The following is a 69,822-nucleotide window of genomic DNA, read 5'->3' on the forward strand; positions in this document are numbered from 1 at the left end:
TTTAATCGAGTTGTAAACTCGTGAATCATAAAGCCATGTTAATTGTGAGCAGTAATAATTTTTAAAGATCGAAATATTTAAATTCGTAATGTAAACCGGTGGAGAGTAGGCTATATTATTGGTTAATGTTAATAGAACTTTTATTATTCAGCAATTCTTAATCGCCTGACATTATTCAACGGGAATGGGTGCCCTTCACTTTTTATTGAGCCCGTGAAAATCCTTTGGAAAATGAAATACCTGAAAACTTCTTAATGTGATAATATTTTCATAAATCTCATTTAGAACCAGAGCACCTGCAATAACCCATTGTATTGTCCTGAGAACATCGCCGTTATCTCTTTTTCCCAGGAAATAATATTCTCATTGTTATATTCCATGAGAATCCATGCCTTCGTACGATGGTAGCACGATCTTGTGCACTGTTATCAACTCATGACCCCCAGTTGGATTTTCCCCCCGTCACATTCATTTTATCGCTGATCTAACAGCGATAATGATCTATCTACCGTGTTGTGCAGCCCATATCAATACATCAATCGCCTTAAAAAATCAGTGATTCGTGATCATTATTACGTACCAATAAACATGAATTAGTTAATGCTACGATAGGAATAATGATGGCACAGGGGATTCGTCATTTATATATCCAGATAACGAATTGACTGAAAAACAATTCAACAACCCTAGCAACAACTCCTTTCAAACAACTCCTGATTGTGTCATAAAGTTGAAATAATATTTCCACTTGTCTCCAACAAAATATTTAATCCGCGGAGTAATGAAACCCAAAATCTCACTACCATGTGCCAAAATTTCGGTGCTTTATTCAAATGATTCCCTGAGTATTAACGTAGTAACAGCTGTTAGTGTCATGCAGAGATACACCTAGAGTATGATAAACTCGTAAAGTTTATAAACGAAAGGGTAGAAACGTTAATTAGTTTTGTACGTCAGTTGTTACACGTAAAAATAGCATTATGAGTGTTTGAAATGTCTGTTAATCACAGGATGTGTTGATTCATCACGAAAGCATTGCCCATTAATTTTATGTTTATTTTTTTCTACTGAGATTTTTTATGGAGGAAATCTCTCCATTTTTCATCACTGCAATGTACCGCAGTTGGAAACCGCTGGAGGCAGTGGTTTGAGAATTCAACAGCAACAAACCACGGGAGATATTTCAATGGTCCATCCCCAAGATTTCTTGCCTCGTGATAAGGGCAACTGTCGACGTATTTGTAGGACTGAGAGGGCTCATACAACCAGGAGAATGACAATATTGCAGTACCAGCTATTTTCGATCATAATGTGTCCCGTATATTCCGGATAAAGAATAGCGGGGGTGGGAATATTACTAAAAATAGAGTTATCGTAGTTCCCGGAGGCTTTTTTATCATCTACAGGGTGATTATGTGTGAAATCAGTCGTTATAGTTGATGGAAAAATTCGATATTAACACAAATCACTGTTCATCGGACTCCGGGGGCCTGATCTAGAATTTTCGATGACGAAAGATATTTTTTTTTATTTCAGGTTTCATTGAGATGTGGTAAACACATTCCCGCTATTATTGATTCGAATCAGGGAGGGATACCGATGATTGATGAGACATTTATGATCTTACTGAAGGATTCTCCACGAAACTCAGGGCTCTAGTAATAACTGGATTCCGTGTGCTGACGAGCTCATCATAAATGCTCTCAGTTTCGTTATCCTCATCCTTAGAGTCATCTTCGGCAAGTGATCCTAAACTGTTGTACCACTGGGCGCTTCTTGCTCTGTGGGGCTTTTTCTCGTGACAGCGATTCAGCGAATTGCTAAAACTCAAACTCCTTCGTATCGGTTGCAGTCCCCGACTTATCACCGCCGGTAAGTCAGCATTTCCCCTAACAAAGGCACCAATTTTTTTCCTCAACGAGGGCTTCCTCTGCAGTGGCAGATCATCACGGACCTCTTCCACTTTCGATATAGATGTATCAGTCTTATCTATAATAGTTTTACTCCTCTCGCTCTTCATATTCACTTTGCTCTCACTTTTCTTCTTCCTTGCATCCCTGTTTAACGTCATTTTGGAAAAAATACTTATGATGTCATTTATAATTGAATTTCCAACACCGATACTTCACTCCCCACCTCCACAAACCTCAGTAATCCGCTAATTCCCTGATAAATCCACGTGTACCTTGTTTGCCCAGATGTGGAATTCCTCGAAACCTATCACTCCCGAATTCAAATTTCACCGTCGAATTTTTACGATTCCAATAATTTTTGGGTGATTAATCATCCCTGGAAGTGTCAACCGATTGAATAGTTTCCAAATGGGAATTAATGCCCAATGGATTCTCGATTAAGCACTTCACATTGCACGTCATTTAATCACTTTTCAATTTCATGATAGATTCATGTAATTACGTAAACGTACGCACTTCGGCATGCCACTGGTTTTTCCACACGAAAATTTCACGTCGATAAAAAGATGTGTGTGTCTTTCTAAAATGTATTCACCGCACTCTCCTCGCTGGGTGTCAATTTATTCTGTCAATTTTTCATTTTCGGGGATTGAAATTTATGGCGAGCAGCCAGCGTTGCACTTTGGTTGTAATGACACTCGCGAGTATCGCACGACACTAACTATTTCATACCGAGGACAGAGACATACAGGGAATCGCTGAGATAGCGCGTTATCGGCTAATTTTTTTTATCGTACCAGGTGCACATCATTTGAGTTGTCATCATTAATTTTTCCCACCACCCAATCGATCGATAAACCATTAATGCCGGTCATTAAGGTATTCAAGTAATCGCGGTTAAAAAATCCGGAAACAACATTTAATCCTCCCTGGGATTTTTTTCTCATATTTATATGGTATTTTCCGGTTTGCTGTGGCACGTACACAGATACATTACCGAAGAGACTGAAAGAAGAAATTAGAGATAGGTGAGTACTTGCTGGTGGGAATTATAGAAGAGGCGGGCAAGCGGAGAAACAGCTGGGGCCTACCGACTAAATGCACAAGTTTTCAAATAGCCGCACTCACCACGATAAATCATTGTTCTCCGATAAGGAGCCAATTCCTTATCCCCTTCTGTATTATGGGTTATTGTTAATCTCCAGATAATAACGGAAATTGCAACGTGCAATTCTATTGATTCAGCGACATGAGGCGAGGGACTATTCATTGGTGAAATCACTGTGTCCCTCTGAATTGCAATCACATGATGAAATCATTGGAAATTATTGTGATGTCACGTGTTCTAATTGTGCAGATGATTTTCCCGCGTTTAGAATTTTTCATTGATTTTCTGAAGAGTCAGCTACCTGATACTTCTACGTCTATTCTGCTTTTTTGCTTTCGAATGGAAGCTTTGTAATCGATAAAATTTAACTTTCATATTTCTTCTCGTATATCAATTCGGTATAACCCACACTGAGACAAACCATTTTCTTTAGTCAATAATATTTATTAACCATATGAAAATATATTTGGCATTAGTAAGCCTTATTATTAGTAAGTATTAGTTAGTATTTGGGTAAATATTATTGGATAAACAACATTTTTTTTTCAGTGCAAGGAGTTCGAAAATACAGTTCTTAGAGTGTGGTATTTTTTTTTTCATTCATTTTCTTTGATTGTCCACCCACATCTCTACAAATTGAATATTTTTTTCAAATGTCTCAAAAGTCTCATTAGGCCCTATCTATCGTCGTCAACAAAACATAATTTTATCCATCCACTTTTTTATTTTTTATTTTCTCGAAAATTCGGGTTTTTCACGATGACTCAAAAAAAATCATCCAAATGAATTAACTGACGGCTGAAAAAGTTTATTTGACCATCATTCATTTGAATTTTGGGTCATAAAAGAGAGCTACTAGAACTTGCGGGTTTTCCCGGGAAATTCCACTATTGGGAAGACAGAGTTTTTTAATAATAAGATTTTATGAAAAAGATATAGATGTAAGATTTTCGCGAATTATACTATAAAATAAAATGAAAGGGCAATCTCCCACTTGTTTTTATATCCAACACTTGAAAAACTTTGGTAATTCGGGAAAACCACTTAAGAACTTATTTCCATGGATTTCCCGAGTTCTTGGTGCATTGTTAATTCGATTTTCACTGGATTGCAGTTGGTTTCATGCTGGATTTGATACAGCCAAGATGACATGACGGTTTGTGAAATATCAAGGGTATGATACTATTGGTATATTCCCTTAATAAATTAAAAAATAGACTATCTAGTTTCATTTATAATAATTAATTATCCCAATAAGATGAAACGTCCAAAACAAAATAGAGAAATAATTAATTTTTTTATCCACATTTCAGCGAAATTCTCGCTGTTTCACGAATTCATTAGAAAAATTATTAATGACTATTTTTTTTCATTCCAGAAATTTTAAGCTGAACAATTCGGCTGTGGAATTTAATTTGAGGATAATTTTGCTTCTGCGTGCAGATATTGGTGAACTTCGCGTTTAATTGATGCCATTCGCAAGTGAAAACCTTGAAGGTACCTGCAATGAAATGATATACCTTTTGCGTGTCGGTTCACCTCGACAACTTCTATTTTTAGCCACGAAAAAAGGATTGTTTAAAGACGATAAAAGATACGATTCAAGTCCTCCGGTAGACCGCCCCATAATAATAACAGCCACCTTGTATTTTCTATCCCCCGGCCTTTACTACACACCTCGAAACTCTCGCCTTTTTGCCACATCGTGGAGAAAATCAATGATTTGGTTTACAAATCGGCTCACTATGGTGCGCCGACCTTTCCAACTCCTTTTTTTTTTAAACTACTTATGGAGATCTTAGTCAGACAGATAATTGCCTATCAAGCTCGCTGGAAATATTTCTGGTGATTGAGGTTTCGTGTTACGTGATGTTGACTCGTTTCAGGGGCTCACGCAATTATTTTTGCGATATCATTGTGACAATTTTATATCGCGACATTTTTAATGCCAAATGTATTTCGAGACCGGGAGATACGCCAGGGAAATATTGATAACATTTGTCCTGACTTTGAGGAATTGTTTAAGGATGACTATTGAAATGTTTCGAGGGTGTTTATTTTTTACTGCAATGTTTGAAAAATTGGGATTACCCAGGTCGGAGTGTATTTTGCAGTAAATTTATATCTGCCTCGATCTCTCTACGGAATATTCTGAATTTGATGAAAACCTATGATTTCGCGCACCTCTGAAACTTTTCAACGAGTCGCCATAAACTTTATATTGAAAGTTACGATTTATTTCAGATATATCTTGCACTGATGTGAGCGTAATATTTCAAAGCCATTCAATCCCAGCCCCGGCAATTTACCCGGAACCACGAAAAACGGTCCTCCAGGGAAATCACAATTACCGAATTCATGACGAGACCTCGGTAATAAATGGGCCGATAGCTTCAAGTACAGGCAAAATAAAAACAAATACAACCATCTGTGCCCCAGAAAATTTACCTCATAATATTTGTCTCCACTAGTTTGAAATTGTTATCAGTTTTCTTGGATAGACCGAGAAATAACCAAGAAAAAACAGCCGACACATCCAAAACGAGTTAACACCCACCCAACCTGATAGACCATAGAAAAATTAACATCTCTATTTTGTGTGGTCTATTTATTCAGGGATTCGTGTTCTTATCAATCAAGTGATAACTCCCAAAAATTCAAGTTCTTCTATCCAAAAATTCCCATTGATTTCAGAGCGGGCAATTTTTAAAAGGAATTAAACATTCTGTATTTATCTTTTGCATTCACCTCGAACTCTTGAAAGTCACTAGCATTCGTATGACGAATTGATATAGGAGTATGAAGAAGGAGGTCATACATCTATCCGATGGAAAGCGAAGTAAAACTGTCGGAAGAATTTTCCTCAAACGGCTGTTTTTCCAAAGAACCACAAAAATACAAAGAAAATGGAAAAAAAATGAGAAATGAGTACCAACGCCTCACCTATTCACTGAGAAACTCAACTGTTTGTTTACATACATCATAATTCAGATAGTGAGTAAAGACACAGGGCTTACACATTATAAAATGGGGCAGATAGTACTTTATCATGTAGTTGCATAATTTCTCGTTATCTCAGACGCGTGATAAATAATGGCTAGATTCGTTCCACAGCTACGCCGCGAATTTCCTTTGATAAATTGTCACCAGCAATTAGTTTATGTATAATTAACTCAATTAATTAAAACCTAAATTCATCCAATTTTATTCAAAATACCTGAAAAGGAGATCACCGAGTCCGTTAATTACCATTTTCAATGAAATTCAACGAATTTTGCTGCGTCATTTGAGAGCTCTTGATTATAAAATTGAGTGTATTTCACAGTTGGACGGATCAATATGAATTAACTCGTGCATTTAAATCAAATGTAGATATTCCCTCAATCGTGAAACGACAAATTCACTCGGCCAAAAGTTTTAATCGTGTCCTAATATTCCGTTAAAAATCATTCCTTTTTCCTCATTCTCACCGAATAATTGAATACAAATTGTTCGAGGAAATTGACGAGGAAATGAGAGGAAATGAGAGATAGATATTTTTAAAAGACACACGCTGAAACAGTTGCAGATTTTTAATATAGTCGTATCTCCTCAAGGATTTGATTCACAGTGCCTCAAAAAATTATATCGACAATGTTCATTGACTCGACAGAAATGGTTTTAGTAAAAAATAGTAGAGAGGTGAATAATTCCGGAAACCAGATAAAAGGAATATAGGAGGAGATTAACGAGTATTCTCGGTACTCTGGTTCATAAATAATGCGAAAGCCTTTATTCAGTCCGAAGACCTACGCCCATTGTATTCATCTCCTCATATTCTTTTTCTTCCGGTTTCCTTATTCCTTCCGGCCTACACAATCCTCGCACAATGCGTAGGATTTTCGTGTTTATTTTGCGTCGTCGGTGTGCGTCAGCAAATTTACGGATTGATCTAAGGGAATAATATCCATCGGAAATTTGATATAACTACCGTGGAAAGATAAATAAATAAATATATAATAAGATAAATCGAAATTCATAATCCATTAATTGAAGGATATTTTTCTGCAAACTGTAATTAACGCGTAGTTTATCGCATTTTTCAATGTAATATTTAACTATTTTAATGAATATTCAATGAAATTGTAATTCGTCGATAACCGGAAAACTTACTCTTTCAGGTCTGATAAGAAATTCCACTGACCACAGCAATTTCCCTTATTTACCATCGAAATAATGTAGGCAACCTAATAAAATACGTAAGTACGGGGATAATTCAACCCCAATGGTTTATACGCGCAGGCAATTCATATTAACAAGTTGAAAATAGTGCCGGAGGCAGTTCTTAACCGATTCGTACACGCGAGGTCGTAAAGCTGCTAGACACCGACCTAAAATCGACTTTCGCGTTAAGCCAGACGCTTAATCGATGATAATAAAAAAGAGGGGAAGTTGATAGGGGTGATTTGAATCATAAAAAATTAAATGTGAGAAAAAAATGCATTTCCCCCGAAGAGGAAATATTACGCCAGACGAAATGTTTTTCTCAATTATTATAATTTTTTTGGTCAATTTCCCATTCGAACTCGTCGTAATCCTATTACAAAAGTTACTTTTCACAGAGTTAATTGGTGAAAATATCTCAAGGTTGCTTCTCCAGTGCCTTCCCAGAATTAAAAAAAATTAACTCCATCAAATAACGGTATAGCGTTATCTCCAGGGAACAACTAAAGCGAAAGAGGTCATTTTAAAATTTGGAAGAAAATTCACCGTCTACACCGGAAGTTGCACTCGCGCCCCGAAATTAATAAAAATATTCTTAATTAAGGTATATTTGTGGCAGCCACTGCAATGCATAACTCGAATCTTCCCCAGGGTGAAAAAATGTAAAAAAAAAACTGTAAAAAAACTGTTCAAATGGAATGTAATGTTTAGAGATAATCACCACGGGGTAAAAAACGGTGGAATGCAGCTGCTTATCATTAGCTGAAGCATAAAAGGGATATTGCTAATGACAAGACGGCATAATTAATCGAATAGGCGGTATTAAGCTGACGGTGTTCTCTTACATGGAAAATTTCGTGTGCATGTAGAGAATAAGTGGCCACAGAGGAAAGCCTCTTTGAGGGCTGGAGAGGGTGAAAGAGGGTGAATAGAAGGGAACTGTTAGGGTCGTCACTTTGGCTGAGTGCCAAAGTTTCTTGTGCACATATTCATATACCGACGTGTGCTTTTACGTTCACCATCTTCTGGTTTACCCACGCAAGATACCCGGAATACGGTAATCGATATAATTCACACAATCGAATGTGATTCACGTGGTCCGACTCATGGAGGAATTTAATGTAGGAGACGTTGACTCCGGGATATATGTAGGCGGTTGGGAAAAATAGAGGGACAATCAAGACAGGATTTAACTTTCTCCCCAGCCCCTTTTTCTCTATGCCAATTCAAAGGCCAGAACTGGGGTTACGACATTTAACTGCCTCGTGGAGATATCAACCGGTCAACAACCACATCCTGGGATATTTCGGGTGAAAATAAAATTCTTTAGATCTACTTTTGGAGAATTAGTTTAATTTCTCCCGAAAAAACTCATTTTTTAAACACTTTGTAATTATGAAAATTCATATGCATTAATTCAATTTCAAAAGAGATGCAAAACTTTCATTTATATTATTATAATAATTTGCATTCGGAAGGAAAAACGTTTTAACGGGATGAATTCACTTGAAAAATTTATGAATTAACCTCAGCGATTGGTTTGTTTAGTATTTTTACTTAATAATGATGATTTAATTGAAACAGCTGGTCGACTTTCCTGGAATTCTCGATGAACAACATTCTCTATTTTTTCTTATAAAAGAAAAATATTTGCACGAATGATTTATAGTGTATAGACTCCACTGATGTGTTTGTAAAATTATCTTTCCAGCACTGGGTCGAAATACTGCATGATCATGTTTTTTCTTTCGAGTAACAAATACCGGAAAAGCCTCTTGATATCGTTCCCTTACCAATAGCCCGAGCACTCACGAAAAAAGAGACGTCGGGATTTTTTACACGCTGTAGTGACTTTTCCTATTTCGCCCTAATCTATCCCTTCCCCTTTCATCTATTTTCTCCCCCAGTCTTTTTCTCTGGGGATGGGGCGAGAACGGGAACAAATTCTAGAAATCATTGCGGGTGGTATAACACGACTTTGATGTTAGCTCTATCAACTATCCGTACTGGGATCAATTCTCTGGAGATGAGAGTCAATGACCATCGGCTCACTTCCAGCCCTAGAGTATTTTTTATTAATCAATCGTCACCAGTTTCGCAAAGTGCAATTAAAACTTGTGAATTTTCACTCTCCACTCGCTACAAATCGATCTCCCAATATTTTGGGCTTCCCCCCAATTCATCAATTGAACTACTCCATAGATAACAACATGAAATAATCCCAAAAGAAATTTCCCCGCCGTATAATTTTTGCAATTGACACGAAAGTCTTGCGGAGTTCAATTAATCCAACCGTCAAACTTTACGCTCTCAATTTATCTCATTCATGGTACGCCAACTGCAGATTTAATTTAATTCAAATAGTATTTCAGTGACAGAGCAGTAAACTCCCCATTGTAATAGAACATTAACTTTACTATGCCAAAACGACAAATTACTCGCAATTATTTCCAAGATTATATACGATTTAATGACTCACGTGAAATACCTTTTATCGTGTCAGCTGCATGTACTCACACATTTGTAACTACCGAAATTATGTGATAATGAAAGTACTCGAGTGTGACACGTGCAATTGAATGGTTGAAACGGACCAAGGGTTGGAATGTTTTCGATAAGACTGAATTGGTGAGGGAGGACCGCGTGGCTGAGTACCTGACACGGGGTGGAACTACCCCCACCAGAGTGTATCGAGTCTTCAACCCCTGGGGCACCCCCGTACTTTGTTCTACCCTCACCACTCACTTCCACCCACTCTCTCCCACTTTTTCCACCCCTCAGTCACCCCTCTGCCAGTCTCAACCCCTCACAGCGCCCCTCTCCTTCTTTCATTCTATTCTATATTATTATTACTCTTATTTTTATTATTTTCAGCCTCTGTACAATCCACAGTTAATAAAATTCAATCAATCAATCACTTCCAGCTGTCACTACCCTCTGCTGGCACGTCCTTAATTGTGATAATTGTGATAACAGCTCATCCAATCTGTGTCACTTTAAGACTTTTCATTTCGATCTTCAAGTGAACTAATTGCAGCAAGAAAAATCAAAATTAATAAAAATACCAACGGAATCACAAGTAACTATGATAGCGCAACGCGCGCTGTCATATTTTTTTGATAACGAGAATAATTGAAACATATTAATGAAATATTGCTGAAAACATTCCGAATACTTACGATATGATTATTCAATTTTATAATATTCTGTAAAGATGTATATATTTTTTTTAATTGTTTTTTTTTTTAAAAGATTTGACACATCAGTGGGTAAATTTACTCGGTGGAAAATCCCGATGGATCTTGATCCCATGTTTTTTGTCAAAAGTTGGAATTGCCCAGTTGCTCACTGAAAAGCGAATCAAGAGAGCATTGCAATGTTTTGAGTTAATCTGGTATTTGTACGTTTCACAAGTTACGGAAGATCCCATGGGTTTCATCTGGACGGCGTACCGCGTGATACACGTGGATGACTGGGGATTTGCATTTGTCTCCATTCCCTTTCGCAATTGACGCATTGAAAACAAAAAAAAAAACAAAAATACCCACGTTCCATGGATCTCACCTATCTGACAATTATGCTATCAAGTAATTAGCACGCGGTTGAAGTAGGAATAACTTTTAATCCTTTTGGATGCGAGAGAAGTCTCATACAGTCGTCTCTCAAATTGCTCAGACAAATGGCGGATCTACGTGACAAGAATAAAATGCATTTACCCAGCCTCCCTTGGATAACTCAAGTCGCAATTGACTCTTTTATTTTTTTATCTCCGTATCGAAATATAATTGTTATTTATTCATCTCATCATGCGTACATCGAACGAATTATTGACTTATCGTAGAAAAATACTTGTGAATTAATTCTTTAATGATGATATAATAAATTATTTCGATACGAAAAAGACAGGAATTATCCGAATGATTCAAGGACATGGAGATTATTTATTTGTGTGGATCGTATTGGGTGCGGTTAATAGATATTTTGTAGGTATAGGACATTTTTCAAGTATTCGGATTATTCGGGAGGTAATGACATTGTCTTACGACAAATGTAATTTATTACATCCTATTTCTGTGAATCGTTAGTCCTTCGTATATGCAGATTTCACTTCCGACTGTCGATTGCAAAGTCGTTGACGAATCGCCTTCTAGGACAGAAAATCTGAGAATTGCGTGACTCAGAGCGATGAATCAAGGAATTTACGAAAAAACTTATAGTACCACTTCGACGCGTTGGATGTCAACAACTTTGTGATTTAACGATCTCAATATTTTTACATTTCTGCATTGAAACAGAAATCCTGTAATTCGTCAATTCATCGCTGTTGACTATTTTTTCTGCACCCTATATTTTATTCAATAGACTATTGAAGACTGAATTTGTACAGGAAATTCTATTGAATGGCATAGATTTTGTTATGAATCAATACGTGAAGCATTCGATTTCCTGTTTGGAATGAAGGATTGTGTCCCATTGAGAATGAATCCGTCAATGAAAATTTGATGATCAGGTACTGCGTTAAACATGAGATTGACAGGTAATTGGGAATACTTCTCTGTGATATTTAAATATTTACATTACCTCTGGCCCTAGCCTCCCGTCGACAAGGGGTAGATAATCATCTGGGTCAGAGGCGCGGGATGATTTCCTGATCAGACTGGAAATGATAGAATGCATTCAATAAAATTTTGGTCGAATCATCTCCAAACCGTGGAGTTAAGACTATCCAACTGATATTCACCGATTACCAAATAATATTGAGGATTTAACTATAATTAATCTAATTATTTCACAATCCCTACAATTTATTTTTTCAAATACTTCATAACACCAACTGTTTCACTTGATTCCCCCAATTTGTCAAATTGAAAAAAATTACATGTACCGTCTAAATATATTATTCCTCCCTGCGGACTCTTCCACCCTGAAGTGACATTAGCAATTCTAATGTCCCCTGAATTCCTCCGTCCCATTCCTATTTCACAAGTGAATCCTATTAAAATATCTTCAAGTGTACTTTTCCCAGAATAAACGAAGAAGTTGAACAGCGAATCGCCCCATTGGCTCATGAATATTTTATTTCGCGGATAATATTTTCGTTACTCGAGGGACAGACACGCTCAAGATTTTCCAGAAGACAAATGAGCTGGTCATTATCGGAGAAATGAACTCCAGTGGAAAAATCGTAATCATTGAATCGAGCGCAAATTCCACTGCTGCGAATGTTATCACGATCCTGCTGATAACGCAGCTTCCTTCTAGTTTTCTGGAAAAATTTACAAGGGCATTCCCATGAGAGATCCTCCTCTTTACGAGGCCTTCTTCCCTGAAAACTCCCATCAAACGAGTTTCATGTCACCCCGAAGGTACAGAATGGTCCGTACAGAAGCATTCAATTATACTCCATCATTTTTATCTCTTTGAAACCCCATCCAGAAAACGCTCATCGAATACTGATCGAAGATAAAGGTCCTCAATCAGTTCTCCCCTGAAATAGCACAATTTTGATAATGATCAATTATCATCATGATTAATTAAATTCATTGCGGTTGCAATTTAAAAAATTAATAAAATTCAAATGAGTTCTTCAGCCGAACATTCATCGTTACCATCAACCGATCAGGCAGAATCTCTAGCCGTAGATGACTGATGAATCTTAAAAAAAAAATGAATTTGCGTTTAATTCGCAATCCGACACGTGTTGTGCTCATTGATATGAAAAAAGAAAATGCGATTCATCGAGCGTCAGTGCGATGTCGACAAGATTGTGTAATTTTTGTAAACCTTATGACCAACGAGTTATTCAAAGTGTCATAAACAGATCGGCAATTTAGAGTTATTATCAAACATTGTTGCGACAATAACTAATGTTATGGATATAAAATTGTTTATGCATTTTATCAGAGATTATAGGATTTTACTGCACCAGTCATGTTTCGTTCGAACTTCTGCATTAACTATGGCTGGTACAAGAGTATCTGCAAACAGCAATTCGCGGTATCAATGCCTGCAGAAGCTATTGGAAATCAGGATGTCTCCGTGGTGATGCTGGATTGATTGCTGCTGCTGTTGCTGTTGCTGTCACATTGCCAACAATATGACAGCGGTCTTTCCTCTCCAAGAACCACTCCTCTGAATTTTGACAGCGAAATTTCCAAAAATCAGCCGATAATATTCAGGTCCCCAATCGAATTCCCCACACCTAGATTGCATACCTGACAACCTGAAAAAACTCATCACCAAAAACCAAAAAACTCGAGAAAAAACTTCAGGTAGAATATCTTAATCAAAATAAAGATGAAACGACTTGCGAGAAAAACTGGGCTAAAAGAACAGCAAAAAAGAAATACAAAAACTCGAAGCGAAAACACTAAAGTGATTTTCCCACCGGGTTTTATGGCGAAATCATTTTGGCCAGATTTTCCTGACGATTTTTTTTTTAAATAAGTTTTTTTTGAACTTTACCCTAGACTCGATAAATGCCGGTTATCGCCTAGAAATAGTGAAAAATCGGTTCGACGAGTGGAGAGAAGGGCAGAGCGGATGGCACAGGTGAATGTACTCTCAGTGAGGCACATCGTTGGGCTTTTACCGATCCTGCTACCGATCTCCTAGCTCCTGCTCCTAGACATCGATACCAGGATAACATGTCGCAAGTGGTAGATAAGTGGGACTTGCTAGAGAGAAGGTACATCGCAAAGAGAGGGGGGTACTTGCAAACCGGTTTTTGCAACTCAGCCGATACAGCAGGTACTCTCACTGGATCGTTTCGGTTTATTACCTCCTCATATGTCAAGGCATTTTGCGAGGAAAGAGAATTGAATGTATCACCATGAGAAATAGTGTAAATGTATTCCCAAGCTTACTTAATCAATTAAAGATGCATTACAAAAGTAATCATTGGCAGATTATTGGGTAAAAATAACGATTGCAGGCGGATTGCACTGTGAAGACGTCATCAGCTCTTATTGTTTTTTAAAATTTCTTGACGCCAACGAACGTTAGACGAATAATTGTCGTCTAGGGTCGAGACGATTTCCTTCGTGAGAGATTGAAACTCCTTTTGCATTATCGCGTGTGTATTGGCCATCAGTTGGTCCACGTCATCGGAAACTAAATCCTCCGTTGAAATCGGTTCTAAGGCCTTGATTATCACTTTTCCTGTGCAACGAAAAAAATCACGTACATGTTGTCTCTCATTATTTCAATTAAAATCCCGTGAAATCGTTTAGCGAAATAATTTCACTGGGCAACTCACCGTGTCCAAAAAAGTACGTCTTCTCATCGATGAAATAATAAGGCGAAAAGACAAGAGGTAGAATCGGCAAACGATTATCAATTGCTATCTTGAAGGCGCCCTTCTTGAACGGCTGAATTCCATTCGATAAAATATCTTTATTTCTCGTGCCTTCAGGAAAAATTAACAGCTTCGTCTACCTTGACCATTTCGTTAAATATTTTCTATAAGAACTCCAGCTAATCTTTCATTTCAATATATCTCTGATACTTACAGCATGGCTCTGGGATTTATTTGCAACATTGACTAATGTTTTCATTGATTCTTTTCCATTTTTACGATCAATGAACACTGTACCAGCTAGCCATGCGATTGGACCAAATGGAATGACCCAGAGTAACGCTTTTTTTGAGACTGCAGCCAAGTTTCCTAGCGTTGTCCAGATATTGAATAAACCTGGGGTGCAGGAAGTCAGAGTGAATCAATATAATCTCAGAGACAAAATCGTGGATCAGTGGTAATTGTTACCTAATATATCTAATATACTTTGGTGATTCACCACGACAACACAAGCCTGAACTCTCTCAATCTCCTCGACACCCCGGAGTTCCCATTTGATGCCCAATAATTTTGTATAAAGTCGAAGAAATATCGAGGCATGCCTAATACACGACAAATATAATGAGCGAGGAAAATTAATTATTCAAGGCAACTAGCTAGATTACAAGAGACATTCTTGTGACTTTTCTTTCCATTAAATAACGGTTAAAATTATCGTTTCAACTAATAAACATGTTTTTCAGTGAAAAATACATCCATTTATGATTTTTCAATGTCAGATCATGCGAAGAGAGGGCAATGTGAAATAACGCATGGCTGAAGGAGAGATAAGCCTCTGATAAAGAAATTGCACCGAATTTTCATTTTATGAGATATGATGAAATTATCATACGAAAAAAAAAACGAATTGTTAAAAATATCTACTACATTAACCTCTTGACGATAACCCAATCAATGTTAGGTGTTTCAAAACCCAAATTCAAGAATTCGGAGCACGAATTTGGACTCAGATTTGAATTTGACAGTCGAAATAATAAATTCTTGACGAAAATCTATTTAGTTCCTCAACAAGCAAAAATGGGTAATACAATTTTCTGTTAAAAAAATAATTTTCCAGATGATTTTCCAGATAATGAGAATATTAAAGATGATTTGCGTGAATTATCAGGTGACATATTTCTCACCTGGCGTGTTTCACGTGGCCCGGCGAATCGACGAGAATAAACGGTAGTACAATTACCGCGACAACTGAACTCCACACAGCATAAAGTACATATTTCGCGTAATACCTCAATTTATCGCGACTCTCAAAGCCACACGAAATAACAAAAACAATAACGGGCAGAAGATAAACCAAGAAGTCCATTTTTCGAGTGGGTTCATCCGACAACTGGTGTCCGTATGCGAATGCCGTCCGTAATCTCTTCAGCGACGGTTTAAAGCAACGTGTATTCCTCGGAATTGATTTGGTATTTCGATTGCTTGTATCATTATCGATAATCACACCGAAAACATAAACTCTTTAACGCAAGAGAGAGGGATAAGAAGGCGAAAAGATACCAGAGGAATTCAGCAAGAAAGCGACGACAATGTGCGACTGTTTGGCTGGTTCTGAAATCGAGAGCACGATTGAGAGACGGATCGAAATAATCCAGGAGGAGGGGCATAAGGGGTAGCAACCCAATATCCAACCATGATTAACGCTGGTAATCAATGACTAAATGATAACACAATTATCACATTACCACATTGTTTCCCACATAAAAACGTTCGGACAAACTACTACACCGATTCAACTTTATCGACTCCAACAAAAAGCTCTCTATACACGACTCTTTGAACAGATGATTCACTACTAGCGATAAACCAGCTAACCCACACAAAAACACACTCATACTTGCCAGCAAGTGCGTTGCTGAGGTAGTGGGGCTACAGCTTATTATTCAGCTATCGATTGGTCTTCTACCCTACTCTACAAATAAGTTGGACAAAGAAAGCGTCGGATTTCCCATCATTGATGTTTAATGTCAGGTAATTATTTACAAATAGTTGATAAGCAATTAAGGATTGAATAGTCCAAAGAGGCCGAAGGGCTTCCGCGGCTTTATGGCTGTGGCCAATCAGAAGAATCGAGATCTCAAGTGCTGATTGCTATGTTGAGGGCCTGTCTGATGATTATCACGGCGGAATGGTGGCTCACTGCAACGGTAATCACACAATTAACAAGATATTTACAAAATTATTTTGGGATTATTGTCCAGATTGCCCACCATCCGGTTACATTCTCGGCTGCATCACATGCGTTTATCAATTCACTGAAGGCATTTCCCTCGCCGCAATTTTGAAGTCTCGGGCGACCCTCGACGCAAACGAAATATCGCTGACAGTCGTTTGGACTTCTGAAGAATCTTGTCTCGCCGGAGTATTGGTTGTTATCACCTGGGGGGCACCGGAATCCCAGGAAGGCTGGAAGCACACACAGTATCAGCTGGGGATTTTACTGTCGTAGGGATTTTTGGAATTGATAATGAAGGGATCGCGGAATTAATTAGAAGAGATTAGTAGTGAAGGGACGGAAGGGGTAATTTATTTTCAGGAATACCTTCGGCGTCGCAGTCTGGCACCTGATCTGGCCAGTCGCAACGATAAGAGATTGGGTTAAAGGCCAGACCTTCTGGGCAATCAAATGTGTAGCCAACACCTGCTGCGCAGTTCTTGAATTGGCCGCAATTTTGACTATCGCCGATTTTAAAATAGCCGTATTGGTGAGGACAATCGTCGGTCGGATCTGCTGGTTCTGAGAACAGATTATGAATTCAAAATTCATGGGTAAAATGTGTCCGTTCCCGATAATTAATGCCCACGAAAAAAAAAACAGGTCTACCGTAAAGTAAATTCAAAATTGGAGACAAATTTTTCATATTTTTTATCCCAAATCATTCGGAACTTTTGAAATGACTTGCTGTATTCAATATCGTGAACTCATAACATTGTGTTATCTGACCTCGTGATAATAAAAAAATATTGAGTTTCAACAAAACGTGATGTCACAATTTTAACATCAGTTTTTATTAAAATTTCATGTTGTCTGACGACCGCAAGGTCAAAGCGGAGCTATTATTTTTGTTACGACTCTGAAGGTGCAATAAATTTTTTGCCACGCTGTAAATATAGTTGTTAAACACGTTGAACAGTTCAAATAAGCTGATATAAAATTATTGCACCTGAAAGTGTCAACGAAAAAAAAATACAATACGCAAAAAACAAGCGCTTCGTGCGATTTTCTGGTTTCAGATTTCTTAAAAGAAAAAATTCCAATTACATCTGCTTCTAGTTTAGATTCCTTGAATCCCCGAATTTTTTAAATAGTCATAATAAAGAAGAACTGATTAGCCGTAACTCACGAAGCTTGGAACGGCCTTCGCAGCTGACATCGATGGGATATCCGCAGGGATAATTGAATCTGGCATCTGGATTGAACATGAGACCCTCCGGACACAACTTCTCCTCGCCAACTCCATCAATGCACTCAATATACGCATCACACTGCGATGGAACTGGAAATCGTCCAGTTTTCTCCGGACAAGACACCTTGGATTGTCTCACACCCTGATCAATCTGATTATTCTGACCAAATTGCCGCTGATTGACCCGATTCTGGGTATTCTGGTTGAATCGGTTGGCGCTATTCTGATTGACTCGACCCCCGGTGTTCTGATTGAAAGTCTGCCGTTGGAATTGTCCATTGCCTGCAAGAAAAAATTAACTTATGCTGTTGATGGATCATGATTGAGAAGCAGAACAGACACCGGATGCGGCTCGAATGCGGGAACAAATTCACCGGGGCTCTTGTCAAGCTCAAAACAAAGTGACGAATTATAAATTTAGTCTCAGGGTCGCATTACTCAGGACCGAATGAGAAGAAATAGTTGATACGACGAAAGAAATACGAATTAGACGAGTATAAAATTTCATTCCACTCAAAACCTTCCACTCATTTCTCCATTTTATTTTTCATTTTTCATTGAAGCATTGAAACCATTACCTAAACTTATTAATAAACAAATATTGGCATTAATTTTATTAATAAAAAGGTGAATAATTTCTACAGCTCGCACATTTATTGTACTGAGCCTATCGTCTACCCTAACTTCGACTCGTTTATAAATCAAATGAGTTGGACCGAATAAATAATTGATACAAGTACAAAGTGCTGACCAATTCTAGGCGTATTATTGATGAGACATTAGCATACTCGTGGGTTGAATATATTATATTATCCGGTATATGGCATCACCATCCCGCGGATTCTGGTGTTCGTGAGCGGTTGGAATGGGGGAAAGTCAAAATTACCATCACGATAGTTATGTAATTGAACGGCGAGACACCTGGACCCAATTCCAAGAGAATTAAACCTTAGCACAAAGTTATTATCTTTCATTATCTTCACACTATTATGTTGAATTTATTTAACGATTCAATTAAAGTTATACCGAGGGATTAACTCAATCCCAACTGGTTACACTGACTCTGATGTAATGAGAATTACGCTGGGCTCATATGACTTGATTAAAATGTGAAAATACTATTGCATAAAATTGTTATAGATCTAGTACGTACACGTGCTCGCTATGAAAATAGCAACAACCAGAAAAGATATCTGCACGATGTACCCCATTATCTTGTTTAAATGGTGTCTTGTATTGGCTCAGCACGTTTCACGGATAAAAATGACGAACTACAGAAGACACCTGATCCTTTCGGTGGCTTTTATCACCTTCGATGGAGGAAAGTGAGAGTTTCTGGTGAGTCTTCTTCGTTGGGTCCAGAGTAGGGGCAACTGAAGAAGATACATGGCACTGAAAATTCCGGAATAACAAGGTACCACATTTTTTTTTACAATAAAATCAACTCCTCGCTTTTTTTTCCACCGTCCAAATGAATTCCTCAATGAAATATTCTCGCTGTCATTATTTTCTCATTGCGCGCAATGAGCTCAAGTTGAAGGTTGCATTGAGCTGAAGAGGATAGAGATGTTTGAAATAACTTTGTGAGACAAGGTTGATATTTCTGAATCATGCCTTCAACATTGCACCTTGAAACCCTTTCAAGCATTTGGAATTCCAGTTGCTTCTCTCATTGCTCCGGGGAATGATTACAAATTGCGTTTTTTTTATGGTACGGTGTATTGGTTTATTCTTTATTTATGTTAGATAGTGGATTAGGCCGAGAAATTTGAATGAAACACAGGAAAGCGAGTTTGGTTGTTATGTACACGAGAAGAAGAAAATGTCAAGGCTCTGATTCTGCGCCTCGAGGCACGAGACATCGCAGATTGCGCAACAGTTTGTTAATTGAAGAAGAAAGCAGAATCATTCGAGCTGCTCGTAACAACGAATTAAATAATTTCATAAGTCATTTTTCCGGAATCTATTGCTAATTTTGATTGCAATCGCTCCAGTTTATCCATGTAAAATATGCAGTGGACGACGATAGGAGGTTTCAGGGTATTGATTATTTTTTTTTTCTGGATATTGAGGCCGCACAATCGATGAGTCAATTTCATTCGAGGCAATAATGTCATACGGGAAAAATGCGGAGATAATGAATATCGAATTGTGATGGGATTCTGAGACTTTCGAAATCATCCGCGAGAGTTGATAAAATAGAAAAATTCGTTTTTTTTTTTACATTTTTCTTTTCAAGGGAAAGCAGATAAGGTAGAAGCCTCTCTTGCAGATTCCTATGTGACCCGGTGTCGAAGAGAGATGGTAAAATAACCGGTGACAATTCACCATTCATCCGCTAGACTTAATTCAAACAATCCATGAATTGTTTAAAAAAAGTAATTAAAATCTTTATTGTACACAAAATATACAAAACTTAAAAATACAAAATTCAAACTCACTGCATTCACTTCTCACTTTGGGGAGCATTAAACTATTGTAAACAAAAAAAATATCACAAGGGTTAAAGGTTTTTCTACTGTACGAGATAATACGCAGTAATGTACTACAGTCCAATGGGAACAGGAAGAAAAAACAATGAGAAAATTATACAAATAGCTAATTACTAATAATAATGAAGCGTATACGTATCAACAATTACGACCCACGTATGAGAAAATTGAATAGAAAAATCTAGTGAATTCATTAGGCAAATCTATCGGATTTGATTGGAATTGTTCTAATTGAAAAGCCACTAGACTCACGCGTATTATTTCGATGAATTTTTCCGCGCGTTCTGCTTTAATCTTCTGCAACGAATCACCGCTTATTGACATCTCGTATCACACACGACACACATTGATATGAGCCCGGAACACATGACTAGTGCACCGAATCCGTAAATCATTACTTCTCATGGCTATTGTTGAAATTGACGTACTTCTTCGGAGGAAGACTGTCTAACTATCTTCTGAGAATCAAACGATTAATGAAGATGATTGATTAGCCTCAAAAATTGCCAGTAATCGAGGCGTTCCCAGCTGGCCCAACAGCTGGATCATCTCCGGAGGCTTCTGACCAGATGATTTCACGTTGTAATCAACAATTATCAACGAAAGATGCACTCGAGCCACTGTTTATCTCCGCGTAATCTTGCCGCGAGGCTGAGCAGAGCTTGCTTGAGAAGTCTGCCTCACGTTTTCTGGGATCAAATGAGTCATTTAATTTGAGTCAATTCAAAAGATTTTTATTTCGATTACTCTGTCATTTTTACTCTTACCCTCTTCCTGGAAGCTCCATCATATCAACGACGATATTGTCGACGTACAGTTTGTCGTTGCACCAGAAGAAACAGAGGGACCTAGGCTGCAGTACGTCCATGTCGTACGCCCAAGACAATTCTACCCTCCGAATTTTCCCAAGATCATTCGCAGCTCCTCCTGGGTGAGCTACAACTATTCTCCGAGTTGTCCCATGCTCTAGTTTCATGTATCCACTGGAAAATAATCGCGTGTAGACAAATCGTGAGATTATGTCTAACTTAAACAGCTAAATGTGTTGAGATCTGGGCACGAAATCATCATCTGAGTTATTATCTCAAGCTGATTGTTATCGCACTAGTTCTTACAACTGGTTGAAACAACTTTTCGTATCGGTAATTCAAGATTTCGACTTACTTCGGTGTTAAATCCATATTTCTGATGACACCATTGTCAGCATGAAGAGTTACCTTCATGAATCCTTGAACCCAGCTCTCGGCTGTGGGGGGGCGGGCAAGATTAATGGTTATTCGATAATGTCTCCCTGGAATCATGAATTACCACTTGAATTGTTCTGTAGTAATGAAATTCGACAGATGGATGTAAATACTGTAAATTATAACTGATATTTACGGCAGTACGGATCCTCCTTTCCCGTTGAGAAAAAGAACTTGGAGCCGAGTAAAGCGGACGCGTCCTGACCCATAGAAATTCTCTTGACCAAAGCCGGACTGCTGTCAGCGTGATACCCCATGATTCCACAGCTCAAACTGCTGTTGCTTTTGCAAGAAAAACACTCCCCCCTGAGGAAGCGTGCGTAATCCGTGCACTCGTGTGCCACATACTGACACTTTGAGTTGATGCTCTCGATGAAGAGCTTGATGGCTCTAACGTGATTGCACGCAACGAGAACACGCGACGCCTCTTCAAGACCCTCGCGAATCAGAGTCAACGGCAAAGATGGTGTTGTTTCACTCAGATCTGTACAACCGGGTTGTTCCTTACCGTTATTTGGGTAAAAGTCTAGGTGACCACACGGCTGGCTCATGCCGTACCCTGGAAGCCCTTAAACCACTTCACTCATTTTACGTTGCTCAACGGTATTGAAAATAATTCTCACCTTGCTTACCCTTAATTCACATTATTCCAGTAATTTTATCAATATTATACTGTACTTCAACTCACCTAGGAAGAAGATGCTCTTGCCATCGGTGTGGATGACGTCGACCAGTTGTGCATCAGTCCAATCTAAACGGAGATGACTGGGCATACCTTGGAAATAAGGCTCGGCTGGATCAAGACCCGTGATTCTGCCAATTTGTCCCTCCAATTTTTCACCGGCATAACCCGCCGTGTGTGCCCCCAGGCTGTGCCCGATCAGGTGCACATCACTCGTGTCCAGCCCGTAATTAGTCTGCGCAATTATGAATTTTTCATCGGTTCCATATAACTTTAATGGCTCAACAATAATCAACAATAATCCGATTTTCAACTGAAATCTTTCCTCACCTGAAGATGTTTAACGAGATAGGCGATCTCCAGTCCTACCAGTCGGGTATTAGCAGTGGCCTGAGTATACAAAGGAAGACTTCCACCCGCCCAATCAACAACAATCACATTATAATCTCCATGCTTAAGTAATTCATTTCTCATCTCCTTCACCCAATTACTCAATGGTGTGTCAATAAATCCATGAATAATAAACTTAGTCTTCCTCTTTGGATCGAAATTCGAGCGCTTTATCGACTTGTCCTTAGCAACAATCAACACCTGCCCCTGCAAACAACAACTAATTAGCTGACTAAATGCCTCATAAAACGGAAGTCTCATTAGAATACAAATTCTCCGAGAAGTGCTAATTTCCTTTTTTTCCCTCTAATTAGATTTTCTCCGGTAAATGGAGCTCAATTAAACTTCTGGTGAATCCAGACTCCGAGAGTCTCGAGATCAGTTGCTAGGATAAGTTACTTAGGCGTGACTTGAACGTTTAAAATCGAGACTTTAATTTAAACTTGAACGCTTAATAAGTGAAAATTGTTACTTCTCCCACTAGAAAATGCCTAATGATTTTAATTGATAAAAAATTGTACTATTGAATATAATTCATTGAGTAAATAATCAATTTCATAAATTGTATTAAAATGAAAATTTTTCGATTAATCCTGACGCTGAATTTGTTTGAGTTTGAGTTTGTTTCTGATTGGTAAATATAAATAAATATAAATAGCAGGAGTAAATATAAGTTGCAATAAATATCTCACCTCGGTCGGATTTTCATTGGTGTAAAGTATAAATCGAGTGTTAATGACTTCCCGAGGAAGTGGAAAGACATTTAATGGCCGATGAATGAGGTGATACCAACTCCTGGTGATATTTAAACAGCCCAGATCCTCGTAGCATCTCGTTTCATTCTCAACTGAAATGTTAACCCAAGATAAATAATTTATTACCTCATTATTTAAAAATTACATAAGCCAGAGGTTTATGCCATTTAATTATTTACCAATCCGTTAATTTCCGCCGGTCTAACCGGCGAAATCCCATAATAGTCCATCATTATGGAAATAAATTGCAAATCGGTTATCTTTATTTCTTCTCAGTCGATTTTCATAGAGTACACGAATGCAATGATATTTAGAAATAATAGCTGGACACTTGGATCCCGCGGATAATCATTTGTCCCGGTGATGATATAATACTTTACCCAGTGAAGTAAGTTATTATGATTTTGTGTAGTTACATGGTAGCCAAGGGATGTTGACTTCAATTCTGTCACTGCGTGCCCATTGCCAGGGATCCAGAATTCCGGCAGAACCCAAAATCGGTCCCAATGTCAAAAAAAATAGAATCACCGGTCCCTGGATTTCCGCAAATACTCGTGGTCTTGCGCCTATCCTTCTCATCCTAAAATCACATAAAAATTGAACATATAAAAAAACACAACACAACATCTTTTCAAATTAATTCCCATCATCTGCTCCCCGAGTCTCTGAACTGCTAATTAGTTTCATTCCATTTATTAATAGAAAAAAAAATTGCTGACGAATTTCTGTGTATTCCGTATATTGTATGAAATAAGGAAATTTAGTAATTGATTGAGAATTCTTTTCAGAAAATTGTCGTCAGCTTTCCGTTCTCTGTACAATAGTTCTTCATGCTAATTTCTCTATCTGTTTGCAGCAACAGGCGATTCTTCAATACTGATGACGAGATTAGATCGACTCACTTCATTTCACCAGTCCACAACTGAATCCTGACATAAACTGAGGAGATTTATTGTCATGGGTTATCCAAGACTGTGCAGTGTACTTGAAACAATGTCTCCTGGACAAGATCCGGACAGCGAATGTCCAAAAAATATCAAGGTAGTCCTACTTGTAGGAGCCTGAAAGCACACATTGCAGTACTGGAAGGGAGAGGACGCCCAAAAAGTGAAGATGGGGGATCACATTGATTTTGTCACACCCGCAGGTTTCGGGTATTTTTTACCTGCGGTCAAGAATCCAAATGCTGCGCAATACATGAAAAATAATAGCCGGATGAACCTTCGTCTACACCGAAAAACAATTCTTGCCACTCTGTTCCATTACTTTCCGAAAAATTCGTTCGACACGTTGAATTCCAATGAAGATTTCCTGTAGAGATTTTAGATACTCAATTTATCGGACTCGGAAAAGATTTTTGTCCTTCTCAGATCGTGGGAAATCGTCGGCTGAATTTTCTAAAAATCAAGCGGAAGATCGTGTTGGTTCTTTTTTTAGAATTTCAGATGATTTCAGTGACTAAATGAAATTCCTGACATTCCCCTGATGGATGTGGCGGAGAATTCAGGTGCCATTGAAGCCAGAAATCCTTGAAGAAAAAAATGATATAATTGGGGTAATTGGAACACTCCGGCCTCGTCATGATTCAAGTTGAGAAATTGAACGATTCCGACTGATAGAATTGAAATTCTTGACCAGCGCAATCTGAATTTTTCCCTCCCAAATATTCAATGACGTGATTAATCGGAATAAATCAATTGAATGAGACTATAACGATGCGTAGGGAAGGTCTTAAAAATATCAATTGAATTCAGAGTGCCTGAATTATAGAGGCATCAGATTCTATCAGACTTTTTATCACGAAATACCTGCAAAGGAGGTAAAAGAAAGTGCTATTAGATGCAATCAAGTCCAAGTCCTTGGTTAAGTTGTATCTCACTGCCGGGATCAGTGCTGTATGCCCCTCGGCGATGCAAATAGCTCCTTGGGTGATTTCACTTTTCACTGTGATATGCCAGACATCATACTTTGTAGTTGACAACACAAGCAAGTACTAATCAATATCGATTATCAAACACCGGATCAACGGGTTTTTACAAATTAATGATAACACGCACGCGTCTAATCCAACAAATGCCCAACGATTCGTCAAAAAAAAATATCCCGCAATCAACTTCATTTATCATTATTTATTATTAATTTATAGTACTCTTATTTCAGTTAAATCAATGACATTCATTTTTACAAATTTGAATAAAAATTCATTTGTTATAATACACTATACAATAAGAAATACCATGAATTTATTTAAGAAGTGGAAAATCAAAAAAATAATAATAAAAGAAGGGATAAAGAAGAGAAGGAAGGGAATTCTAAATTACGAAAAATAATGAATAAACGATGAAATCCGTGAAAATGGGAGAAGGTGTTGGGGACTCATGTCCATATTATTGCTTTGCTGTCAATAGTCTCCTGAGTTTATTCGCTTGGAATATCAATTTCACTAAATTCCGATACAACTAAATATTTTCATATAACCGATGATATGAGTGAGTAAATAAAGTGTGTACAGAGCAACGTACGGCGTAGATTCTCCATTTACGTTGACATATCAATATGTCTACACATCGAATGTTCTGGCAGACATGTTTGCCCCTCGGCATAATTATGCAACTTCGCACAGCACTTGGCAAAAGTTATGTCATCCAACGAAAGAGACACTACGAAATACCGCGAAAAACTTCGCAGCTCGAGAAACAGCAATTTACCATGGAAATGCGGTGGACAAAATTGCCGGGGCATTAGACAGTTTATCCCGCCTTCAATTTACACCGGGATGTACTCTATCAATTACCTATTGCCGTAATTTAATGTGTAAATTGTGGTCGTATTAGATTGCCCAACGAAACTCGCGAGCACGCGATACTATTTTTTATTTTTTGTTTTCATTTGTATTCTCGTCGGAGTTTCGATGGTAACACATCGAAGGACAATAAGAATCTAATGGTCTCGGTGTTGGTATTCTTATTTTGTCCGACTATAATTGTCATAATTCGATGAGAATGACACACTTGATTTTTATGTAACAAAATAGTAACTTCTAACTACTGGTAAATTTACTGGCAAATGTTTACGCAGTGGTTTGATATATCGGTAAGAATTAATTTTTAGGAACCTTCTACTTATGTGAAAGCATTACACTTGGCAGTTCCGAATTGATTGGTTTCGGTCGAATATAACCACGGAAATTCGTCGACTTTATGGATATCGACGGTCATTTTCTTATACGGCAAAATCCTGTCTCTGGCATTTCTTGCAACAATATTTCTTCTTACTTCCAAGCAGGTGGGCCCATTTTGTTCATTAGAACATTCTCCATTGAGTTACGACACGCCTTTCCCATTTTTTGTAATTCCATATTTTTATTTTTATAACACACCTCATCGTAGAAGTAATGATCCAGCAAATGAGCAGTCATACGTTTTTATCGGTATATGCAAAAAAATTGCTCAACGCAAAATGGAAAATTCGTTCTTTTATTTTTCATGTATTAATTAGCTGTTCATTATGTTTCAACAGTTTAAAAATTAGCCAAGTCTCCCGGATTCCATTTGAACGAATGATCTGAAAATCTCCCGCCAAAACACTTTAATCGCTCTCCCCACGGTTGAAAATAAAAAGAAATTCCTGAGGAATGCAACACACGTAATTCTTCTCACGAAAACACATGTGCACTTTGAGTGCAAGTGAGCGGTGCAATGTTACCGTAAGCGGAAAGTTTGAATTGCCCGCGTGAAGGTGCGCGAGACACCCAAATACCCGAGTAAAGGTCTCGTGCTCGTATTTTTTTTTAGGAGTATTAAATAATTACCATTTCGAAAGGGAGAGTGCCCCAGTCCGTTTCCAATACGAGGTGCACTGGGTATCGGTGTTGGTGCCCCAGATTCACTCTCTGACGTCCTTCCCGACGGCAATGCTGCGCCACTTCCTGACAATTCCCCACCTTTTATTTTCGATTACACCGTACATCACTCTGGCGAATATCCCCGTCTCTCGCGTTAAAATTTTTATCTCCCAACACCCACTTTCCCTCCTTTTCTTCGCCGCGAATGTACATACGCGAAGAAAGTCGAAAATACAGTGGGGAAAGTAGTCAATACACGGGCGTTAGCCTTCCATTGTTTCCCCATTATTTTAACATTTTTATCCGATTTATCCGAGATTATTCATTTTATTTTTTCTTTTTTATATCGAGAAAAAATCATTTTTCCAATAATAATGCTTTTGCAGATCTGCTATCGCATTCCTGATACGCTCCGCGCTCGTATTTACAATATAATTTTTTAAAACATCTACTTGGATTGTTAAAGAACGTAATGCAAGTTGTATTAGTAATAATGAAGTTTGCGTGTTGTTATGGCGCCGTGACTAATTGTACAGGAAGTTAACGGGCGTGCTCATCTGCGCTCCTGGTATTTCCACTCTTCATTTAAAGTTTTACATTCACTTGAGCATTTGTTTGGTTTTTTTTATTATCTCGGGCCCGACGAAACAGGATCAATACAAGGAGAATAAGTTAACGAATAATAAACGAATTTCCTCTTTATTCTGCATTCTATCTTTTGAATTAGGATAGAAATAATTTTTCACTTGTTTACACTCGACAATGACTCACCCGACTTGTCTTGAAATCGAATAATACAAAATGAGGATCAAGTAATGGAGAAATTAGGTCTCAGTCTTGCTCCCGTTATCGCCTTGCGGGAATTATTACCCCGAGTCGCTTCGATCTTTATTTACGATTACGTAATATTCCGGAATGCAGCAACACCTTTCTCCGATTCTGCAGTCTTTCCCGTCTTTCGCATGCTGATTTTTATTGATCTATGAACAATTTAACAATTGGCAATGATAATTATCGATTGACTCGGTTTGTTTTCAGAGCGATTAGACGTGAACTGAAAAGTCACATGGAAAAAAAAACGTTTTGGGATTTAGATTATCCAATGACGCTTGGAATCCATTTTATATATTTTATATATTTTATATATTTTATATATTTTATATATTTTATATATTTTATATATTTTATATATTTTATATTTTATATATTTTATATATTTTATATATTGTCCGAGTGACAAATTTCGCTTTATATCAGCACGTATATCCTGGTAAGAGCCCAAATGCCTCGGGATTAACGATTCACCTCATGGCGCCAGTGATATCTCCACCTCGCGGTTATGAGATCTGCGAATGCTATAAATAAAATGAAACACCTCTTTCTTTTTATTCCTTACCAGTCCAAATATGTAATTTCATCTGTCGGTGTACAAGTAGTGCACATGCAAATACTTCCTCCCAGTAATTTATCATTTTCCTCTTTCGTTTTCCGTTCCTCCAGCGTGACGAGATTATCATCACCCACAAGCCCAAGGAACGCAAGTTCCTGTGAAAATATATTCTGTACTTCCAGGTGAGATTGACTGATTAACCAATTGCAGTCGATCCAATCAGAGGGTAAGTATTAGGTGCTAGTGGATTTTTGTAGAAGGGCGGATCGAAGTAACACACGTTGAGCTCAATATTCAATTATTAAATTCAATCCAATGGAGTAATGTTATGTTTAATTTTTACTCTGTCCTCGATAGTGTCAGGATAATAATGTCCTGAGGGTCAGAGCAAGGACGTCTGCACCTCACTCCTTAATCAAACGAAAGTACAAAGTCACGAAATGGTGGCGCAATACTTTGGCAACCCCCCAATCCCCTCCAACCCCTTTTTACCTCGTTCACTCCACAAAACTGGTTTAAACTCGCACGTAAATTTCTCCTGGCCTTCACAACTATGTTTTCATCCTCTCTCCAATATTTATTTTTTATCTTCCTCTCCCGATTATCCCGTATTAAATTCTCAAGAAGTGTTGTGCATGTACAAGTGCAATTACCATTGCTCTCCCAGTGATACATTAAAATGGTCAGCCAGGATTCATTAAATTTTTCGAGTCGAAGGAATGAACAAGTTGATGAATAAATCGAATTGCTATCGAATTGCTATCGAATTGCTATCGAATTGCTATCGAATTGCTATCGAACTCACCATCGAACTCGCCATCGATCGATCTGCTATAACGATGAATTCCAATGAATCCATTCCTTGTATATCCTGTCAATTACCGTTTCTATTCTTCGGAAAAGTAGAGTGAAGTGGATGCATTCACCCCGGGGATTACGTGACATGCATTATTTTGTGGGACTTCTGCACGGAAGCGACTTAATGCTGCATGCAGCGCTGCACGGGCTCGCTCATACCATTTGCCTGAGATATTTCTCTCGCGGGTGGCATATAATCGACTTCGCTGGTTGACTCGATCCGGAAACCATGATTAGCCACATTCCAATCGTACCCATGGACAACGAACCAATTTCTTTTTGCCCTCGAGGTTTCCAATAAAAATTATTTTTTTTTTCTTCCACTGGCTTTTTTCAATTACCTTCTACACTTTCTTTGTACCAACAGGCAGCACCAGCCATGAACTTATTATTTTTTATTCGTCGATGATAATGACCTATTTTTGGTAAAACAAATCGCGAGTTCTATCGGCGAAAACCATTTTGCGCTTTTCTATTAGTCATTTGTACAGTTCGTTTTAGAGACAAGATGCTATTTTGTGGGAGATATTAGTGCACACTGAAATCCGGAAAATTGTTATACTCCATTTTATTTCTAGATGCGGAAGTCGGCTTTAATGCACACGGCAATCTGCGGACATTAAACTCGGATCGTAAACGAGGATAATCGACTCGTCAGTATATTTTTTAGTACCTTAATACAATATTGTCATTTTAATGGAATTCGGCAGAGATAGAATTGCGGGGAAGAGTGAATATGGTAACATGTGAATTTAATTTCCTGAATTTTCGGAAAATCGTAAAAATTCAAGAGATAACTTGGCAGTAAATCCAATGTGCAATCAAGATGTGATACAGCGGATTTTTTTGCGTAATACTGAGGGGACGGGGGTCGAAGTTGATGTTTACGAATTGTACAATCCAGTCTCTTGTATACAAGGGGCCTACACACACTTGATTATTGACAGCTTTCCAACGGTACGGCCTTTACACTGACCTACATACTTCAAATAACGGAGTGTGAGTAAAGGCGTTATAAACGACCCAAAGGCGCAAATTATTCGACAAGTTTACGGGGGATTGCATCGAATTGTCATACGCAATGAGCAAATACCCGAAAGAAGTGCAGTTAAAAAAATTAATTAAAAAAAAAGAAAAAAAAGAAAATACTCCGGAATTTTGCTCTGATTAAATGTGGACCTTTTCCATCATTCAGAGACAGGTGCGTCACTATTTGGGACTCGAGAGTTTGTACGAAAAAAAAAATTGATTAAAATATTGAATGAAAAAGTTGGTATTTTGTGAAATCGTGAGATCGTGAGATGTGAATGAAAATGTAAAAATGATGTGTCATGCTGGGGTTCAACCTACCTGTCGATGAATCAATATGAACCTGAAACGAGAAATACTATCGTATCTTATCATGTTCGATCAGCACAACAATTGCACCGCTCATTCTCACTTTCCACTTCTAATACTCCTTACGTGCTAAGTGCACTAATGAAAGGTAAATGCTCGCTTCCGATATGCAAGGTCAAGCCGTTCTACATCAGTTATTTATTGGAGTAAGAGAAGGAATGAGAATTCCAGTCGTTAAAGCCAACTGACACCTGTCAACAAAACCGGAGAAAAAAGAGAAATTTCATCGAAAATTCTCTCACAAAAAATTCTTCAGACTATTTACGTAAATTTCCCGAGATTTACGTGAAAACTCTGACACCACTGCGATGTCAAATTATGACAAATCACGCAACAGTGAATAAAAATTTTCAAATCTGGTTGATTAAACTTTCAATTAATACCGAATGGATGGATAAAAATCGGAGTAACTGAAAAATTGTGGATTAGTCAAATAAATCACTGGAATAAAATACCTAAATGGCGATGGAAAGTTCTGGATGCAGTGAATCCCTGATAACCCCAACAATCCATCATTGGAATATGATATAGAAAGTTCTTGGCAGATAGAAATGAAGAAAATGAAGAAATAAAGCGTGCGAGATAATAACAGAGAACGGGGGATGGTACGGTAATTGGCACGTGTGGATCTTCGATACACGTGATGTTCTGGTGGATAAAATACCTTGAATATTCAAGCATCTGCTTGTGACAGGAGAAACCGGACGCGGAAGCACGTGTTCTAGACAGAATCTGTGGATAGATCTGCATAAGATCCCACCAACATCTCCACCAGCTGCACCTGCGAAAGTTCTCGTTGGATTATAATGAATCCTTCAATAACGTCTTCCGTTTTTGATCCATTAATTAATCCACCATTTTTCCATCACTATTGTATTTGATCCTCTATTTTCCAGTTTCGAAGAATTTTAATTAGAGAAAATGTACAGTTTTTTATTTTTTCTTTTCTTTTTGCTGGAGAATTTATTACACTTTCCAATGGGTGTTGGGACAAGTCTGAGTCAAGGTCTGGGTCTCACCGCGCTTTTGATGACTCTTTCAGGGTGATTGATCAAGACATTTAGTTTAGGTCGGAGAAATTTATTTTTTATATTTGTTATTATAATTAAGGAGTTATTCCTGATGGTTTTAGGTTTTAGGGTTTATAATTATTTAATGACTCGCGAATTTTTGTAGTTGTGCAGCTATTTTTCAAGATTTCTGGTCAAGTTCTAGAAATTTTTGCGAGAGATTACTGAGAATGTAAAAAAATCATTTCACAATGATGAAATACTTCGTAAGACATTGAATAATAATAAACTTGAAGACTGTATTTTTTATTATAAATTTATCAACCATTTCTCATAAATTTTTTAAGAACTTGAAAAAATGAAATAAAACATACCGGTAATAATTCCTCGAGGTGTTTCGGTCATTCTTATCGGTATATTGTTTTTATATCGGTTTATCAATAACAAAAAATGTTAATAAAATCATCGACTTTTCTCATAGCAAATGGTTTCAGCTAATGGAGGGCAGAAATCATCGGATGATTTATTTCGACATTTCCTTCAAGACCGAGACGAGACGATATTTTTCGAAAAATCGAAACACTGAATACCAATGACCGAACTTTACGTAATTATTAACGCAATTTATGGGATAATTGACAGGTGTATGACGCCACCCAGACCGAGCGAAATCGTTGATTTCTGTACTAGACAAAATGTGAAAATCTCGTTCGACTACGATTCCCACTCACAAGGAAACGCCATTTCCCATCGACAAAGCGATCCCCTAATCACTGGCTATTTCACGCTCGCTGGCCCAAAGATAATCATTACAGGTGAAAAAAAAAAACTGATGGAATTCTTACTGCGGAAGTTTATTGACACGTGCAAAAAATCCAGTCATATCCAACGAATTGCGCAAACCAGGCGCCGATATAATTTGGCGAGTGGCATTTTCCGTTTTAACGACAGCTAAACAAAGTATTCAATTATGCAACAACGAGCACACCTCATAGTTCTGAACAATGGGAAGGTCAGGTACTTGAAGAAAGTGTGAGAGTTGCGGAGATTTGACAAAGTCTAGAGCAATGAGACAAGGATTCAATCGAGAAATGAAAAATAAATAAATGGACAAGATTGCAGAGGAAAGATCCGATTAATTCTCCATTAATTCAACAAATGCCAACTTCTCGTGCCCCTCTGCCCCCCAGTGAAGATCGTGGAAACTCTCGTCCGACTCTGGACCGGAAGGAATAAGAAATATGAAACTCACTTGAGATTGTGGAGATCTGCTGGATCAAGAAAGTTTAATCGAGAGGGAAAATTTGTACTCCTGTGAGACTGAGAGAGACGAAAACACTGGAAAAAGCCCACGGGGACTTTTCATTCACCTTTTATTCTTTTTTTCTTTCCGTCTTTCTGTCTCGTTATCATGTACTTGACTGTAGCCCCAAGCTACCTCATTGTCGGTGAGTTAATTGCCGGAAATGCAGAGCACGTCAGCTTTACGAATTCATTCGGAAATTCAATTCACCCTGAACTTGCGTTGATTTGCCAATTAAAAAATGATATCAAAGTTTATTCGTCCATTCAGAATTCCTTTTTACTGTCATTCGTATCGATCCCACCTGAATCTCTTCTGAAATTAGTTCTCATCCCCACTTTCTATTTTTTTTTTTATTTTCTGTAATTAAATTTGTCAGAGTATTGACTCGCCGACTGTTTTCACTTGACCCCTCCGAGTGGTGATTACATTTCTAAAAGCCTATGACCCATGAAATTACAATGATAATTCCGTAAATTGACACGAGGCGATAAAAACACGTGAATTTATCTGCCAATAAAATCGGTGATGCCTCAAGTGTAAAAATCGTTGTGAGTAATTGTGAGTGAACGTCAGAGCTCAAAGAGATAACCGATAAAAATTCACGGGTGTCTTCACCGAGAGATCATAAAATCCCAATAAAACCTGAAACATGTGCCCACTAAAATATATCGATACATATTAATATATACAAAATGGATCGCCTGTTGGCATATTACGCTTGTCTACGCCTACGTGGAGAAAGCGCAGTCGCGTGTTCGATTATAACCCCCCGGGTATGTAACTTGTCTCTGTACATCAAATCATATTAATATATGTAACAACAAGATCTTCAGTAAAATCCAGAATTGACGTTAACCCCCGGTCATGGTAAACGAGTGAAAATAAAACTGATAAACGACAAGTGTTCGATCCCCAGAATTCCAGCGAGGAGAACACTTTCTAATGGCATATTTAATTACAATTCGTGTTAAATTACTGACAGATCAAACTCTTGTTCACATGTTTAACTCACATTTTTGATGTTTAGCATGACACAGCCGATTTGGATCCTCTACCGGTCCATGGCACTCGCTTGATCAGTTAATATTAATTACGGATGAAGAATGGATAATTCGCTTGCGGTTAAAGACGCGTAGAAAGGTGGTAGCAGGATCAATACGCTGATAAATTGATCCCGAGTTGTTCACTGAATAATTAACATGTAGATCGAGTGATATTTGCGTTGGGGAAGTTGGAAATGACGGAGTGAAGGTATTACGCGGTGAGAGGCCGGTGCTCAACTGAGGTGCACAGGAGGATTCTCACCAAGTCCTGAGACATTTGTACCCACCACCATTTAGCTCTAGGTGTACACGGGTGTGGGTTACTGTCCCCTCAATTCCCCAGTAATTGTCGGCATCTAATTACGATTACTCTTTGCTCTAACTTCTCTAGCTTTTTCAAATCATTCATGCAGTTGGTCAGAGCTCCACAAAACTTGGATTATTAAAGAAAACAAGCAATTAGATATAATAACGTTAATGAACATAGGTAATTATTACCTGGTGGTAATAATTAAACTGAGTAACTGAGTTGTTGTTGATCTACCGTTGTATTGAGAATGGGGAATAATTGCGCGCCATTCGCAGAATTTCTTTCGCCCCGAAATATATCACTCGCTGGATATTTATGGTAATTTCTCTGCAAGCATTCCATGCGGGTTTTTCACTGCAACTTTCCACATGGAAAATTCTCGATGTCGGGTAGATGAAGAACCCGTTAGAATCTAGCTCTCTAGGTCATCACTGAGTCCACAAGTGTGTCTTCTAATCGAATAAGTTGCTCTTCGGCAAATAGTGCGTCGTTGATATTTTTTTCTTTCACTCTCATCTTTACGATTGGTTCTTTCATTGGTAATGCAAAGGACTTTCAAAGAAATCGTGAGGTGAATCGTTTCCTTTCCCTGAATCATTTGCTTTCTCAATGAAGATTGATAGTGATGACAAAAATGAAAATATTGTGGGTACAATGAGGGCATGTGTTGCGAACTGTTCACGCGGACTTCCGTAGTGTTTGTTAATTTTTGCACATCGAACAAAATAAAAGTCCAACGTCACAGTTGCTTGAGAACGATGTAACATCTGAATTGAGGAAGTTATTGCAGGGTAAAAAATGACTGAGTCGTTTTATTATCACTTTCGTTTGGATGATTTCTTTTATTCAATTTCCCATGGTTTTCTTCATCGGTCGAAACTAATTGCCTAGATTTTCATTGTTTAATCGTGCAATTGTGGAAAAAATTATTCGACACTTCCGCGATTAAAACCTAGGATATATTTAGCATATTTGTGACGCAACAAATTGCCTGCGCAAAATTACCCAGTCATACCTCTCTCATTCGATCACTCAATCTCGCAATTACGCTGCGCTCACATAACAATTTACACTTTTCGTCGATTTATGGATGACACAGCGCCATCTGCGATCGATCGAAACATCGTATATCGATCGCTGATCCCCCGCCCATTTTGATGATGGCTATCATTTTGTATGAATTTAACAGTCGAATCGGTAAAGGAGATCTCTCCGTTCCATTTCTCCGGAAAGAAATTTCGTCTTGGCGATGTTTTTCTCTCATTGTCACGACTCCAATTATCTTTTAATTATTAATACCATTTTTATTCGTTCACGTTGAGACAACATTCACGTCGGTGTGACGACAATTGTCGGCAGTCAGTATTCTCGGCTCGTTTGCCATCAATTCTTTTGTTTCGTCAGGACACACCGTGATGCTGAAATAATTAAGGAAGACATCAAAATTATTAACAAGAAATGGAATAATGGCGGGAATTAAATGAATTATTTACCCAGATGCAAACTCAAGGCTGTCAATCTTTAAAGAATCGATGTAAGCCTTTGGTTTTTCGAGTAATCTCCAGGTCAAAGGATTGAAGACAGATGTCTGGTACTCCCAGGTGATTTCAACAGCTTCTGGCTTCCCCACTAGATCCCCAGGGAGTACCAGCGTATGTGATGATCCTGGCTCATAGTACTTTGATGTTTCACTCAGTGGAATCCTCTCTGACTTCTTTCCTCCCACCCCAATGACTCTGATAACGAAAATTCCAACGTCCCCACCGTGATCCACACTCTCATCAGTCTTTGATATATTTATTGCAACTTTATAATGGCCCCCTAGAAATAACCGAGCATATCAAGCTACTCCCTTCACACGTCAAAATAATCTAGAGCTTGAGAAAAAATAACTCACGACAGAAAGGCTTCTCTGATGCTGTCATCAAATACACTGATGCATGATAATTTCCAGGCTGTGCATCAAATCCAAATCTGGGACAGTACTGATTAACGCAGTCGAAGCAGTTACCATCCTGGAAATTCCTCCAGGAAGAACATGGCACCGCTAAGAACGGACACGCGGTATTGATGCTCTCGATGAAGTAATCATAACTGCGGATGTGATTGCAGCTCAAAAACCTCTTGATTCCTGTTTTTAAAAAATCATGTGGGATGGGTGAATAAACAGAGAATAAGTACCAGCGATTAAATTCAAATGTTTGTTTAGACGTGGATATTCGATTATTAGACGTTAAGTTATTAATTTTCTTGGGAATATTTATCCGTAGCATAAGAATATGTAAGTGTGAAAGGAAAAGTGTTCGCGTGGCGTGGCAACTTTGTTAAGGCTGTGTTTAGAGTTTTGGGAGTTTATTTATAATATGAGGGCAATCTTTGTCCTGCCGCATGATGATGCCCTGTCATTTCTGGGAGGAAGATTGTATTCCTTGGAAGTAAAAGTAAGTGAGAAAATTATACTTAAGAAAAAATAAAAATCCATATGTCCTTCTTCAGTAATAACAGACGTAACAACAATCACCTTTAACGAAGCTCCCCTTCTCAATGGTGATGGAATTGAGCACCCCGTGATTGCAGCCCGGCTGATTTTTCCCCCCGTTAGGGTAAAAATCAATATGACCAACGGGCTGGCCTATTCCCAATCCCCCAGTCATGAAGGGGCTGGAATCCGTGTGTATCGCCGTCACGAAATCTGCATCAGTTGGATCAAGCCTCACCATCGGCGACGTATGACTGAAATGTGGCTCCGCTGGATCTAGACCTAATCGACAAATCAATAGTTCCATTAAACTTCTTTTGCGTGCTTAATAAGAAGTTGGGGATAGGGATCCGAGTGCCACTTCTTAACCCCCGTACTCTCTTACTACAACTGTTTACCCCAGACTTGTCTTCGGGCGGGTCCAAGGGCGTGGCAGCGCTGTTGTTTGCTCCCCACGCGGTCCAGGACATCATCTATTATTCATGGGACAATCTGCCCATTCGCTTTCAAGACATCTCCATCGCTACAGAGCGCTTATCATTGGACTTCATGGAGATTGATCATAGAAAAATTGTCGACATAACACTGATACCCGGGGATTGGAAGCAATCAGCGGACAAGCGAACGAGTTGCGAGTTTGTTATTAAAAATATTATTCTGAAAGAGACAATGGAAACCGGGGCATGATCAATAGAATTCTAATGGCCCGGCGATTCCTTTTTTACCCTCATCCACATTCTGCTGCCCTGGTAGTTCTCGATGGGATCGATAGCTCGTGCGGAACCACCCTGGGTCGACTCGGTAAAGATGGTGGTAAAGTTCAGATATAATTATTGAATACTTGTCCTGCAATGCATCAGTCACATGCACCAGCCGATTTATCAACTGGGGGTGTGGCTATTGATCAACTCTATCCCCAGAACTTTTCAATTACAAACGGAACTTCCACGCCTTTGGGATGTTATCTCGTGTTGAACTTACCTGTGATCCTGCCGAGGCGATAACCGTACCGCGATCGCAGGTGATATCCTAGATATCCACAAGTATGGGCTCCAAGGCTGTGGCCAATCGCGTGAATACGTCGAGGCGGTACTCCACCCACTTCGATCAGCTGGGATGCCAGTCTTGCTGTCATTGCACCTACCAAACGGGTGTTTGCCACTGCCTGGGGATAGGGTGGCCCAGCACCACCAATCCAATTCACCACTATCACGTTGCAATCTTCCCGTAGCAGTAACTCCAGTTTCGCTCTCTGAAATTATTTCAATCGCATGATTTCGCATCAAATCGCGAGTGACTGCTTCATGAACAGATCTTTAGTCTAAGGAATTGGCGTTATGACTGATACTTTTCAAGAATTGTAATTACCAAAATCCAGGACTTGTCTCCATTATCTAGATACCCATGGATGATGAAATATGTTTTCAAGGTATTATTGAGCGGTGATGTTCTGATCGAATCGAAGTCATCAATCAGTAATTCATGGGGTGAAGGACTTCTTCGGTTGTACAGAAGGTAATGGGGATCGACACTGTCTGGACGTCCTGGAAAGCTGAAGACTGGACGATTCTCACCTGACCAAGGTGGCCCGATGTAGAAGCAACCGTACGGACGATAACATCGCCACATATACCATTCTGGAAGATAATGGTTCATCATCAACAATTGAACTGTCGATGGAACGGAGGAATCTGCCCGAAGGTAACGATTACAATTCCATATTAACATGATTTATGATTGTCTCCAGAAAATTGTACTTTTTATAATCATTCTATTTTTTTACATCCAATCATCATCGAAGGTCATAGTAATATCGTTGTGACGTGGTGTAATTTTGTTTCCAGCAATAGCTTCCGAGAAATTGCAAACACGTGCCACAGCATGTAGTCTGTCACGTGTTAAATCTGTCCGGAGGTTATCAAAGAGGATACGATAAACCCACGTTTTACTGAATCCAGTGATGTTACGTCTCCGCGATTGGAGATGAGAGATTGAGACTCCGATAATAGACTGATCATTTAGAATAATAAGTATATAAGACAGACCAGTAGTTTGTACAGGGATACAAAAATCATTTATTATCAACGCGTCTATTAAATAGCGATAAAAGACGTACCATCTCCCAATTCGAAACTGTTAGCCGCTTCTTCAGAAGACAAGGTCGTGGCATTATGAAGTTTGACCTCCACCTCGGAACTCTGGGGTTTACTGTCATTAGAAAGAGACGCCATCATTCCGGCTGTGTATGTCAGCACGAGTAGTGTGTCGTTGAAGATCATCTTGGATTTAATTAATTCTCTTTCTCCTAAAGTATCACAATCTAACCGATTAATCACAGTTCAGTTGCACTCCTCTATTGGCATCTACTTCACATTTACATTGTCACTTTGTAAACGATTACAAAGAGCCCCTCACTCTCTCGTACCGCTCCTCAGACTAAATCCAGTCCATTAACGATAGTTGATTAAGCCACAGCGATAGCAATGAAAACGGAAAAACCGATTGACGCAAATGTCTGGCGAGAGTCGTGATAAACTCGTTGATATTTCTAGACCGTCAACAAACGATACGTCAGACTGATGACAAATAGAATGAGTTCAAAGACTCAAATCAAATCAATGGCTCTTTTCCCCTCGACCAGCCATCAGCAACTGCTCAACATCCACAAAAAATCCAGTAACAAAACCGGCTCGTCAGCCATCCCTTCCATCATCAAGTCAACATCTTTGAACTACATTGACGTTGAAGTAAGCACAGATAAGTCGCTGTGATAATTACGAGAGGGTCAGTCGATGAATTATCAAGTCTCAGACGAATATGCGACAGGCGTCTTGAAGATGAGAGCGTCGGAGAATATCAAAGACATAGCCAACAGACTTTTTTTTACAGATACCCCTGACTTCCCAGAAATCTGTGAACATCTTTGCCGTCGGCTGTCTCTTCTAATGATCGCGTGTCTGAGCCCATTCAACTCGTTCTCATTTTTTGTCCCAGACAACTGGAGCAATTAGCCAGCTCTCGAAAAGAACGGTTTATTGCACAGCAGTTGTATCGAGCTGGGCGTTCATTTGGTGGGTTTTGGGCGTCAGATGTTGGGGCTTCGAGGGTCTCTGTGTACACAATAGGCTTCGACGGGTGGTAAAAGCCTTTGTAATCCCCTCTTTCATCTACACATACCCCCAGTAGTCCACCCCTGCTGCTGTAATCACCTCCACGACGTCTATGATGTCCTAGTACATTGCACCCCCAAATGATTTCTTTGCTCAGTTTGAGAGATATAGAAATAAAACAGCCCCTCGGCTGTTGCCAGTCGAAACACAAAAAAAAAACGAATACTCGAATGAATCCTAGCCACCGTCAACATCCCCTCAGACAATCTCCTCAATACTTCTGGATCCTTGGTAGGTGTTACGTCTTTGTGTTGTTTCGTGGTTACTACAGGGACATAAGTACGGATATACTCACGTGTATTCCATCCCCTCGATACAGTGCATTACAAATGTGTATAACATTGGTGGAAGGAAAACGGCAGTGGGACTTGGGAGAATGGGCAAGAGTATGAGTGAAACGTGGAAGAAGCAGGGGAAACTGGTTCCCCTTGGGTGTCACTGACTCCTGAATACTTCAAGGCTCTTTCCGTGTATTATACTTGCTCGTTCCTTCAATAAAGGGGGTAAACCCGTTGTTGTTTTACTTGTCCATACGTGTGGTGCTGGGGCCTGGTGCAAGACCCTCGAGGTCCCTCTTGTGTCCACATGATTCCCTGTTACAACGCCCTATCGAATCCCCATTCATTTACATGATACCAGTTCAATGGACACCCTTTGTGCCTTAGGGTAAGTGATCTTGCCTCGGTGGCTGATCCTAGCCTAGGGATTATCCTGACTTTCAGCGAGTCCCGCGAAAAAATTCCACTACCTCGCGAGCGTTTCTCTTTCGACCTGGAAAACACAACTTGGTCGGTTTTAAAAAGAGAAAATCACACCTCTGTCATCCTCAATCCCTTAAAATCTCGGTGGACTAGATTCACCAGATATTTCCTCATCAACCAGATGGAAAACGGGGGAAAATGAGATCGCACTGGCACTGTAGTGCGTAACCTTCCCTCCTTTCACTTGCTCGGCGATGGTCGACAGTGAGAAAAATATCAGTTGGAAAAAAAAATATATCATGAGAAAATATAAAGAGAATTCTTCATATAGACTTAAACATCGGGCGACCCATTGAAAACAATGCACCTCAATATATATAATTCATCCAAAGGTCGGCAAGTATTTTTTGTTACTTCCACAGAAAAATTGAACCGACTTGTAACAATTGTTGTGTTGAATCCTTTATTTTTGTCGTGAAGAAAAATACAAATGATTTTATGTGAAATATAATAAAAATTCCAATACCTTTAATCTTGTATTGCATTTGGATAGTTGTAATATTTTTTGTGTATTTATCAGTTGAATGAGGCGAACATCCGAATTATTCCTCATACAGATACCGAGAGAACCAGATGCCCTTTACTCGCACCAGCTCCATGAATTCCTGATCCAGTCGACGACACGTGGACGTCTGGAGCCTTAACCCCTTGGCAATTGCTCTCCAGTCTCGCCACGTTACATGTCAGACATCAGCATTTTTTTTTACTCATTCACCGCTACACGACATCTTGAGCAATTTTTTCCCACATTTTTCTGCTTTCCTGTTTTCTTTGGCTCCTCTTCGTTTTTCTGGGTGTAGTTGCGCGTTGCTCAGGCAATCCCAAAGGTATTTCGATGTGAATGTGTTGTGAATGATCGCGTGGTTGGGTTTATGACAAAATGCTGTTGGAAAAAAAAAACTTGTACAAAACAAACTTGATTTTTTCACCAGGGGAATATGAGTACGAGGGAGGAATGCCAGTGTTGCGTGCACGTGCGCAGATTTTCCTGCGTTTACGTCTATTTCGTGATGGAAGGGACACAAACCTAAAAGGAAGACGAATCTTCCTGGAAGGTTCCCACAAGGTCCTGACAATTTTATGATTTGTCATGCAAAAATACGCGGCACCGTTGGCTGCCGAAAAAATTACGATTTCAGATTGAAAAAAAAAGCGCGCAAATGCCACGTCCTCTAAAAATCCAGGTAAAATCTTTCTGTCTGAAGATTATTGTAATAAATTGTAAGAAAATAAGAGAAAAAAACGATGGAAAACGAAAGACAACAATACCTGAAGATTTCACAGGGTCGCGGGGTTCAGGGTGCAGGCATCTTACCCAGGAAGACGCCTGCAGGCTTGCAGCCCATTTTAAAAATAAAAAACCCATGAAAGACTGCGGCAGAAGGGCCGACCACGTATATCCCCACACGTTGAAGAAAGAAAAATCACGTCAGTGGGCAGTCCCTAAACTACCAACACGTATTTATGATATCCTGTTGACGATGCCCTTTTCAACAAGTCCCTCGAGGGCCGAAGTGCGTTCACGCATTCACGTGTTAACATCTAATGATTTATCAATTGGACCATTGAAGCACGCGAGACACTTTTGCCGGTGATACTGGTGACCCATTAAACTTTGGGCGTCATACGCAAAAGGGAAATACCACGGTGACAACTATCCGGGTATTATATAGTTGTAATAGGTATACGTGTCGCGTGTACACGCTTCATGGCGCCCGTGGGCGGATCATGGGACTATTATTCCAGCAACTATTTTTCCTCTAATGGAAAATGCCAAGAGAGCTGAAACCGCGCATTCGCAAACGATCCGTTAACTGTTACTCATTATTTCTGCGAATTCTTGATGACTCTTGATGATTTTTTATGATGCCTTTATGAATGATGTCATTGCGGAATCATCCGACACCTTGAGACCGCCCTCGAGGATAAACACCCATCAGCAGCTGGGGATTTTTCGAGTGGAGCAATTGAACTGTTTTATTTATCTCTCGCTGGCAAAAATCTGGAGATAGGGAGAAGACGAGTAATCCTCGGTATGTGTTCCTATTATACTTTCATCCTGCCTTAACTTTCACTTTCCCTCGCCCTTGGAATAAGATCCTTCGATTGGATGCCTCTCAGCCCCTCAAACTCCACCCTTCTGTAACCCTTGAAAATCCACCAGTCGTTCCCTCGATTGCTTACCACTGGAGAATGAGCTGTCCATTCACGTTAATTCTGGGTGTAACTTGTAAGGGCGTCTTGGGCCAAAAGGACCTGTCCCTTTGTCATGATATCCTAGTAAAAGTGCGTAGGTGTATGCCCTTTAGGGTCGTACGGTCCCGAGGGAAGACCCTTCAACGACTCCATTAAACAGCTGTTAAATTCCTGGGATCATTCATGGTATCCTGTTGGTGTAGTTTATCTTTAAACCAAATGTTGCTTTTGTTCTCGTCGTCTAGGTGGAATTTTCTAGTGATATCTAACCACTGACGAACCCTCTGGGACATTTCTAATTGCTGAAAGGGTCCAACCAATTAGGCGATCATCTGGCAATGGAGCTTACTGTCCCGATGATCTGTCTGTCGTTCCTCTCTTTCTCCAGGGTTACCTACCCGCCGCCCTTTTTCTTCCAGAATATCAACGGAGAACCGTGGGAACGGGCCTCGACTTGTTTTGTAATGTCTGGAAACTAAAAACCAGGAAACCATGGCGTCCTCTGGGGTATCCTCTGGACAGCACCGCCCTTTTTCCTTCGGGGGAGAGTCTCCAGGTTCACGATATCGCCGGTTTCGCCTGTGGAAATTCCCACGAGCTTTCAGACGCATCGCCATTGGGCGAATGGGAATTAAATGAGAAGCCATAAAACCACGGTTTACTGCGAGGGGACCGAAGACAAATCGCTTGGACGTCAGAGCTATCAGGAAACTATAATGCCTACAGGTGATTGAGTTTCTTCAATTCTGCGTATAACTTGAGTAGAGAAATTATTCATAGAAATTAATTAAAAACTCCACAGGAAAATGATTAATAAATTATTAACATTTCAAATTTAAAAAACTGGAAATTTTTAACAATGACAAAGGGCCATGAAATTTCAATAGAATTCTTAATTACTGAATCAGTTAATTTATTGAATATTCTAATTGTAATTGTAATTGTGTTCTGTATTTAAAATTGAATTACCATTTATAATTCAATAGAAATAGACAATAGAAATTCAGTGATCGTCTTTAATTGGAATTGAAATCAAAATTATATAATAGTAAATTCACACAACTTTTTTTTTTCTGCGCATTTTAACGAACGAGATTTACTCTGCCATTCAGATGACTTTGTGAATGAAAGTCGCTGGTATGTATTTGGGTCAAGCCTATTTACGTCGTAATTCAATAATTTTTCTCAGGGTAATTAGAGGAATCTGTTTTTTTTTCTGAAGAATTCAATCTCAAGCGGGCGTTCCAGAGGCTCAAAAATCCCTGAAAATTATCGTATATATAAATTATTATTATTACCCATGATTACAAGAAAGCCCTGATAATTTCTGGAATCTGCTTTCACGTAGGACAATTAGAATCCCGTAGATACAAGTAGTACTAGGATACCATGTGTTTCCTTCGGACTGTATCATAAACTCGATAGCTTCCTGATCTCCTGAAGGCAGAGATAGTGCGTCACCACGATACCGATTCAACTTTCCGTATCCGTACATACCACAATGATATCCAACTGTCTGACCCAGAACCGTTTGTTTACTTGATGTATAGTAGTGAAGTTTTTTTTAACTGTACAACCGCACGCACAATCAGGAAATCATGTCAAGTACGAAACAGTTTGCTGTTGGCCGTCAACGGTGGTTTTAACAGCTGTGTTGGCAGGTGCTTCACTCGTGCAATCTCACACAAGGATAGAGTTCAGTTCAACAACTGGACGACTAAAGTTGGCTAGGTCTTGTGCGTCCTTCACTGGTGTGTAATCCACAAATTCAATTCGTCGTGGCTGGAGGAAGATAAATCGCGTAGATGTCAACGGTACTAGGATAGCAGGAGTTCAGTGGAGAGATCTGAATGGAAAGTCGAATTCTCCAGTTGAAAATCCCCAGGTCTGGCCCTCATCAGCCCTGAGGACGGCGTCAATACCATTCATATTTGACCTCGTTTTATCGTCACCTGGAGTCCCACAGCCTGTTAAAATGCCAAGTCCAACATCATCGAGAACATTGAACTTTCACTTTGTCAAACAAGGTCAAGTAGATTTAGAAAACCACCATGATTTACTAGCTCTGGCCCAGGGTTATCAGGGCTTTATGAGCGCGGAGCAATTTGTAGAAACCGGGTGCAAGGAGTGGATGATCGCAGTGGAGTTAGCATCGGAAAGAAATGGAGAGAGAGAAAAAAAAACAAGTTGCCAATAGTGTATTCACTGAAAGCCCTCCATTCTTTCGTCGGCATTGATTTTTTTCTCATAGCCGACAGATTGTCGGGAGAAAACCCTCGGTGGAGGATCCCAAAGCCTGAGAACTTGGTTCGCATACCTGCATTGGCGATGTATTTATGATCTTGAGTGGAACGGTCGTCGTCTTGGAGTGTCCCAAGAAAGCTGAGGACAATGGACTAACTCCTCCGCGGCACAGGGAAATATGAGACCGTAGGAATGACTGGCCAGGTGGGGGCGTTCCTGAAAGCCCCAGCAGTCGAGTGCCTTTCACTTTTATTTTCCCCTCGCTCTCCCTCTATTTTTATTTACCATCTCACTTCAACCCCGGGGTACAACACTGACTCACCAAAATATGATAACGTTGAATGTGAGAAAGCCCCTTGAGAGATGTTGATTTGTGGAGAACAAAAGAATCCCGGGGTGTTGTAACAGGGTAACAGAGTTGGATTGTTAGTAGTTGCGATTGTCGTTTAATGGAGGGTGAAACTATTGATCCTTCGCCACCTGGGTGTGTCTAGGGTTGTTGGTTCAATCCTTTGAATGTCATCTGATTCGTTGAGACTGGAGCTACTGGGGCTGCCAAGGAGGAATTTCTTGTGGTTACGCTGGACTGACTCGGCATAAAAGGAACGCGGTGACACTAACCAGGAAGTTATAACTGGCGAGGAAATGTGTTGGTTGCCCTCGGAGAACCTTTACCACTGTGAATTCAACCTCCTATGGGTCATGGACACGCCATTGAGTCTCAGAGTCTCTAGCTTTCACCAAAAATCGGTAGTGATAGCGTGCAGGGAGGACGCCTCATAGACACAAACGTACAATTCTGGAAATATCTGAATGGCCAGTTGGAGAAATGAAAGGGTTGGACTGTGACGATGGAGCATTCATAGAAACTCTACCCGGTTGTCAGAGAGACGAGGAGGTCAATCGGCATTCTGTACCTCCCCCAACCCTCGGGTACAAATGCCTGGGGGCTTCCGTGGCTCATGGGGGAGGAGACCAGACCAAATGGAATCCCAGAGACCCTCGTAATTACCCGGATAAGGCTGACGGAAGTCCTTGAAATGTCTAGACTCTAGACTCTATTTCTATAGGGACTATTTATATACCTCCAATTTGGCTCAGCCATTGATTAGGACGGTTCACGATTTTTAATAACGCAAGAAGTCCAGAATGATGATGTCCTGAGGTAGGCATCATAATAGAGATAAAAAATCAATCGAGTCTTTTAGGGATGAGATGAGAGGGGATGAGAGCGTAGCAAGGGTGTCCTCTGGATGTCCCAATTAAAAATTCAAAAGGGAATATATAATCTTATTTATGGTAACCGTGTCTGTTGTGATGATTAACTTGTGCAAGGAACAGCTTGACTCGAGGCTCTCATACTCGACCTCTTCGCCTGGTCGATACTCACCACCAGGGGGTGTCAGAGGGTTGTAAAAGACGCCGCCCACTCTCTCCCTCTCTTCTTTTGTCCTATGTTGAACAAACCGAGCCACCCCTACAGCCTACATGTTAGCCTAGGCATTTTCATGCATTTCCTTTGTTCGTAGGATTATCATTATCACCCATTAGTGTTACTTATTGGCTCTACCACTGTCTAGCCAGCATCGACCACCTGCGCCAATTACCTGCGCAAAATTACCCGAGCAAATTATCAACCCCACAGATACTATTTCTTCATCAATGGTCTAATATCACTCGACTGTGTGAAATACTCCTCACCCGGTGAAATGGCTACCTGTCAAAAAAAAAAACTTTCTTCAAAGAAAAGGAGAAAAAAAAAACTTTCCCCAGACGTGTTTCGTTACCAGGAATTCATGGCGGAGGAAATGCTCATCAAATATCGAACGAATATTTTACCTTCTCACCAGGGACAGAGAAGTCACCACACCATTTTGATGAGGGAATCCTTCCGGCCGTTTCCAATCAATCGGCTCCTTCCGGGACTACCAGAGTAACATGAAACGCATGGGAAAACCGAACTTTCCTATCGCTTTCACCGTCAACTGTTGAGGGAAAAATACGGGAGAGAGACAGAGAGAGAAAGAGAGAGAGAGAAAGAGAGAGAGAGAAAGAGAGAAAGCCCTTTCCGGAGGTTTCGATTGATCCGAGGCATCTGGTATGCTGTACAGAATCCAATTGATTCGTGTTGGCATTGTCTTGGTGAAGTGGCATGTACTCGCTTCAATGACGAAGGGTGTACGTCATTTGGAGTTCACATATGAGACCATTAGCGTACGAACAAAGATGAGGAGGAAAAGAGTTACTTGCTCAAGTGCTTCGAGCCACACATTGAAACCAAGCCATCATAAATGTGGAGAAGGTATTCTAATATTCGTAGGGTCGGACGTCCAAAAAATCGAGAGGTATTTTGCCTCCGTGGGGCGTCTAATGCCTTATGCCCGACGGGGGGCAACTCCAACCGTTTGAGACCTCGACATTTCAGGATTTTATCCATCGACTGGAATTTCTTCAGTGAATCATCTAAATGAGCTAGATACTGTTCAAGTACCTCAGACTAGCCTCTCACTCGCTCGCTGTCAGAATTGTCTGTGAGACGTGTCAGATCGATGGCGTCATAACACGACTTGGTGACAGGCGACTATAATTACGAGGAGGTCAAACTGCCGGACTGGGACGCCTTCGTCTGGGCTTTGGAACTCAATAGAATTGAGAATACGAAACTGGGGAGTGGATGGGAGTGTGGAGAAAAGCGAGGACTGCAGATGGAATGGAATTTTGTCCAAGAGTGAAATTCCCCGGTGGCATTTGGTGGATTCCAATCGAGTCGATAATTGAAAGGGCTATCGGCAGTCTATTGGTTTGATCCCCCGTTGCCAGGCTAGCAGGAGGGACTGGCAGGTAGTTACGAAAATTTGTGTTGGTGTTGGTGACGATGTCCAACCTCCTGTCTGTCTGCCCTCCTCCCCTCCATCATCCGAGTATTTTCGAAAATAAAAAAATAATAATATTGATATAAAAAATAGAGAGAAACATCGGTGAGCGGTGATAAATATTGTCGGGAATAGACAACGTCGGCTCTGCCAATATGAATTCATGCTCTGGCAGTCGGTAACAATGGAAATGAAAATATGAGATGAATGAGGGCAGAAGGGGGGAATTAGGAGGCCTCTACCACCCTGGAATCCCAGGAATAATTTAATCCAGCGCGATGGATGAAGGGTTGAATAAAATATATTCACATATTCGAAACAGGAGGGCATCCCGTAGGAGAAGGTCGTCGACCAACGATCCCGGCTAACCCGTAGGCGTCTATCCGGTCTGCGCAGCTGTCGGTTGGATCAGGAGTTAAAATTTGTCCCACCCATTGATATTTTCGTTGGTATTGTGACCCAGCGGGACCTTATACTCCTCTGGTTACTCGTTTCGCTCTTCGGAAACTGTCGTTACCAAGGCCGAAAGCCCAATCGGCTTTTGTAGTAGAGGTGAACGAAGAGAGAATTGGTGAGAACAGAGCGAGAATGATAAATACACCGATCTCCCTCCTACTTTGCCCCCACCTCTTGTAATTACGTCAATTGATTGGTGAATCGGTTGGAATGAGACTGGTATCATTCGTGCGTTGTGCATTGATAGGGTTGGTCACTAAAGGGTTTTCTCGTCGAGATTCCACCCACGCTTTTTTACCAGGGCAACATCCACGAGGAGGAACCGGTGAATTTGGGGGAAAGAGTCTGGGTTAATGCCATCTCCCTTCAGTCTGTCCTTGTATTATTGTTGAGGAGAATGCAGACGAGTGGGACCCGCGATCAAGTACTTTCTTGTACTAGGGCAGCATGTCCTGCAGTTATCTCCAACGAGACAGATGGAACAAATAATTGATGATAAAAAATGAGGACAGAGGGAATTGAGGTGGAAATATTTCTAGCGAATGAAAATCGGTGAGTAATAATAGGGTAATTGGAAAAAGGAGACATTGGAGGCGAACAATTTATGCTGTGGAAATTGATATTTCCGGGAATAAGTCCAAGTCTCGAATATATCCTGAAGTCGAGCAGGGATAAGGGCGACGCCGATTTCTTCCCCCCAGGTTCTATCTACCTCCTGCGCCCTGCTGTGTCCCTGAATATTGTCACCCGTGGTGTAATTAATATTCATACGTACATGAAAAGTTTCATTCAGAATATATCGAGTATTAAAAAAGCTGGGATATCTAGCAATGAGATTGTCCGTAGTGGTAGTCCGAGGGATTATGGAATACTAGTTCTTCACCAGGGGGAAGTGACTCCAACTGTTCCGGGGCACAGTATTACCAGGAGTCCAGGAGTAACGAGGACCGCGATTATTGGATGACATACAAAAGTGGTAGGAAAGCATAAATTTGGTATTGGCAAAATATTATAGTTGATTCCAATACACCATTCCAGCGATACTGCCTGGGCCAAGACAAATGGATCAGGAGTGGAGGTTTGAAAATCGGTAGTCAATGCCCCTTAGACCCAATCGATCGAAGAAAAAGAAGATGTTTTTATACGTTTTATTAATCTACTGGTATTTCTTATCAATGGAATATCGTGTCGCGGGAGGGGGAGGACTGTCAATATTTCTTCTTTTTTTTTTTGTTGACACAAATGGATATTCGTGGCATTCTAGACAATACAAGAGTAAACAACTGGACCAGGCAGTCATGGGAGGAAGGGAGGTCGATGGCCCAGAACCCGTTGCTCCTGGGGATTCAATTGGGGCGCGAAAATGGGGGTGGCAGAGGTCCACCCTCTCCACCCGGGGGCGGAACGCGGACAGAATTTAATGGCCTCGAAACCTACCCCAGTGTTATTCTCCAGGATCACAATCAGATTTTGTCTCGGCATCGGGGAGTTTTTCGTTTATCGGGATAACTTCGTCCAGGGCAGGCGTGTGAGTTATCATCGAATTTCGGACGGGGAAAATATTGAACTGCTCTTTCACCCTGAATTACTTCGAGGGGTACTTCGAATTTCAGGGTTACTTTGCACCCGGGACTTCACCTTGGAGGCAATCCTCGGTCTTTGGGCGTGTATCCCTAACGTACACCTATAATCTCGGGGCGTTTCCGTCCAGGTTATCAACCAAGTGCGTCCTCCACACGAATTATTCTCCGAACGGATGTGCTGGAATAATTGAAAAGAAAAAATTGATTTGCCAAGGGTTGGTGGGTGTCTGGATCTTGAGGAAATTCATATCCCTGTCATCGCGATTGTCCGAACACCCGCGATTTAATGTTCCGCACCGCCTCCTCGTCGTGAGGGTTCCGCCCCGCGAGTTTGACGGCCTGCCTCCCGCGGGTGCCGCCCCCGCTCTTCGAACAGGATCACAGGAACTTGAAGAAAGCACTCGAACCGATCGGCTGATTACCACATCGCGTGGATGAGCTCGTGCATGAGACAATCAACCGAATCGCGTGTTTTACACACCCTCATTCTATCATCGAGTGAGAGATAACTTGGACAGTCCACCTGGAGTGGTCAGTCGAGTCCACGTCCAAGTCCCCATCAAGACCCCAAAACCATGTAGAAAGTTCCATTTCCTCAACCGAAAAATATTCTCTAGGTGTCAGGTAATTTATACATTATCTTCATTATTCTATAATAAAGTTTTCGATATTTCCAGGTGAAAATCGGAGGTGTAAATATTGCTAAGAATTATTCATTAAATCTCAGTTATATTGTAGTTTTCAGAAGTATTACATTTTTTCTTATTATTCGTATTATTTTTTAACAGACGGGAAAATCTATACAGAATATTTCAGATTTTTCTGTTATATTTCTACAGAAATTCCCCTAAAATCATTCTCGCTTGCGGATTACGTGAAATATTCTGTCATTTTTCCTGAATAATTCCCTGTGTCCATGTTTTTTCTCCGTTTAGAATTCCCGCCGCCTCAGGAATTACCTGAGCAAAACTGTGGCACTTCCCCTTTAAAAAAAAAATCGTGAAACCTCCCCGCTTTAAGGAATCAATAGAATGAAGAAACTGGCAGATCATGTTCCCCTAGTTATTCGGGCAGGTGTTCTAACGTGAACCCCAAGAGACTCGATGAATCCATAGTAGAGATAAAAGCCGACGGTGATGGTATGCCCACCTGTTTAAACAGAACTTCAAATGCCCCAGAAACTTAGTCGACGCCCAGTATAGCCCTCCACCCAGGAGGTGGTCATCGCCACCCCCCGATGACAACAAACCCCAGGAGCACTGTATTTTTGCGTAATGAAAAGCGACGTGGGGCATGCGTAATGCCCCCTCCCCCAAACAATCTAATGAACAGGGATTAGTGTAGAGTAGGGGTGCGATTCGTCTCACCCTTTAATTAAAAAACCGATGTAAGGGGGTGGAGCACTTGAAATCAACCCTCGATGGAGGCTGGTGGAGGGTCTGGCGTGTGCCCATGCGCATGATATTCCCGGGCAATCTGAATATTTAAGGATGATTGAGAAAGGCTTTAATACTCGAGGAGAGTAACGCGGAAGGAGTTGGTGTGCCCTTTTGGGCATGCGTAATGGAATTTTTTTGAAGAGGGGCCGTAGGCTCCCGATGGGGCTGTGGGCCTCGGTGGATGGCCTCTCATGTTGAATCTTTTGTATAATCCTCGGGTAAATTGTCGAGGGGCTGGACAGTGAAGAGGGCCGTGTCAGTTTCATGGGTTATTTCCACGTGTGGCCAAAAAGGGTGCGACCTCGTCACGGCCTCGGACGGCCCTCGCGGAGACCGCGCCCACGCATTTCCAACAGGATTGCAGAAGATGGCAAGAGTTCGGTGGCCTTGGTCCTTCGAAACTCCACGGGGATTGCTGTGAAGAAGGGATAGATCTCGGGTTATATTCTGGTGAAGGGTCGATTGGGGATAGTTGGGGGGATGATGAGGGGTGGAAGGACCGTTCGCCCATGGATTACAACCCATCGGGGGAATCCGGTGCAATAGCTCCGTGTAAATGGGCCACCATTTTATGGATTGTTAAATTCACTAGGGGTTTACGACGGAATTTTCATGGCGGTGCGTTTCGGTAAGATGTCGAAGGGAATCCGCCCACGCATCGAGAACAGGACCACAGCATTCGTCAAAAGGTGGCCATGGGGTTCCTATGAAGGGCCGATCCCTTATTGCTCTTCTCATCATTTCTTTTACCTTTTTTTTAGGCCCTATAGGAAGATTTTATTTTTTTTTTATTCCTCTGGAAATCCTGGGGGACCTCAGTACCTGAAATGATTGATCGAGAGTTACAGGAAATGTTTTTCACTTTTCTCAGTCACAGGTCAGAATCAGTGAGAGAAATAATGTGTGATTGTGTATATTTAGTGAACGTGACTGGTTATTGTGTGCAATTGCGTGTGGAGTTATGCGTGAATTTTTATTATCATTATAGATACGTAATACTCGGTTTTCCTGCAGTATGCACTTCGTTTACGAAGAAAGGGAAACTATTCGCCTGTCCAGTGGAAAAATACTGGTAAAATTTGACAAACACTGTAATCAGAGTTTATGCCGCAGAAAACTCTCTGCAAACCACGGAAAAACTTAATTCGCGAAACAATATTGTTACGATTTATCGCTGAGGAAATGATGTTTTACACCGGTTGTACCTATGTTAGACTGATCGTTAAGAGGAATAAGGAGGTCATAACAAACTTTTTAATTCACTTGGGATCAGTATTACCGACTTTAGAATAACGGAAAAATAATGCGGAAATCGGTCTAAAGACTCTAAACTTCTTGGGAATTTTACATGAAATGTAGGAAGTGGTGGCAGGGAGAAAAAGTATTCTCATAAAATCACTCAACTTTCATCAATTCTATTCAATAATTTTAATATTTCATACTTTCAACAGCTTTTTCTTTTGATTTCATGATTTCAGGGGTGACATCTCTAATTGAAATTCGGATTGACACTCTTGATTTTCGGGGATTTCCCCGGGTACAAAATTCACTCTTTCTAAGTTTTATTTTCTCATTTAAGTAAGAATATTTTATAGCCACATTCTCCGGGATTTCCCTTGGTTGTAAAATCAAGGGAAATGTCCACAGTCCTTCCTTTCCTTTCACTTTTTATAACATTTGGATATTTCCAAAATACATCTGCTACCCAGAAGGTGTCGGAAAAAGGAAAAAGGAAATATTTCAGGGGATGGAAATAATATTGCCCTCTCCGAGGCAACTGAAACTAACTTGTAATCCCTCTTCATTCTCTTCTAGATATTCATTGTGTGGAAGTGCCTTCTGTCAAGTCTTAGAGATATTCAAAATGAAAATCATTTCTGAAAGTTAACAAATGTGTTTGCTTATTTAATACCATAATCCAATAGACACCAATGCCACCGATGAATTCCACAGATTCTCAATTGATATACATTTCATTTATTCATTCACTCTCATATATAAAAGAAATTAGAGGAGGTACGAAAATGATTCATAAAAAACCGGAAAGTGTGACAAAGTGGGCGGGGGGTTGTCAAGGCCGCGGATGCATATACTCGTATGAAATATGAAGACCCGTTGAGGCATAACGCAAAACTCCTACCACTCATGCTTCCCTATTTTCCAGCGTGCAAGAGATATGAATCGTCATATCTTTCATCCCCTATCTCCAGCTGAACAAGTGGTATCAGTAATGATACCATGAGAGCTCATTGTTATCACCCATCCGCAATTACTCGTCACAATTAATCCATGAGGAATCAGTAGCTGCTCAATGGACCGCTCAAAATCACTCGGAATAATCCATTAATTTACTCTTCATCCAGTTTGAAATAACGAATAATGTGTGACCAAAGACGTTTCTATACCTCCTCCATCTGTAATATGCGACTCTGGTTAGTAAAGTTTCCCGCGCTGTTACCTCTGCTGATCGCTTATTCTCCTGTTACGTCGATGTAACGGAGTTGTTTACACTGCGCATGTAATATTCCATCATTGACGATACATGGACACTTTTTTCATGTTTACATTATCATTACTCGTAGAGTGTTACATGTCTCAGGAATATAACACCGAGTTGTGAATTTATCAGCAGTCATACGCGTTCGTTCTGAGCTCTGTCAATGAAAAATTAATTATAAATATTTACAGAAAGTGAAAAAATATTTTTTCATTGAAATATTGGAGTTCAGAGTAATTACCTGCGAGCTCACTCTTCACTAATGAGTGCAGAGGCACTCGATAACGAAATGTTGAAGGGAATGAATAGATGTAGCAGCGACAGTTCATCGATTTAATCGGTAACAACCAGGAATCCATAGGGCCGAAGGGTGTGTCCATGTCAACATAAATTACAGTAATTATATAGAAATAGCAGGGAGTTATGAGGTGCATGGAGGACTTTGAAGGGTATTTTCACTTCATCCTGGGCCACTGTATTTTATTGAAAAGGGACAGCCCCTCGTTCTGTCTCTTTTTTCGCCTCTGGGGTTGATTTTGTTGTAAGAAAATGTTTTCATACATAAGGATGTTTATTCCACCTGACTATTAGATGCGTGGGTGTGAAAAAAGGGCGTGGAAGGGATTGCAAAGTGAAGACAGAGGTAAACAAGGATAGTAAGGAAGCAGAGGACGATAGGAAGTGGCAGGCTCGGATATTTCCCACTTATTCCTGAGGAGATGGATTGAAAAATGGGAGTTGGTTCGAGGGGATGATGCACTTGAGTGGCTCCAGCTTTCTGCGATACATCGCCCATCAGGATATCATTATCACGCCAAAGGTCACCTCGTCGTTGTCCCGGCGATGCTCCACAGAATCCCACGATACAAGTAATATCAGGAGATCATGAGGACTGTGGTGAGGACGAAAGGGCACTTTTGGGAAGCCCCACGGGTTGTCGGGTTCGGAGTCCATTGCTGTTGGGGGATATTGTACCCGAGGGATCACCAGACCCGTTTAGGTCGAGCCACTAGCGATACACCTTGCATCAGGATCACAGATCGGGCGAACAGATCGTCGTGTTGGTTATATTTTATTTTTTTCTTTTTATTCGTCGGAGGGACTTGAACGGCTCCCGTGGGAGACTGTGGGTGGCTCTGGTGACGCACGACACAACTTGGAATAGGAAATCAGGCGGATAGTGGAATTCCGTGGATGGTGGGAAATAATTATTTAGATAGACTCCAGGGAAAAATATTCCCTAGGTGTCCAGATGGTTTTAAAATATATTCATAGCATATGCGTAAAAATATAATTGTATGTGTCGACAGCTTTGGCGATCAATTTATCGATTGTTTATTGAACTTATGGATAAGTGACTGAGATTCTCAGGATGCAATAGGTAGAATTTATTATAATTTACCATCGATCATTGCGTTCCTATGCCTTCAGACAGACGGTTAACGTCTTGAATATCCCCTTGAATATGGAAAAACTCCGGAAAAACCTTCTGGCGATGAGTCCTCTCGGAATAACAGACAATAGCCCTCGGCCTCATCTTCACTCTCTCCATCGCACTCGGCGAAGCGTCAAAGGGTTAAGAAAAAAATGAAAAGTGATATCCGTGATAGCAGGAGAGCATCCTGAGGCCGGAGGTGGTTAGCCTGCGGAGAGGGAAAACTGTGGTTTCGTCATTGACAGGGAAGAGCAAAGGGGCAGGAGGGCCGGTTTCCTAATTTTAGAGGCCGGCCCTCCATTGGTCGAGAGCCAGCCTCATCAACCAATCCCCCACCGCTCGCTCTCACCATTGTGAAATATCGTTTTACAAAGACCAGACGGTAATCTCTCTCCCTCCAATTACCTGTACGTCGTGCTGGAATAATTGTGAACGTGATGTACCAGCCCCACAGGATTGAAAATAAAAATATGAAACCCACGAAAAGACTTAGCACAATCCCAGCAATTAGTTTCGCTCCATTGAGTTCTAAATGCGGAGACTCGGGAATCAGGAATACAGAGGACACGAGGAGGATCCCGAAGATCCTTGCGAGGCGCGACTGCTTGCCACGCTGTATCCTAATCCTGCTACCCTGACCCTTGTCGCCAGTCTTCTTATTAATATGCTAATTTAACCTGAGGCCATTGCCACTGCCACTGTTTGGAATATTATGGAGGATCTGGATGCACGGACACTGCTACACGACCAATGACTCCAGGTTTACTTTGGGATTACGGTCACGTGTAATGTGATACACCAGTGATCAGGGGACCATGGGATGGGAGGGGTTCTTCTGGTAGGCCTATCCTTCGGGAGGACAGGCCTATCCCAGTTTATGTTATTGGATATTTCGAGGATTGACTGCTGTTTCGTACTCGTAGTCTGGTTCCAAGGAATAGGGCAGGTGCTTTGGACAATGGACAATGGCTTGACCGTAGGCCAATCCTGGAAGCTGTTCACACGGATTATATCCACTGGTGTTGAGTGTTATCCTGGATTTACTTGGCATAGGCCTCTGGGGTAACTCATGAGTGCCTAATCAGCCGCCCTTCGTTAATCCCCTGAAGGGTGTAAACATGTGATGCTCCAGTGGGTTTGAAAGAAACTCCAGCGTCTAAGAGATCAGGGGATCATGAGTGGTGAAGGATCTCTTGAGTTAATACCAGGAATTTTTACAGGCCTGTGACCTTTTGGCCGATGCATGGGGGCAGAGTCTCGGGATTTCTGGTTCTCGGGGTGCTATCGCTCGCACGGTTGGGGGCAATGGGCGGCCATTTGATACCAAACTCAGAGGATTCTTTACTAGGAGATTATGCATACCCCTAAGGATGTCAAATCGGGGTTATGGGATGGCTGGGCGGGACTTTTTGCCGGTTTCATTCACTGGTTACGCTTCAGTGGACTCCGACCGATTTCAAACGATCGTATGAGGCGAACAGGAAAATGCGGGGGTGGCAGGATGTCCAGGGCATCTATTGATGGCTTTTCAGAGGATTAATCGAATGAAATTCACTCGTTGAGGTTCTTGGAGCTTCTCCAGGGTCTGGAGCACTGGAGTTTTTGCGGTAGCAGTGGCAGGTGCTGGGGAAATTAGGGATATCTTCTTTAAAGACAGTGAAAAATTTGTTAATGTAAAAATTGAATTCTAGGATTAAGTGTCAGCGAAAGAGAAAGTAGAAAATCGAAACCGTTGGAATGACGAGGAACGAAAATGATCGGAAGAGGTGATGTAGGGAATTTGGAGAGATTTTAGCAGTTGTTTTTTCTTTTCGTTGTAAAACATTCTTTCGCGTAATTCTTCATGGCTGAATGCGTTCGTTCATTGGAGTCGAGAGAGATACTGGTGGATCGATGGGAAAGACAAACGCCAAGAGCAGTGAACGCATAAACAACCTGATGAGGGTTTTATAAGAGCTGAGTAGGTAAATCCTTCAAGGACAACAACCCTATGATTTTTTTTCCTCAACTTCCATGAGGTCATGGGCAATCGTCTGCACAATTTTTCCCAGGAAAATTTAACAGATTAAAATTGAGATGTTAGTGCAGATTATTGTAGTGAATTGAATTATTAGAAATCTTTAGACTCGCTTCATGAGTCACTTATTTATCGAGTTCCATTTTTGTTGAACTCAAGAATTATTTCTGCTTATGTTTGACGGAATTTTCTGCGCGGATGGACTCCATTTTTTCTGCTTAATGAGTTCAATGTCGAGTGAAGTAATGCGGCAGCTGATATTATTCTATTTTTCTAATCATTAACGTACTTTGATCATTTGCGATGTGGAATTTGCGTAGAAGTTTGGGAATAAACACGAGTGTAAATAATTTTTGTAATCAGACCCGTCTACAAGCGATATCTCAAGTTGTTGCAGAATTGTTTTTCCTGGATGAAAGTTGAAAGATAATTCCATCTCTTTATCATTTCCCTGTTTTCATCATTTATATTCATTTCCGTAAGAAAATAAATTATTGCAAAGCGAATAATTGCTTTGCATTATTCAGACGTGTAAGACAATTCATTAAAAATTCTATAATGTGAGGAGCAGAAGGTTTTTTATTAAAAAAATTAGAGAATAATTATAGTGAAGGTTTGAAAGGGAATTTTCCATATTCGTCCAGCCAGAGACATCTCTTGTATGCACTTCGAAGTCAATCCTAAATTGAAATTGAACTTCGTTTATTTCAGCGGCAGTCATTACAGGGTTAACGGCTACGGGAAGTTTCAATTGTTCTAATTACTGAAGTTTCATTATTAATGATATAGACTATTGGATATGCCGAAGGCAAATGAGATAGTAAATAACTTCGAGTGGGCGGAAAAGTTGGGGTGTCCTCCATCCGTCTGCTCCAATCATGTTAAAAAAATGTAAGGTTATAAATTTAACTGATTTGATTAATGACTCTTCTGTTATGAACTTTAAAAAATATCTGGAGTGTTGATTTTATTTTCAAAAATGTTAATTACTCGGTTGCAGACTCAACCACGGAATTACTGGACTGTTGTGGGAGGAAATTGGATCTGCAATTTATCCGTTCAACGATGTTCTGGAGACTCGAAAAAATATTTTACTTCATCACTTGAAAAATCAGGGACAGACCCCTGCTATCCAACATATTCGCAACACCAAACGTTTGAAGTCTGAGAGAAGTTTATTAGAGGCTCAAGTGAAAAATCTTCAAGGGGAATGCGAGAAAAAGGAGAATTCTATCAAAGAAAAGGGTAATTTGTGAGAAAACAAAATCATTCTGTTCAATTTCGTCAATGATCCCTTCATTATTTCCAGGGCTAAAACTGCAGAAAATCAGAGCAGCTAAACAGGCCTTGGAAGCCAAGAAGAGTCTTCTAGAGTTGAGTCATCGTGAGATTAAGGACAAGATGAAGAACTGCAAGGATATGAGAACAGTCTGTCAAGATTTGCTGCCTCCATGTCAATCAGGTATTGACGAGTCGACGATGAATGAGTCCCTGACTCTCGTGGGTGGAATTTCCTCGAGAACAGATAAACGAAAGGCTTGGAAACAGATTCAGGAGAGTCTAGGTCCAATTGCTATTTCAGAATTGTGGGACTGGATTCTGAAAAATCGAATAAGAAACAACGAGGAGTTATGCAGACACGAGGTCGAGGATAATCACAACAAGAAGACGGTTTCCCAGTTAGATCTAGAAATAGCGAGTGCTCGGGGTCAGCAGGTGAAATTGGCAATTGCCAAATGTATTCACATGGAGAAGGCCAAAGAGTACGAGGCACGTGCCAGTGAATATCTCGAGCACATATCCACGTTTTTCGAGAATGACGAGGACAAGGACATGTGGCTGATGACCTCCATGGAGGTGACAAAGCTCGAAGCAACGCAGAAGGTTCTTCAGAATGAAATGGAGAAGATGAAGCATTTTATTGAGGAGCAGAATGCTGTCTCCCTGGATCTCCATGAGCTCGAGTCTGAGATCAATGAGATTGATTATCAGATGGAGCAGCGTGTCCAGACGCTCCACAAGTCCCTGGGGCTTTTGCAGTCTGGCAATCATTTTTTGATGACTCTGAAGAACAATTTAGCTGTTACATTGGAAGCAATTCATGCTCTCAACACTCAACATGAAACTCCACCAGACTGGATGAATGGGAATCTTAGTCATGAGCTGGAGGTCTTCCAGGAGAATCTAGATATTAATGCTCTGAACAAGATTCTGCTAAGTGGAAAAGTTGGAGCTTACAGACACACCACAACGTGCATGAGCAATGCCTCCATCTCCTTTCCCACCCTAACGTCAGCAACTCCAGTATTTCAACCAGCTCTCTATCACCTGATCACCTGCTACCTCGATATCATCGCCAACAAGCTCCTGAAGCAAAAGAAACAGGAATCAGATATCGCAAATCAGCTAGAGATAAATCTGAAGATATCGCTTCCATCATTAACTCGTGAGAATGAGATCATTGAACTGCTGGACGAGGCAAATTCAGGAGCAAAGAAGTGTCAACAGGAAATTACAGAAGTCAATTCTATCTTCGATGCCTGGTGCTCTCAACCAGTCGCTGAAGTTATGGCCATCAATGATTCTGTGGTACATGGGGCGACATTTAATGAATGGGTCCAACGATTCTCCACAATTATCTACATGCTTCAACGCTCCAAGTGAACAATTATATATCGTGTGTTAAATCGCTGTGATATCTATGATTTTTGTATTTTTATATGGAAGACAATCGGAGGAGCGTTTCTATAAATAATAATTGAATTCATTTGCCGAAGGGAATTTCTTATTTTATATCACAATCCATAATGCATGATCAGGGGTAAAAATTCGAAAGCAGATGCAATAAGCAATTGAATAGGGTACGAGCGATAATTGTGACGTACAATGGAGGAATGGAATAGAACCGTGCGAAGGCTCCCAAGATATAAGCTATAAACTACAGTGTAATTTCTCAGTTAAAATATAATAGAATGTCTTCTGATGAAGATAATGGTATAAAACCGAATCTAGTCAGTAATAAATATAAAGAGGGAGATGAATTATTAATTGAAGTTGTTCGATCTCATCGTCATATATGGGACAAGACACATCGTCATTACAGAGATCCAGATATTGTCGAAAATTCGTGGATGGATGTAGCAGAAAGTGTGAATGAAACTGGTACCTGTTATTTCGTCATTGAAATTAATTATCCCGTAGGATTAAACCAGTGGTGACAGATCCTGTAATTATCTCTGGAAATCTAATTTTTTTTTGAGGTTAAAGTAATCGAATAATATTTCAGTGTCAGAATGCCAAAAGCGATGGATGAGATTGAAGCAATATTATTCGAGGGAGAGACAGAGAAGGGCTGGAGAAGCCAAAAGAGGATCAAAACTACTTTTACGAAAGCCCTGGCCCCTTTATGAGAGCATGGCTTTTATGAATAAACACATAGGAAAAAGAAGGTACTTGAAAATAAATTGTTGTGAGAAGAATTCTTCCTTCAAAATTGTTTTTCCTGTGATCTTTCAGAACTTATCCAAGTAAAAAGCTGAATAATGATGAAACTCCAGTGGAGAACGGTGAAAATGAAATCGAAGAACATGTGAGTTTGTTTTAGAAATCGAGGTGTCACAAATTTGGAGATATTGTCCTGTAATTTTCCTATATTACTAACCTGTTGATGTTCATCGATAATGCTCGTGAATTAATTAATTCCACAGTTAGAATGTGAGGAGGTGGAGACAATGGAATTCGAGGACCTCTCAGTACCTCAATTTCAACGTGAAAAACGTTTGAGATCAAGTACTCAAAATTCCCTGGATTCCCTTGAACAATCTCTTCGTCAGGCCAGTGAATCGATTTCTGCGGCTGTTAATAAATTGCTGCAATTTGAATCGTGTGATCAGGATCAAGCCCTCGTGAACATGATCTTGTCGATATTGAGGGCCTGTGATGACTCCAGGAAAATGGAACTTCGTGAGAAATTAATGAACTTGTCGTTGGAGTACATGCTTCCAGCAAGATAACATCCTCAAGAAATTAAACATGCTTAAACAATTATTGTGAAAATCATAATTTCATCATCGAGAAAAATGAGAAAGTATTTGCAGTTGAATAAACCAGCTTCCCTTTCTACTTAGGCTCTAGTGCAATATATTCACAAATTCATATTAATCATTGAGTAATATTTTCATCAATACCCTTTTCGCGGCTTAAAGATGCAGGGCATTGTTTAAAAATGTGATTAGATATTGAATTTACAATATTATTTAAATTCGACAGCTCTGATATTTTACTATGACGTCAGTTTTTTATCCACTCGAAGTTAATATTGAAGTTGGTTACGTTTGAATGTTTTCCTCATTCCGTCCATCCACGCTGCTCTCATGTGCTGTCAAAAATCTCGCCAGTCATAACCGGATAATGCCAAAACGCTCTCTGGGCGTGTCACCAGTAAAGAAAAAATTCAAATCTCATCACAATCAAATTTCCCAGAAGATGGTCATCCCCCAGAGTGATTCTCCCTCCGTTGAGGATTCTAACCTAGCTGATGACAGAATCACTGCTTCATCTATGAGTGATATTAAAATTGAAGAGGCAACTGCTAACATCAAAGTGGAGTACTTGGACATCCCGATCAAGTCTGACAATGACAAAAAAGAGTACAGGGTTATTAAACTGCCAAATGGACTCACTGCCCTTTTGATAGCTGATTTATACACAGCAAATGGTGCCTGTGGAAATGACGAAATCTCTGAGGCCGATACAGGTGTGTTACTTATTTCATTCTCTCTCTCGCTTTTATTTGATTTTCTCATTTTTTCGGTTAATCCCCAGATGAATCATCGACAGATGGTTCAGACGCCGAGTGCTCCTCCTCATCAGACGCTTCAGAACTCATGGAGAGTTACTCAGACGATGAGTGCACATCTCCAAAGGCCCCAAAGAAAGACGAGAAGATGGCAGCCTGTGGTCTTTGCGTGGGTGTTGGTTCATTCAGCGATCCTCCAGAGATCCAGGGTCTTGCCCATTTCCTGGAGCACATGGTTTTCATGGGCTCGAAGAAATATCCCCTGGAGAACGATTTCGATGCCTTTATAACAAAACGCGGTGGCTCAGACAACGCCTCCACCGAGTGCGAGCAGACGACATTCTACTTCGAAATCGATGAGAAACACCTGCTGAGTGCTCTGGACCGTTTTGCCCAGTTCTTCATCAATCCCCTGATGCTGAGGGATGCTATAACTCGGGAAAGAGAAGCAGTGGAGAGTGAATTCCAGATGGCATTGCCTTCTGACTTCTATCGAAAGGAGCAGCTCTTCTGCAGCTTCGCAGAGTCACACCATCCAGCGAAAAAATTCCCCTGGGGAAATCTCGTGTCCCTTCGTGATATGGTAACAGATGATAAACTTTATGAGGAGCTCCATAACTTCAGGGAACGCCACTACAGCGCCCACAGGATGACAATGACAATTCAGGCTAGATTACCCTTGGATACTCTCGAGGATTATGTGAAACAGTGTTTTGTCAATGTTCCCTGCAATAATCTCCCTCCAGACGATTTCTCCAGGTTCAATGGGTCAAAGTCCTTCGATACCGATCACTTCAGACGAATTTATAAGATAAAACCAATCAAAGACATCTGTCAGGTGGAGCTCACGTGGGCAATGGGATCGCTGCACCATCTGTACAGATCAAAACCCCACCAGTACGTCTCCTGGCTGATAGGACACGAGGGCAAGGGCTCCCTCATCAGTTATCTGAGAAAGAAAATGTGGTGTCTTGATGTATTTTCTGGGAATGGAGAGAGTGGCTTTGAGCACAGCTCCATGTACGCACTCTTCAGTTTGTCCTTAGTTTTGACAGACGAGGGTCACTCACACCTGAAGAAAGTCCTCGATGCCATTTTTTCGTATATCAACATGATTCGCAAACTGGGACCTCAGAAGAGGATTTTCGACGAGATCAAAATGATCGAGGACACCAACTTCAGGTTTGCTGACGAGGTGCCGCCTGCTGAGTACGTGGAGGACCTCTGCGAGAACATGCACTTTTACTCACCTGAGGACTATATCACAGGAAGTGATCTCTACTTTGAGTATAATCCAGAGGGGATAGCTGCTTGCATGGAAGCACTAACACCTGATAATGTGAATATCATTCTCTTTGACAAGAAATTCGATGACGAGAAGTTTGAGAAGGTGGAGCCCTGGTTCCAGACGAAATACACCGACTCAAAGATCCCAGAGGATTGGATCAAATCCTGGAAAACACTGGAGCCATTCGAGGAGTTCCATTTGCCAGAACCAAATATCTTTATTACTGATGACTTCAGTCTCATTCCCATTGAGTCAGAGATCCTTTATCCCAGCAAGATTCATCAGGATGCCCTCTCAGAAATCTGGTACAAGCCGGACTCAAAGTTCAGGCTGCCAGAGTGCTATATGCACTTTTATTTCATTTCTCCAGAGGTCGTAGCATCTCCGGAGGGCGCTGGGATGACTGACCTCATGGTGACGGTTCTCAAACAACTTCTGGTGGAGGAACTGTATCCAGCAACCGCTGCAGAGCTCAATTATCAGATTGAGCATGGTGAAAATGGACTCCTAATAAAAGTCTGTGGATTCAATCAAAGGCTTCTTCTTCTGCTAGAGACAATCTCTAGGCACATCGCCAACTGTTCCGAGCTCATTACCGAGAGCTTATTTCAGATCATGAAGGAGGAACAGCTGAAGGACTATTACAATACCTTTCTCAAACCCTCAAAATTGAATAAAGACGTCAGGCTTTCCATTCTGATCGTTAATCACTGGACAGCTGTTGATAAACATGCAGCCGTGTCAGGAGTGACTTACGATCAGTTTAAGAATTTCGTCAAGTACTTTTGCAATCACGTCTACGTCCAATGCCTCGTCCAGGGGAATATGAGGGAGGAGGAGGTCATCAAGAATGCACTCAAATGCTTTAAAATTCTTGGATGCAAACCACTGCTGCCCAATACTTTCCCCAGGCATCGTGTCAATATCCTCCCCAAGGGTGAAGTGCGATGCTGCAGAGTCAGAAATTTTAATGGAACGGATGCTAATTCTGTGGTCACTAATTATTATCAATCGGATTTGTTCTCGACGAGACTCTCGGTTATCATTGAGCTCCTTATGATACTCATGGAGGAGCCGATATTCAATCAGCTCAGAACTCAGGAGCAATTGGGGTACAATGTCTTTGCCATGTTGAGGAATACCAGTGGAGTCTTTGGATACTCTGTGACGGTTCACACCCAGGCTGATAAATTCTCTGTGGAATTTATTGATGAGAGAATTGAGGGGTTCTTGAAGAGCTTTAATGAGATACTCAAAAAGTCCACGGAGAAAGAACTCGAGGGGATCAAGCAGGCTTTGATCAAGGTCAAGCAGTGCGCGGATATTCATTTGAAGGAGGAGGTCACCAGGAATTGGGGAGAAATTACAGCGAATCATTACGTTTTTGATAGGTTGGCTAAGGAAGTGGAGATGGTTTCGGAGATCGGTCTGGATGAGCTTAGGGATTGGCTGGAGAATCATATAATTGGGGGAAAGAACCTGAAGAAGTTAAGTGTTCAGGTTGTGGGGAATGATAAGAGCAAGAGCTCTGGAGAAGAGAATTGTGTCCCTGATAACGAGGAAATTCAAAAGAATTCCAAGAGGAAGAACTTGGTAAAGTATGGGGGGGAGTTTGAGTACAGTTTGAAATTAATGAAAAACTTGCCAACAGAAAAATTGGGAAAGCCTGATGATTATTACATCACTGACATCGAAGAATTTAAACATGGATTGTTCGTTTACCCTGTAACAGTAGAAGTGGATTGATGAGTTTGGTAGAGCACGAAATAAAATTTATTTAATACACCCAATTATTCTTGTTGTCATTTGATACCTGAAAAATTACTGGACTACTCTATATCGAGAATGGGAAATAAAACAATGAGTTTACACATACAATTCTTCTTCCATTTATTTCTTCCCAAAAATTCACTCGAGTTTATGCAGAGTCTAATGAATACTTTCGGTTATCTGCGGATATTGTGGTAATTTTCTCTCATTTCTAGTAACTTCAAACTTAATTTTTATCTCTTCACTCGAATTAACGCCTATGTGCACACATACCTTCTATGGGATAAATAAATGTTAATGATGTGAAATTTTATATGTCTGTGTCTGAAGGCGATTGCCAGAGAACTCTCCGATTTGCTCAGTCGTGTTTTTCAAGACACGAATATACGTTATTTTTCATTAATTTTAATTGAAAAAATGGTGGATATTTAATAGCTGACGTGTATCGACATTTTTCACAAACCATCATGTTTTTCGTAGAATTTTCTTTTTTTTTATAAGAGTAGACTCTGGACCGCAGAATTACAGCACTTATTTCATTGCAAATAAAGTAATAATTGAAACAATGTTAATTTAATGAAAAATTAATTAAACACAAATGATTAATTGATAATAGCTTACAATAACATTTTGCTTGGCTTTTTGCGTTAATATATGGTCATTTCATATTGTTTATTCCGCTAACAAAGGGAAGAACATAAACAATTGCAGAAATTCGTTTTTAAATTGCTTGTTTTGTTTTATCTTTGCATTTTCATATCTACTATTTCATTAAGAACATTATAATAATGGGACCCACGTGCGCTTCATTCTACATTGGATAGTGTTTTCTCATTTTAAATTCCCTCAAATTCAGTTTTCAGAATCGGCACAATTTTCTACAGAATATTTTATGAATTTATCATTTTCTCTAATCGTTTTTTAGGTTTCGATTATTCATTTTTTGAATGATTATTTATTTATCCCTTGCTTCTTTTCATAGCAATGAAGTCATTGAGAATTACTGAATGATAAATTATTTTTAAATCAAATCATAATGAGATTACACATTATCAAAGATAAATCTAGGGATAAAATTACCATCGAGAGAGTTTTCTTTTTCTCAAAATAGAACATTGAATAGATTAGGAACAAATAGACGGGCTTGGTGCTAATAATTGTAATAATAATATTTTAAACTCGATGGGATTATAAGTGTCATCCCGCGGTACAAACTACAATTCGTTGGCAAAGCATTTGACTACACTCCAGTAACGTTTTTCATCTCTCTGCACCAGAATACATTCTTTTTTTGTTATTAATTACTTTTTAATATTTTTTTTATATTTCTCATTTTCTTCCGTCCATCGGCATGATGCATAATATTTTGAAAATGGAGTTTTACATAGATAAAATACAGTATATAGAGATTATGATTTTTTTTTCATCAACGTGTTTACAGTTATAATTGAATTGTTAGATAAGTTTTTTTTCTTTCATTTTTATTTTTATTTTTTGTGGGTCCCGGTATGCTACAACAAATAAAGCAGGCGCAATTTCAGCGCACCCAATTTTTCTTATGTTTTTTTTGTATTACATGCCGTTTAATCATTTTGTATCTATTTTTTCAGCTCTACTCTTTGAATATTTATAATTTTTTCATTTTATTTCACGAATTTTTTGGCTCAGTGCTTTAAAAATGTGAATTTTCCTGCATTTCCATTTTTTTTTACTTCAACCAATAAAACCCGTTAATGTTTTTTTTTTTTTTTGGTAAATCGTTCAGCTGCAGCTGGACCAAAGATTTGTATCAATTAGTGGTTTGTTGATTTATTCGATTTTTGTATAACTTCATTGATACGATTTTTCAAACCGCCAGTGGAGTGGTGAAACAATAATTTTAGGAAAAAATGTGAATTTTCTCCTAAAAGAATTCATCATCGAGATGATTAGAATTTCCCACGTCATTACGGATGTGAATTTTTCGATGTTTCCCATCGATCTCGTATTTTCATCGCTTTTAAAATGAAAGTGGTTACAGCGGCGAGTGATTTTTTAATGTCACACATTTGCGTTTACGTTTTTAAAATGTTTCAAGTTTTAGTTTCGACTGATCCTTAAAGACATCGACCATTTATCATCATCACATTCCCATCAGTTAATCAGACAAGTTTTGCAGTGCTATGTCAACATTGGTTTGTGTAATCATTTACGTATTTTTAGTATCGCATTTAAAGATTATCAAGAAAAAATTATGTCAAAATGCTTTGAAAAGACTGGAGTAAATATCCAAGTGTCTTGTGAGCACAATCTAGGCATAAATTTTCTCTGTTACAATCGTTATCACCATAATGTCAATGATTTTATCATCAGTATCCCAAAAATATCGGAATTAAACGTGAATTATCGAAGTTGACGATTGAAGTGTTGCCTTTTCATATCTCCTATCAAATCAATAGTTTTTTTTTTCTATTTCGAGGCTCCCATTTTGCGTTACGAATCATTCACTCAAATCATCATTCACTCAAATTACCTCTCAACGACTGTATATCTCTTTAAGTCGTACAAAATGTCTCATTGTCTCAATGCATATTACGCAATAACAAATCTACAAAAATATAACATTATTTTTTTTTATCAATCTTGAACCTCTTTCTATATTATCTCAATTAACGGCGTTATCACTTTTCCCTTACGACTCTTTAATCACGAGTGGAGAAACAAACATTCCCCCAAGTGACTTATCATCCCCCAGGTTGTTCCCATGCTATTCTCCCTCAAATAACGTTAATGCCACCGCCTACAACCCCTAACTATTTAAACTCATCATTCATACACTTTCCACTCATCAATACATCCGAGCAAATAAATATGTACACAAGTAGTTACCTCTTACTACTCCAGGTAGAAAATGAAAAAAAAAATCACCCACTCATTCAACTATTTACACAATCATGCCCATTGCGAATTAAAAAATTATAAATCCGTAGACTGATCCCCTAGAAATTCTCTCATCTTTATCACGGATATATAGTACGTATCATAAATAATATATTCACAATTCTTCATAAATTTGTTCATTGTTTTTCTCACTTAACCAGGCACCTCGATCCAATCAAACGCATTGGCAATTCACAAACGAAAAAACGATAAAGACATGGAGGAAAACCCTTGAGGGAAAATCGTATCGCATTTCCTGGAGAATTCCACTGAAATTCTGTCAGAATTTTACCAATTTCAAGTGTACGAAACGGCCAATTGAATTTCCCAGTTCTTGGATCAGACTTTACCCTCAATTTTTCAAAACTCCGAGAGTTTTCACGTCTTTCTCTCCAAACCCTCAAGTCAATGTGAATATGGGAGATCCTACAGTTTCTACCTCTGCGCATTTACTCACTCCCTTTAAATTTCATTAAATGAAAAAGGAAAAAAAACTTTGGAAAATACGCAGAGATAGAGGTCGTATAATAATCCTTTAATAAATGTATAAATATATATTTTACCTATATGAAAAGCATCAGTCTCTTTACGCCAATAATGCCCTCTTGGTCTCCCACATTAATCGTATTAATAATATTTGTTCCAGTGTCTTAACAACTAATCATTCCCCACTAAATTGCAATTGTCACCGACAATTACAATTCGAATAATTAAATAACAAATTGAAATACGAGGATTTAGGGCACCAAGATTGGGCAAAGCGAGCATTTCATATAATACCGGAAAATATACATTTTTTTTTTCATCGTGTTTACAAAAAAATAATCACGCTTCCTTAATAATTAAATACTTATAACAGTTGACGATTTGTATTTCTTAAATTTCGTTCTCTATCTTCATGATCCTCGGCTCCAAAATCAATTCCAGAATCAAGTGATCAATGAATTTGGAGGAGGACAAATGTCAATAGTTAAAGTCACGTTTGTTATTTTCCTTGATTACTCTTGTCATTCATTAATCGATCGTTTATTTTCCCTTGAATAATTCATTATGGGCGATACTTTTGGCAGTGAGGGGCATTGTCGTGTAATAATATCAATTCAATCTCTTGAATTAACGTCTCGATTATATTAATTCAATTTTTATTTGAATACTTCTCACGCCAAAGCGTCTGGCTGTCGTCGCCT

General features: G+C 39.8%; 9 protein-coding genes across 19 annotated transcripts in view; 3 read left to right on the plus strand and 6 right to left on the minus strand.

Moving 5' to 3' along the window:
- The window catches only part of LOC105268721 (pleckstrin homology domain-containing family G member 5), a 39,474-nt gene extending 36,646 nt beyond the window's left edge, over positions 1 to 2,828 (minus strand). The window contains exon 1 of one of the 2 annotated variants that reach the window (XM_011308507.1): positions 1,628 to 2,828. In XM_011308507.1, coding sequence (XP_011306809.1) covers positions 1,628 to 2,071 — 444 coding nt within the window. In that variant the 5' untranslated portion in view covers positions 2,072 to 2,828. The remainder of the gene's footprint in view (positions 1 to 1,627) is intronic. The other variant, XM_011308509.1, reaches the window with a different exon arrangement.
- Positions 2,829 to 14,049: 11,221 nt separating this feature from the next.
- LOC105268722 (1-acyl-sn-glycerol-3-phosphate acyltransferase beta) lies at positions 14,050 to 16,424 on the minus strand. 5 transcript variants are annotated; one of them, XM_011308514.1, is made up of 6 exons: positions 16,267 to 16,416; positions 15,706 to 16,132; positions 14,990 to 15,123; positions 14,736 to 14,917; positions 14,483 to 14,657; positions 14,050 to 14,385 (listed from the first exon to the last, which is right to left on the minus strand). In XM_011308514.1, exons 2-6 carry the CDS (start codon positions 15,885 to 15,887, stop codon positions 14,183 to 14,185), a joined length of 876 nt encoding a protein of 291 aa, XP_011306816.1. In that variant the 5' UTR covers positions 15,888 to 16,132; positions 16,267 to 16,416; the 3' UTR covers positions 14,050 to 14,182. The 5 variants fall into 5 exon arrangements, with proteins under 5 accessions (XP_011306816.1, XP_011306815.1, XP_011306817.1 ...); XM_011308513.1 differs by having other exon boundaries at positions 16,214 to 16,416; XM_011308515.1 differs by having other exon boundaries at positions 16,082 to 16,424.
- Positions 16,425 to 16,520: 96 nt separating this feature from the next.
- On the minus strand, positions 16,521 to 19,303 carry LOC105268723 (uncharacterized). The gene is made up of 5 exons (XM_011308517.1): positions 19,142 to 19,303; positions 17,926 to 18,270; positions 17,124 to 17,318; positions 16,792 to 16,987; positions 16,521 to 16,720 (listed from the first exon to the last, which is right to left on the minus strand). The coding sequence occupies exons 1-5, from the start codon at positions 19,197 to 19,199 to the stop codon at positions 16,642 to 16,644; spliced, it is 873 nt and encodes a 290-aa protein (XP_011306819.1). The 5' UTR covers positions 19,200 to 19,303; the 3' UTR covers positions 16,521 to 16,641.
- Positions 19,304 to 20,396: 1,093 nt separating this feature from the next.
- LOC105268725 (pancreatic triacylglycerol lipase) lies at positions 20,397 to 34,626 on the minus strand. 4 transcript variants are annotated; one of them, XM_011308519.1, is made up of 9 exons: positions 34,370 to 34,626; positions 23,968 to 24,131; positions 23,489 to 23,643; positions 22,737 to 23,003; positions 22,413 to 22,641; positions 21,861 to 22,292; positions 21,645 to 21,771; positions 21,248 to 21,463; positions 20,397 to 21,169 (listed from the first exon to the last, which is right to left on the minus strand). In XM_011308519.1, coding segments are annotated over exons 1-9 (1,695 nt in total). In that variant the 5' UTR covers positions 34,372 to 34,626; the 3' UTR covers positions 20,397 to 21,066. The 4 variants fall into 4 exon arrangements, with proteins under 4 accessions (XP_011306821.1, XP_011306822.1, XP_011306823.1 ...); XM_011308520.1 differs by lacking the exon at positions 34,370 to 34,626 and adding an exon at positions 27,363 to 27,419; XM_011308521.1 differs by lacking the exon at positions 34,370 to 34,626 and adding an exon at positions 24,454 to 24,566 and having other exon boundaries at positions 21,861 to 22,283.
- Positions 34,627 to 35,532: 906 nt separating this feature from the next.
- LOC105268726 (pancreatic triacylglycerol lipase) lies at positions 35,533 to 39,841 on the minus strand. The gene is made up of 7 exons (XM_011308523.1): positions 39,306 to 39,841; positions 38,558 to 38,826; positions 38,171 to 38,441; positions 37,232 to 37,471; positions 36,608 to 36,841; positions 36,204 to 36,531; positions 35,533 to 36,128 (listed from the first exon to the last, which is right to left on the minus strand). The coding sequence occupies exons 1-7, from the start codon at positions 39,466 to 39,468 to the stop codon at positions 36,023 to 36,025; spliced, it is 1,611 nt and encodes a 536-aa protein (XP_011306825.1). The 5' UTR covers positions 39,469 to 39,841; the 3' UTR covers positions 35,533 to 36,022.
- Positions 39,842 to 58,567: 18,726 nt separating this feature from the next.
- Positions 58,568 to 60,636, plus strand: dgt5 (dim gamma-tubulin 5). Its single transcript, XM_011308524.1, has 3 exons — positions 58,568 to 58,751; positions 58,861 to 59,105; positions 59,170 to 60,636. Exons 1-3 carry the CDS (start codon positions 58,660 to 58,662, stop codon positions 60,522 to 60,524), a joined length of 1,692 nt encoding a protein of 563 aa, XP_011306826.1. The 5' UTR covers positions 58,568 to 58,659; the 3' UTR covers positions 60,525 to 60,636.
- A 61-nt stretch (positions 60,637 to 60,697) lies between these two features.
- Positions 60,698 to 62,021, plus strand: LOC105268728 (uncharacterized). 2 transcript variants are annotated; one of them, XM_011308526.1, is made up of 5 exons: positions 60,698 to 60,854; positions 60,947 to 61,022; positions 61,147 to 61,309; positions 61,377 to 61,449; positions 61,568 to 62,021. In XM_011308526.1, the coding sequence occupies exons 1-5, from the start codon at positions 60,843 to 60,845 to the stop codon at positions 61,871 to 61,873; spliced, it is 630 nt and encodes a 209-aa protein (XP_011306828.1). In that variant the 5' UTR covers positions 60,698 to 60,842; the 3' UTR covers positions 61,874 to 62,021. The 2 variants fall into 2 exon arrangements, with proteins under 2 accessions (XP_011306828.1, XP_011306827.1); XM_011308525.1 differs by having other exon boundaries at positions 60,698 to 61,022.
- A 61-nt stretch (positions 62,022 to 62,082) lies between these two features.
- On the plus strand, positions 62,083 to 66,773 carry LOC105268729 (nardilysin). The gene is made up of 2 exons (XM_011308527.1): positions 62,083 to 62,616; positions 62,685 to 66,773. The coding sequence occupies exons 1-2, from the start codon at positions 62,199 to 62,201 to the stop codon at positions 65,690 to 65,692; spliced, it is 3,426 nt and encodes a 1,141-aa protein (XP_011306829.1). The 5' UTR covers positions 62,083 to 62,198; the 3' UTR covers positions 65,693 to 66,773.
- Positions 66,774 to 67,911: 1,138 nt separating this feature from the next.
- LOC105268730 (constitutive coactivator of PPAR-gamma-like protein 1 homolog) overlaps positions 67,912 to 69,822 on the minus strand; it is a 6,994-nt gene continuing 5,083 nt past the window's right edge. For both annotated transcript variants that reach the window (XM_011308528.1, XM_011308529.1), the window contains exon 6: positions 67,912 to 69,822. This exon is cut by the window's right edge and continues 611 nt beyond it. The gene's annotated coding sequence lies outside the window, so the exon portion shown is untranslated.

Source organism: Fopius arisanus, unplaced genomic scaffold, assembly GCF_000806365.1.
Source record: "Fopius arisanus strain USDA-PBARC FA_bdor unplaced genomic scaffold, ASM80636v1 scaffold00060, whole genome shotgun sequence".
Taxonomy (NCBI): Eukaryota; Metazoa; Arthropoda; class Insecta; order Hymenoptera; family Braconidae; genus Fopius; species Fopius arisanus.

Excerpts from the sequence above, each read along its gene's own strand:
- LOC105268725 (XM_011308518.1), bottom strand. Across the intron at positions 22,293-22,412 it reads CAAGAGCATCTTCTTCCTAG|GGCTTCCAGGGTACGGCATG; the intron begins GTGAGTTGAAGT and ends AAGTGGTTTAAG. Across the intron at positions 21,170-21,247 it reads ATGGAGCTTCCAGGAAGAGG|AAAACGTGAGGCAGACTTCT; the intron begins GTAAGAGTAAAA and ends ATTTGATCCCAG.
- dgt5 (XM_011308524.1), top strand. The coding sequence starts at position 58,660 with ATGCCGAAGGCAAATGAGATAGTAAATAACTTCGAGTGGGCGGAAAAG. Across the intron at positions 58,752-58,860 it reads TCCAATCATGTTAAAAAAAT|ACTCAACCACGGAATTACTG; the intron begins GTAAGGTTATAA and ends ACTCGGTTGCAG. Across the intron at positions 59,106-59,169 it reads GAATTCTATCAAAGAAAAGG|GGCTAAAACTGCAGAAAATC; the intron begins GTAATTTGTGAG and ends CATTATTTCCAG.
- LOC105268728 (XM_011308525.1), top strand. The coding sequence starts at position 60,833 with ATGTCTTCTGATGAAGATAATGGTATAAAACCGAATCTAGTCAGTAAT. Across the intron at positions 61,023-61,146 it reads AGAAAGTGTGAATGAAACTG|TGTCAGAATGCCAAAAGCGA; the intron begins GTACCTGTTATT and ends ATAATATTTCAG. Across the intron at positions 61,310-61,376 it reads AAACACATAGGAAAAAGAAG|AACTTATCCAAGTAAAAAGC; the intron begins GTACTTGAAAAT and ends GTGATCTTTCAG.
- LOC105268726 (XM_011308523.1), bottom strand. The coding sequence starts at position 39,468 with ATGATCTTCAACGACACACTACTCGTGCTGACATACACAGCCGGAATG. Across the intron at positions 38,827-39,305 it reads CAGTTTCGAATTGGGAGATG|AATGGTATATGTGGCGATGT; the intron begins GTACGTCTTTTA and ends ATTATCTTCCAG. Across the intron at positions 36,842-37,231 it reads GAAGGGGAGCTTCGTTAAAG|GAATCAAGAGGTTTTTGAGC; the intron begins GTGATTGTTGTT and ends TTTTAAAAACAG.
- LOC105268729 (XM_011308527.1), top strand. The coding sequence starts at position 62,199 with ATGTTTTCCTCATTCCGTCCATCCACGCTGCTCTCATGTGCTGTCAAA. Across the intron at positions 62,617-62,684 it reads AATCTCTGAGGCCGATACAG|ATGAATCATCGACAGATGGT; the intron begins GTGTGTTACTTA and ends GTTAATCCCCAG.
- LOC105268722 (XM_011308514.1), bottom strand. The coding sequence starts at position 15,887 with ATGGACTTCTTGGTTTATCTTCTGCCCGTTATTGTTTTTGTTATTTCG. Across the intron at positions 15,124-15,705 it reads GGCCACGTGAAACACGCCAG|GCATGCCTCGATATTTCTTC; the intron begins GTGAGAAATATG and ends GTCGTGTATTAG. Across the intron at positions 14,386-14,482 it reads GACGTACTTTTTTGGACACG|GAAAAGTGATAATCAAGGCC; the intron begins GTGAGTTGCCCA and ends TTCGTTGCACAG.
- LOC105268723 (XM_011308517.1), bottom strand. The coding sequence starts at position 19,199 with ATGGGGTACATCGTGCAGATATCTTTTCTGGTTGTTGCTATTTTCATA. Across the intron at positions 17,319-17,925 it reads CGAAGGCCGTTCCAAGCTTC|AACCAGCAGATCCGACCGAC; the intron begins GTGAGTTACGGC and ends ATCTGTTCTCAG. Across the intron at positions 16,721-16,791 it reads GCCGAGAATGTAACCGGATG|TGAGCCACCATTCCGCCGTG; the intron begins GTGGGCAATCTG and ends TTACCGTTGCAG.